The 62,475-nt window shown below is 33.7% G+C and overlaps 3 protein-coding genes and 1 long non-coding RNA gene across 7 annotated transcripts; 2 read left to right on the top strand and 2 right to left on the bottom strand.

Annotated features, from left to right (window-relative positions):
* Positions 1–8,933: 8,933 nt before the first annotated feature.
* LOC143069392 (testis-specific serine/threonine-protein kinase 3-like) lies at positions 8,934–11,087 on the bottom strand. Its single transcript, XM_076244006.1, has one exon. It carries the CDS (start codon positions 10,731–10,733, stop codon positions 9,906–9,908), a length of 828 nt encoding a protein of 275 aa, XP_076100121.1. The 5' UTR covers positions 10,734–11,087; the 3' UTR covers positions 8,934–9,905.
* Positions 11,088–15,381: 4,294 nt separating this feature from the next.
* Positions 15,382–23,064, top strand: LOC143069393 (putative oxidoreductase SERP2049). The gene is made up of 7 exons (XM_076244008.1): positions 15,382–15,525; positions 18,557–18,636; positions 18,912–19,001; positions 19,635–19,739; positions 20,866–20,980; positions 21,655–21,833; positions 22,805–23,064. The coding sequence occupies exons 1-7, from the start codon at positions 15,507–15,509 to the stop codon at positions 22,985–22,987; spliced, it is 771 nt and encodes a 256-aa protein (XP_076100123.1). The 5' UTR covers positions 15,382–15,506; the 3' UTR covers positions 22,988–23,064.
* A 7,481-nt stretch (positions 23,065–30,545) lies between these two features.
* LOC143069391 (uncharacterized) lies at positions 30,546–54,829 on the top strand. Of its 4 annotated transcripts, XR_012976384.1 has the most exons (11): positions 30,553–30,738; positions 34,588–34,681; positions 36,055–36,312; positions 36,657–36,689; positions 42,230–42,452; positions 42,849–42,947; positions 43,504–43,890; positions 44,692–44,754; positions 48,555–49,210; positions 49,540–50,363; positions 50,440–54,829. XR_012976384.1 is itself a non-coding variant. In XM_076244003.1 (10 exons), exons 1-10 carry the CDS (start codon positions 30,575–30,577, stop codon positions 49,594–49,596), a joined length of 2,034 nt encoding a protein of 677 aa, XP_076100118.1. In that variant the 5' UTR covers positions 30,553–30,574; the 3' UTR covers positions 49,597–54,829. The 4 variants fall into 4 exon arrangements, 3 of the variants coding, with proteins under 3 accessions (XP_076100119.1, XP_076100118.1, XP_076100120.1); XM_076244003.1 differs by having other exon boundaries at positions 49,540–54,829; XM_076244004.1 differs by lacking the exon at positions 36,657–36,689 and having other exon boundaries at positions 30,546–30,738; positions 49,540–54,829.
* A 3,941-nt stretch (positions 54,830–58,770) lies between these two features.
* LOC143069390 (uncharacterized) lies at positions 58,771–61,157 on the bottom strand. The gene is made up of 3 exons (XR_012976382.1): positions 61,010–61,157; positions 59,623–59,715; positions 58,771–58,911 (listed from the first exon to the last, which is right to left on the bottom strand). It is a non-coding gene; the product is annotated as an uncharacterized LOC143069390 (long non-coding RNA).
* Positions 61,158–62,475: the final 1,318 nt, after the last annotated feature.

The raw sequence follows: 62,475 nt of genomic DNA, 5'->3' as shown, positions 1-62,475 counted from the left end.
ATACCAAATAGAGAAATGCAAGCCTTATATAGTGAATCGGCCGATATGGCCTCTTCCATGTCTTGATGTTCAAGGGGAGACAAGTCTTAATAAATGCTTCCTTACATAATTAAATAGTACATTTTTGGAAATAGCTCCCCTTTTCATTAATGGTACCTACTCTTGCAAACGGTTAACATTTCTAAGGCATTTTTCTTATATGTTTACCGTTACCATAAACTTTTCCATAGCTTGTGACTGCGATGTTTACCGTAACCATAAAAATTCTATCAAAGGTTTACCGTAGCTCAATTAGTATAAGAGTATACTCTGCAGTTTACCGTTTCTTCGCACGCTGAAGGTTTACCACAACAAACTAAACGATATTAAATCACTGCCTGAATGTTCAACGGGATATTTGCTTCCAATTTATTCAAAGAGTTTCGGGATTAGAGAAGACAAAAAAACTGTATGCTGATACGGTAAACTGGACTATAAAGTATAATACTGGGTCCTTTTATTTTTGTATTGCATCTTTGTTTACCGTACCCTCATACAATTAGTTTACCTAGATTATGGGTGTTCAGCCGCTCGACACAAGGTGAAGCTCTCTGGCTCGCGGCTGATATGTTTCGATATCAATGGACAGAAACCCTGAAACATTACCTATCAATATCCTTATCTTGTTTCTCAAACATTTAATACAAAGGAACGGGAAACTGAAATGTTAAAGGACTGTTTGGTGATACGGTAAACTAGACTAACAAATAGTCTTAATCACTTAGCAGTGTCTCATTGATAAAACAAGAAGTAAAAGATGTGCCAATCCTGTAGACCAAACGTTGACATTTGTTTACCGTAACCGCATATCGTATTTGATCAAGTTACATTAAAAGAAGGTCCGCACGGTTTACCGTAACAACAGCTCAGACAAAAAAAAAGGCATCCTTGAAATCACAACATTGTGATTTCAAGGATGCTTAATTATGTGTTTAAAACTGGCTCAAGGCAAGACGGACTGAGCTTGCATTAGCGCGTTTTTCAACAGAGGGTTCAAGCATAGAGGAGATGAGAGACTTTAACGTTTCGTTAGTGTTTTCTAGGAAAGAGAGGGTGTTGGAGATTTGACATTGGACCATAGAGGTAGCGTCACTATCGGAGAATGGGAAAGCTCCGAAGAGCATGACGTAGAGCATAACTCCCATACTCCACATATCGGCTTTCATGGTGTTGTGTTCCATTCCCATAATAACTTCTGGGGCAGCGTATGGGAGGGTTCCACAAAATTCTTCAGATTCGGCAACAATATCGGACGACTTGGCAAATCCAAAGTCGGCCAATTTGACACAACCATTAGACAACAAGACGTTTTCTAATTTAATGTCATTGTGGGCGATTCCAATTGAGTGGCAGTATTCGATTGCTTTGACAACCTGAGAGAAGAGAGAGAGGGTGGCTTCAACGGACATGAGACCGTTTTTCATTATGTATTCAAAAACATCTCCGAATTCAGCGAATTCCATCAAAACGAAGGCAAATTCTTCGGCTTCGATGATTTCAATGGCTTCGACGATGTTTTCGTGTTTGAGGCTGAGAAAAGCTTCAAACTCAGTTGAGGTTTTGATGACTTTCTTTATTGCAACTTTACCGAATATTTCGCTAGAGGCAGAGAAAACTTCTTCAGTAAGAGCTACAACATTTGAGAGTCCACTGTTCATTAAAAATTCCATTTTAAACTGGCGTGGATGTGATGTGATAAAGATACCAAATAGAGAAATGCAAGCCTTATATAGTGAATCGGCCGATATGGCCTCTTCCATGTCTTGATGTTCAAGGGGAGACAAGTCTTAATAAATGCTTCCTTACATAATTAAATAGTACATTTTTGGAAATAGCTCCCCTTTTCATTAATGGTACCTACTCTTGCAAACGGTTAACATTTCTAAGGCATTTTTCTTATATGTTTACCGTTACCATAAACTTTTCCATAGCTTGTGACTGCGATGTTTACCGTAACCATAAAAATTCTATCAAAGGTTTACCGTAGCTCAATTAGTATAAGAGTATACTCTGCAGTTTACCGTTTCTTCGCACGCTGAAGGTTTACCACAACAAACTAAACGATATTAAATCACTGCCTGAATGTTCAACGGGATATTTGCTTCCAATTTATTCAAAGAGTTTCGGGATTAGAGAAGACAAAAAAACTGTATGCTGATACGGTAAACTGGACTATAAAGTATAATACTGGGTCCTTTTATTTTTGTATTGCATCTTTGTTTACCGTACCCTCATACAATTAGTTTACCTAGATTATGGGTGTTCAGCCGCTCGACACAAGGTGAAGCTCTCTGGCTCGCGGCTGATATGTTTCGATATCAATGGACAGAAACCCTGAAACATTACCTATCAATATCCTTATCTTGTTTCTCAAACATTTAATACAAAGGAACGGGAAACTGAAATGTTAAAGGACTGTTTGGTGATACGGTAAACTAGACTAACAAATAGTCTTAATCACTTAGCAGTGTCTCATTGATAAAACAAGAAGTAAAAGATGTGCCAATCCTGTAGACCAAACGTTGACATTTGTTTACCGTAACCGCATATCGTATTTGATCAAGTTACATTAAAAGAAGGTCCGCACGGTTTACCGTAACAACAGCTCAGACAAAAAAAAAGGCATCCTTGAAATCACAACATTGTGATTTCAAGGATGCTTAATTATGTGTTTAAAACTGGCTCAAGGCAAGACGGACTGAGCTTGCATTAGCGCGTTTTTCAACAGAGGGTTCAAGCATAGAGGAGATGAGAGACTTTAACGTTTCGTTAGTGTTTTCTGGGAAAGAGAGGGTGTTGGAGATTTGAGATTGGACCATAGAGGTAGCGTCACTATCGGAGAATGGGAAAGCTCCGAAGAGCATGACGTAGAGCATAACTCCCATACTCCACATATCGGCTTTCATGGTGTTGTGTTCCATTCCCATAATAACTTCTGGGGCAGCGTATGGGAGGGTTCCACAAAATTCTTCAGATTCGGCAACAATATCGGACGACTTGGCAAATCCAAAGTCGGCCAATTTGACACAACCATTAGACAACAAGACGTTTTCTAATTTAATGTCATTGTGGGCGATTCCAATTGAGTGGCAGTATTCGATTGCTTTGACAACCTGAGAGAAGAGAGAGAGGGTGGCTACATGAGACCGTTTTTCATTATGTATTCAAAAACATCTCCGAATTCAGCGAATTCCATCAAAACGAAGGCAAATTCTTCGGCTTCGATGATTTCAATGGCTTCGACGATGTTTTCGTGTTTGAGGCTGAGAAAAGCTTCAAACTCAGTTGAGGTTTTGATGACTTTCTTTATTGCAACTTTACCGAATATTTCGCTAGAGGCAGAGAAAACTTCTTCAGTAAGAGCTACAACATTTGAGAGTCCACTGTTCATTAAAAATTCCATTTTAAACTGGCGTGGATGTGATGTGATAAAGATACCAAATACAGCGAATTCCATCAAAACGAAGGCAAATTCTTCGGCTTCGATGATTTCAATGGCTTCGACGATGTTTTCGTGTTTGAGGCTGAGAAAAGCTTCAAACTCAGTTGAGGTTTTGATGACTTTCTTTATTGCAACTTTACCGAATATTTCGCTAGAGGCAGAGAAAACTTCTTCAGTAAGAGCTACAACATTTGAGAGTCCACTGTTCATTAAAAATTCCATTTTAAACTGGCGTGGATGTGATGTGATAAAGATACCAAATAGAGAAATGCAAGCCTTATATAGTGAATCGGCCGATATGGCCTCTTCCATGTCTTGATGTTCAAGGGGAGACAAGTCTTAATAAATGATTCCTTACATAATTAAATAGTACATTTTTGGAAATAGCTCCCCTTTTCATTAATGGTACCTACTCTTGCAAACGGTTAACATTTCTAAGGCATTTTTCTTATATGTTTACCGTTACCATAAACTTTTCCATAGCTTGTGACTGCGATGTTTACCGTAACCATAAAAATTCTATCAAAGGTTTACCGTAGCTCAATTAGTATAAGAGTATACTCTGCAGTTTACCGTTTCTTCGCACGCTGAAGGTTTACCACAACAAACTAAACGATATTAAATCACTGCCTGAATGTTCAACGGGATATTTGCTTCCAATTTATTCAAAGAGTTTCGGGATTAGAGAAGACAAAAAAACTGTATGCTGATACGGTAAACTGGACTATAAAGTATAATACTGGGTCCTTTTATTTTTGTATTGCATCTTTGTTTACCGTACCCTCATACAATTAGTTTACCTAGATTATGGGTGTTCAGCCGCTCGACACAAGGTGAAGCTCTCTGGCTCGCGGCTGATATGTTTCGATATCAATGGACAGAAACCCTGAAACATTACCTATCAATATCCTTATCTTGTTTCTCAAACATTTAATACAAAGGAACGGGAAACTGAAATGTTAAAGGACTGTTTGGTGATACGGTAAACTAGACTAACAAATAGTCTTAATCACTTAGCAGTGTCTCATTGATAAAACAAGAAGTAAAAGATGTGCCAATCCTGTAGACCAAACGTTGACATTTGTTTACCGTAACCGCATATCGTATTTGATCAAGTTACATTAAAAGAAGGTCCGCACGGTTTACCGTAACAACAGCTCAGACAAAAAAAAAGGCATCCTTGAAATCACAACATTGTGATTTCAAGGATGCTTAATTATGTGTTTAAAACTGGCTCAAGGCAAGACGGACTGAGCTTGCATTAGCGCGTTTTTCAACAGAGGGTTCAAGCATAGAGGAGATGAGAGACTTTAACGTTTCGTTAGTGTTTTCTGGGAAAGAGAGGGTGTTGGAGATTTGAGATTGGACCATAGAGGTAGCGTCACTATCGGAGAATGGGAAAGCTCCGAAGAGCATGACGTAGAGCATAACTCCCATACTCCACATATCGGCTTTCATGGTGTTGTGTTCCATTCCCATAATAACTTCTGGGGCAGCGTATGGGAGGGTTCCACAAAATTCTTCAGATTCGGCAACAATATCGGACGACTTGGCAAATCCAAAGTCGGCCAATTTGACACAACCATTAGACAACAAGACGTTTTCTAATTTAATGTCATTGTGGGCGATTCCAATTGAGTGGCAGTATTCGATTGCTTTGACAACCTGAGAGAAGAGAGAGAGGGTGGCTTCAACGGACATGAGACCGTTTTTCATTATGTATTCAAAAACATCTCCGAATTCAGCGAATTCCATCAAAACGAAGGCAAATTCTTCGGCTTCGATGATTTCAATGGCTTCGACGATGTTTTCGTGTTTGAGGCTGAGAAAAGCTTCAAACTCAGTTGAGGTTTTGATGACTTTCTTTATTGCAACTTTACCGAATATTTCGCTAGAGGCAGAGAAAACTTCTTCAGTAAGAGCTACAACATTTGAGAGTCCACTGTTCATTAAAAATTCCATTTTAAACTGGCGTGGATATGATAAAGATACCAAATAGAGAAATGCAAGCCTTATATAGTGAATCGGCCGATATGGCCTCTTCCATGTCTTGATGTTCAAGGGGAGACAAGTCTTAATAAATGCTTCCTTACATAATTAAATAGTACATTTTTGGAAATAGCTCCCCTTTTCATTAATGGTACCTACTCTTGCAAACGGTTAACATTTCTAAGGCATTTTTCTTATATGTTTACCGTTACCATAAACTTTTCCATAGCTTGTGACTGCGATGTTTACCGTAACCATAAAAATTCTATCAAAGGTTTACCGTAGCTCAATTAGTATAAGAGTATACTCTGCAGTTTACCGTTTCTTCGCACGCTGAAGGTTTACCACAACAAACTAAACGATATTAAATCACTGCCTGAATGTTCAACGGGATATTTGCTTCCAATTTATTCAACGAGTTTCGGGATTAGAGAAGACAAAAAAACTGTATGCTGATACGGTAAACTGGACTATAAAGTATAATACTGGGTCCTTTTATTTTGGTATTGCATCTTTGTTTACCGTACCCTCATACAATTAGTTTACCTAGATTATGGGTGTTCAGCCGCTCGACACAAGGTGAAGCTCTCTGGCTCGCGGCTGATATGTTTCGATATCAATGGACAGAAACCCTGAAACATTACCTATCAATATCCTTATCTTGTTTCTCAAACATTTAATACAAAGGAACGGGAAACTGAAATGTTAAAGGACTGTTTGGTGATACGGTAAACTAGACTAACAAATAGTCTTAATCACTTAGCAGTGTCTCATTGATAAAACAAGAAGTAAAAGATGTGCCAATCCTGTAGACCAAACGTTGACATTTGTTTACCGTAACCGCATATCGTATTTGATCAAGTTACATTAAAAGAAGGTCCGCACGGTTTACCGTAACAACAGCTCAGACAAAAAAAAAAGGCATCCTTGAAATCACAACATTGTGATTTCAAGGATGCTTAATTATGTGTTTAAAACTGGCTCAAGGCAAGACGGACTGAGCTTGCATTAGCGCGTTTTTCAACAGAGGGTTCAAGCATAGAGGAGATGAGAGACTTTAACGTTTCGTTAGTGTTTTCTGGGAAAGAGAGGGTGTTGGAGATTTGAGATTGGACCATAGAGGTAGCGTCACTATCGGAGAATGGGAAAGCTCCGAAGAGCATGACGTAGAGCATAACTCCCATACTCCACATATCGGCTTTCATGGTGTTGTGTTCCATTCCCATAATAACTTCTGGGGCAGCGTATGGGAGGTTTCCACAAAATTCTTCAGATTCGGCAACAATATCGGACGACTTGGCAAATCCAAAGTCGGCCAATTTGACACAACCATTAGACAACAAGACGTTTTCTAATTTAATGTCATTGTGGGCGATTCCAATTGAGTGGCAGTATTCGATTGCTTTGACAACCTGAGAGAAGAGAGAGAGGGTGGCTTCAACGGACATGAGACCGTTTTTCATTATGTATTCAAAAACATCTCCGAATTCAGCGAATTCCATCAAAACGAAGGCAAATTCTTCGGCTTCGATGATTTCAATGGCTTCGACGATGTTTTCGTGTTTGAGGCTGAGAAAAGCTTCAAACTCAGTTGAGGTTTTGATGACTTTCTTTATTGCAACTTTACCGAATATTTCGCTAGAGGCAGAGAAAACTTCTTCAGTAAGAGCTACAACATTTGAGAGTCCACTGTTCATTAAAAATTCCATTTTAAACTGGCGTGGATGTGATGTGATAAAGATACCAAATAGAGAAATGCAAGCCTTATATAGTGAATCGGCCGATATGGCCTCTTCCATGTCTTGATGTTCAAGGGGAGACAAGTCTTAATAAATGCTTCCTTACATAATTAAATAGTACATTTTTGGAAATAGCTCCCCTTTTCATTAATGGTACCTACTCTTGCAAACGGTTAACATTTCTAAGGCATTTTTCTTATATGTTTACCGTTACCATAAACTTTTCCATAGCTTGTGACTGCGATGTTTACCGTAACCATAAAAATTCTATCAAAGGTTTACCGTAGCTCAATTAGTATAAGAGTATACTCTGCAGTTTACCGTTTCTTCGCACGCTGAAGGTTTACCACAACAAACTAAACGATATTAAATCACTGCCTGAATGTTCAACGGGATATTTGCTTCCAATTTATTCAACGAGTTTCGGGATTAGAGAAGACAAAAAAACTGTATGCTGATACGGTAAACTGGACTATAAAGTATAATACTGGGTCCTTTTATTTTTGTATTGCATCTTTGTTTACCGTACCCTCATACAATTAGTTTACCTAGATTATGGGTGTTCAGCCGCTCGACACAAGGTGAAGCTCTCTGGCTCGCGGCTGATATGTTTCGATATCAATGGACAGAAACCCTGAAACATTACCTATCAATATCCTTATCTTGTTTCTCAAACATTTAATACAAAGGAACGGGAAACTGAAATGTTAAAGGACTGTTTGGTGATACGGTAAACTAGACTAACAAATAGTCTTAATCACTTAGCAGTGTCTCATTGATAAAACAAGAAGTAAAAGATGTGCCAATCCTGTAGACCAAACGTTGACATTTGTTTACCGTAACCGCATATCGTATTTGATCAAGTTACATTAAAAGAAGGTCCACACGGTTTACCGTAACAACAGCTCAGACAAAAAAAAAAGGCATCCTTGAAATCACAACATTGTGATTTCAAGGATGCTTAATTATGTGTTTAAAACTGGCTCAAGGCAAGACGGACTGAGCTTGCATTAGCGCGTTTTTCAATAGAGGGTTCAAGCATAGAGGAGATGAGAGACTTTAACGTTTCGTTAGTGTTTTCTGGGAAAGAGAGGGTGATTGGACCATAGAGGTAGCGTCACTATCGGAGAATGGGAAAGCTCCGAAGAGCATGACGTAGAGCATAACTCCCATACTCCACATATCGGCTTTCATGGTGTTGTGTTCCATTCCCATAATAACTTCTGGGGCAGCGTATGGGAGGGTTCCACAAAATTCTTCAGATTCGGCAACAATATCGGACGACTTGGCAAATCCAAAGTCGGCCAATTTGACACAACCATTAGACAACAAGACGTTTTCTAATTTAATGTCATTGTGGGCGATTCCAATTGAGTGGCAGTATTCGATTGCTTTGACAACCTGAGAGAAGAGAGAGAGGGTGGCTTCAACGGACATGAGACCGTTTTTCATTATGTATTCAAAAACATCTCCGAATTCAGCGAATTCCATCAAAACGAAGGCAAATTCTTCGGCTTCGATGATTTCAATGGCTTCGACGATGTTTTCGTGTTTGAGGCTGAGAAAAGCTTCAAACTCAGTTGAGGTTTTGATGACTTTCTTTATTGCAACTTTACCGAATATTTCGCTAGAGGCAGAGAAAACTTCTTCAGTAAGAGCTACAACATTTGAGAGTCCACTGTTCATTAAAAATTCCATTTTAAACTGGCGTGGATATGATAAAGATACCAAATAGAGAAATGCAAGCCTTATATAGTGAATCGGCCGATATGGCCTCTTCCATGTCTTGATGTTCAAGGGGAGACAAGTCTTAATAAATGCTTCCTTACATAATTAAATAGTACATTTTTGGAAATAGCTCCCCTTTTCATTAATGGTACCTACTCTTGCAAACGGTTAACATTTCTAAGGCATTTTTCTTATATGTTTACCGTTACCATAAACTTTTCCATAGCTTGTGACTGCGATGTTTACCGTAACCATAAAAATTCTATCAAAGGTTTACCGTAGCTCAATTAGTATAAGAGTATACTCTGCAGTTTACCGTTTCTTCGCACGCTGAAGGTTTACCACAACAAACTAAACGATATTAAATCACTGCCTGAATGTTCAACGGGATATTTGCTTCCAATTTATTCAACGAGTTTCGGGATTAGAGAAGACAAAAAAACTGTATGCTGATACGGTAAACTGGACTATAAAGTATAATACTGGGTCCTTTTATTTTGGTATTGCATCTTTGTTTACCGTACCCTCATACAATTAGTTTACCTAGATTATGGGTGTTCAGCCGCTCGACACAAGGTGAAGCTCTCTGGCTCGCGGCTGATATGTTTCGATATCAATGGACAGAAACCCTGAAACATTACCTATCAATATCCTTATCTTGTTTCTCAAACATTTAATACAAAGGAACGGGAAACTGAAATGTTAAAGGACTGTTTGGTGATACGGTAAACTAGACTAACAAATAGTCTTAATCACTTAGCAGTGTCTCATTGATAAAACAAGAAGTAAAAGATGTGCCAATCCTGTAGACCAAACGTTGACATTTGTTTACCGTAACCGCATATCGTATTTGATCAAGTTACATTAAAAGAAGGTCCGCACGGTTTACCGTAACAACAGCTCAGACAAAAAAAAAAGGCATCCTTGAAATCACAACATTGTGATTTCAAGGATGCTTAATTATGTGTTTAAAACTGGCTCAAGGCAAGACGGACTGAGCTTGCATTAGCGCGTTTTTCAACAGAGGGTTCAAGCATAGAGGAGATGAGAGACTTTAACGTTTCGTTAGTGTTTTCTGGGAAAGAGAGGGTGTTGGAGATTTGAGATTGGACCATAGAGGTAGCGTCACTATCGGAGAATGGGAAAGCTCCGAAGAGCATGACGTAGAGCATAACTCCCATACTCCACATATCGGCTTTCATGGTGTTGTGTTCCATTCCCATAATAACTTCTGGGGCAGCGTATGGGAGGTTTCCACAAAATTCTTCAGATTCGGCAACAATATCGGACGACTTGGCAAATCCAAAGTCGGCCAATTTGACACAACCATTAGACAACAAGACGTTTTCTAATTTAATGTCATTGTGGGCGATTCCAATTGAGTGGCAGTATTCGATTGCTTTGACAACCTGAGAGAAGAGAGAGAGGGTGGCTTCAACGGACATGAGACCGTTTTTCATTATGTATTCAAAAACATCTCCGAATTCAGCGAATTCCATCAAAACGAAGGCAAATTCTTCGGCTTCGATGATTTCAATGGCTTCGACGATGTTTTCGTGTTTGAGGCTGAGAAAAGCTTCAAACTCAGTTGAGGTTTTGATGACTTTCTTTATTGCAACTTTACCGAATATTTCGCTAGAGGCAGAGAAAACTTCTTCAGTAAGAGCTACAACATTTGAGAGTCCACTGTTCATTAAAAATTCCATTTTAAACTGGCGTGGATGTGATGTGATAAAGATACCAAATAGAGAAATGCAAGCCTTATATAGTGAATCGGCCGATATGGCCTCTTCCATGTCTTGATGTTCAAGGGGAGACAAGTCTTAATAAATGCTTCCTTACATAATTAAATAGTACATTTTTGGAAATAGCTCCCCTTTTCATTAATGGTACCTACTCTTGCAAACGGTTAACATTTCTAAGGCATTTTTCTTATATGTTTACCGTTACCATAAACTTTTCCATAGCTTGTGACTGCGATGTTTACCGTAACCATAAAAATTCTATCAAAGGTTTACCGTAGCTCAATTAGTATAAGAGTATACTCTGCAGTTTACCGTTTCTTCGCACGCTGAAGGTTTACCACAACAAACTAAACGATATTAAATCACTGCCTGAATGTTCAACGGGATATTTGCTTCCAATTTATTCAACGAGTTTCGGGATTAGAGAAGACAAAAAAACTGTATGCTGATACGGTAAACTGGACTATAAAGTATAATACTGGGTCCTTTTATTTTTGTATTGCATCTTTGTTTACCGTACCCTCATACAATTAGTTTACCTAGATTATGGGTGTTCAGCCGCTCGACACAAGGTGAAGCTCTCTGGCTCGCGGCTGATATGTTTCGATATCAATGGACAGAAACCCTGAAACATTACCTATCAATATCCTTATCTTGTTTCTCAAACATTTAATACAAAGGAACGGGAAACTGAAATGTTAAAGGACTGTTTGGTGATACGGTAAACTAGACTAACAAATAGTCTTAATCACTTAGCAGTGTCTCATTGATAAAACAAGAAGTAAAAGATGTGCCAATCCTGTAGACCAAACGTTGACATTTGTTTACCGTAACCGCATATCGTATTTGATCAAGTTACATTAAAAGAAGGTCCACACGGTTTACCGTAACAACAGCTCAGACAAAAAAAAAAGGCATCCTTGAAATCACAACATTGTGATTTCAAGGATGCTTAATTATGTGTTTAAAACTGGCTCAAGGCAAGACGGACTGAGCTTGCATTAGCGCGTTTTTCAATAGAGGGTTCAAGCATAGAGGAGATGAGAGACTTTAACGTTTCGTTAGTGTTTTCTGGGAAAGAGAGGGTGATTGGACCATAGAGGTAGCGTCACTATCGGAGAATGGGAAAGCTCCGAAGAGCATGACGTAGAGCATAACTCCCATACTCCACATATCGGCTTTCATGGTGTTGTGTTCCATTCCCATAATAACTTCTGGGGCAGCGTATGGGAGGGTTCCACAAAATTCTTCAGATTCGGCAACAATATCGGACGACTTGGCAAATCCAAAGTCGGCCAATTTGACACAACCATTAGACAAGACGTTTTCTAATTTAATGTCATTGTGGGCGATTCCAATTGAGTGGCAGTATTCGATTGCTTTGACAACCTGAGAGAAGAGAGAGAGGGTGGCTTCAACGGACATGAGACCGTTTTTCATTATGTATTCAAAAACATCTCCGAATTCAGCGAATTCCATCAAAACGAAGGCAAATTCTTCGGCTTCGATGATTTCAATGGCTTCGACGATGTTTTCGTGTTTGAGGCTGAGAAAAGCTTCAAACTCAGTTGAGGTTTTGATGACTTTCTTTATTGCAACTTTACCGAATATTTCGCTAGAGGCAGAGAAAACTTCTTCAGTAAGAGCTACAACATTTGAGAGTCCACTGTTCATTAAAAATTCCATTTTAAACTGGCGTGGATGTGATGTGATAAAGATACCAAATAGAGAAATGCAAGCCTTATATAGTGAATCGGCCGATATGGCCTCTTCCATGTCTTGATGTTCAAGGGGAGACAAGTCTTAATAAATGCTTCCTTACATAATTAAATAGTACATTTTTGGAAATAGCTCCCCTTTTCATTAATGGTACCTACTCTTGCAAACGGTTAACATTTCTAAGGCATTTTTCTTATATGTTTACCGTTACCATAAACTTTTCCATAGCTTGTGACTGCGATGTTTACCGTAACCATAAAAATTCTATCAAAGGTTTACCGTAGCTCAATTAGTATAAGAGTATACTCTGCAGTTTACCGTTTCTTCGCACGCTGAAGGTTTACCACAACAAACTAAACGATATTAAATCACTGCCTGAATGTTCAACGGGATATTTGCTTCCAATTTATTCAACGAGTTTCGGGATTAGAGAAGACAAAAAAACTGTATGCTGATACGGTAAACTGGACTATAAAGTATAATACTGGGTCCTTTTATTTTGGTATTGCATCTTTGTTTACCGTACCCTCATACAATTCGGCAAATTCCATCAAAACGAAGGCAAATTCTTCGGTTCGATGATTTCATTTTCTGGTTAAAAATAGGCGATTTACTCAGATAATCATCCACCGTGCACATTTCACAATCACACAAAATGTCCGAATTTTCGAAAGTATGACGATTATTCTTTGAGAAAAATATAAATTCAATCAGCTTACCATACTTATCATCTAGTAACAATATCCCATTTACAACATGGAAGTTTTATTAAGGATTTTTAAGGGACTTTATTCGTGGGTACTGAACTGGTATCCCGTCAACTGGAATCCTACTCCATATTGGATAAAATGCGATTTGATAGTTACTTTAAAAACTGCATAAGAATAAAATTTGGAAAATAAAATTTGTTGTAGACAGTTTATAAAAGGTTTTTCATATCAAATTATGTATATCCTCAAGAATAATCTATAATGTATTTCTTGGCTGCAAGAATTTCATGAACTGTTTGAAAACATTAATACCAGCTTAAAAGAGGGACGAAAGATACCAGAGGAACAGTCAAAAATAAACTGACAACACCATGGCTAAAAATGAAAAAGACATTTACAGACAAATACTAGTACACAAGACACAACATAGAAAACTATAGGTTGCATTTCTGTAAATATTGACAATGCAATTTCCCATTACGGCTAAAACTGTACCAATTTTACTATGAAGTTTTGAAAAAAATCTTATCCTAGAATGCACTACAATTTTTTTCAAAGGTCAAAATATAGGGCTGTGCGGCATATTTTCAACGTTTATATGCCCTGAACTTTTCAGAGTATGATAAACTTGGTTACATCTTCTGACATCAGACTCAGACTTCTCTTGAACTGAATTTTAATGTGCGTATTGTTATGCGTTTACTTTTCTACATTGGTTAGAGGTATAGGGGGAGGGTTGAGATCTCACAAACATATTTAACCCCGCCGCATTTTTGCGCCTGTCCCAAGTCAGGAGCCCCTGGCCTTTGTTAGTCTTGTATTATTTTAATTTTAGTTTCTTGTGTACAATTTGGAAATTAGTATGGCGTTCATTATCACTGGACTAGTATATATTTGTTTAGGGGCCAGCTGAAGGACGCCTCCGGGTGCGGGAATTTCTCGCTACATTGAAGACCTGTTGGTGACCCTCTGCTGTTGTTTTTTATTTGGTCGGGTTGTTGTCTCTTTGACACATTCCCCATTTCCATTCTCAATTTTAACACTAATTTTCTTAACTACCCCTACCTCGAATGAAGGGTTACCACAGATTTCAATGTAAACAATATGCACATGTATATTTACTGGTAACATTCCCAAGTTGTGTCTCTATGAGATGGAACACAAGAGAGCATAATTGGGAACCAGTATGTAAACAAAATTAATTTTCTATGAATATTCTAAATCTCCCCAAAAGAGGCGTGGTTTGAGAAACAGCTGTATTTACAAAGTGCAACCCAGAGGCGGATTTAGGGGGGGGCAGGAGGCCCGGGCCCCCCCCCCCCTTTTTGGGAAAAAATTTGGTTGCTTATATAGGGAATCACTGAAGCGTGACTGGAGCGGGCCCCCTCTTAGGTTAGTCAGTGGGCCCCCACTTATGAAAATTTCTGGATCCGCCACTGCTTGAACCTATAGACTAAGCAACACGAACCCCACCATAAACACTTGCATTACTTATTATCTTTGTTACTGAGTCTGTGTATACATCTGACGCGAAACTTACATTCACCAGGAACAGTCAAACCAAAAAATCTGAAAACCAAATGAATATTAGTAATTGTATTTAACATGGATGCTTCGATTATTTATATTTTGCGTGTTTAAAGAAGCCAAATGACAACAGTATAATGACTAAATCATTTTGTTTGAAATTAAATATTCATTAAATAAGACTATACTGTATAGTATAATGTTAAGTACGTAAAAAGTAAAATCACAAAAATACTGAACTCAGAGGAAAATCAATTCGGAAAGTCCATAATCACATGGCAAAATCAAATAACAAAACGCATCAAAAACGAATGGACAAGAACTGTCATATTCCTGACTTGGTACAGGCATTTTCAAATGTAGAAAATGGTGGATTGAACCTGGTTTTGATGTTAAGTACGTAAGAGTTTGATGTTTACCAAAAGGTTTTTGTAATTTGACATCAAATATTTTACAGAAATATTAAAGTGAGAGAAAAAAATCGAGACGAACAATAACTGAAATTTATAAAAACATATAGAAGTGTAAAAATTATGTGTTTCTTCGTTTCATTAAGTCGGTATGCAGATTGAAGTCAGAGCTTCGTGATCTAAAATAAGCATGTCTACGGGCACGTTTAGGAAAATCACAGAGGGGATACTTCAAAAAAGATTCAGTTCCCGCATTCAGCAAACTGATCAATTTTTTGTGAATTCCAATACTTATTCTAGATCGAGTGTTTGCTTTCAGAATGAGTCACGTTTAGTGTTTCACTATGACCGCCGCGTATGTTTGTTATTCTAATTATTGACCGGGTTAACATTAGCCCTTCACAAAAATACTTACCTGTGTTATAAAACTTTTTGTGAAACGGTGATAAAAATACTGTATGATAATGAAATATTCGGGTAAGTAAATTATTATCGCTATTTTGTTATTTAAGTAAATTTAAGCATGTGTAATTTATTTACTGGCTGTGATACAGTGTGAATTCGTTTTGTTAACAGCTTCAGACACAATTGACCTTTCTATTTCGTTATCATAGGGGCGAGTACAGGAGAACTGTTATGCAATATTCTATTACTATGTTAGTGTAAGGTCTTAGGTGTGTGGTATTTAAATACATTAGAAAACTGAACATTCAGTGCAAATAATGAAAAATACCGTTCGAAATCATGTCTTCGTTAAATATAGTACGCTACGCGATGCAAACTTAAATATTAACAGTTCTTGTCCGCAACAATGTTCGAGCAATTCACTAATTCATTTATTCATTAACTGATTTATAAAATATTATCTTGATAAAAAAATAAGGAGACTGTGGTATGATTACCAAAGAGACCAACTCCTTACCACCAAAGTTTGAATTACAAGTGGATGAAATATAGGCAACCGTACGGCCTTCAACGACGAGAAAAAAACCATGCCGTATTGTCGGGTTTTAAAAAAAAACCCAGTCATGATAGATTTGAAATAACCCAATTGAGAAAACATGCAGGCTTATTTATAACATTTTTAACAATTTACGAAAACAAAATGACAGACATGAACCAATGACAACCACTGAACTACAGGCCAATGACTTAAAGCAGGCACATAAAGAAGCGGGGTTAAACACATCCTGGGACAGTGTTGTAACAGTACATCAAAAGAACAAACTATAAAAATCAGTTGAAAAGTTTTTAAGTCATCAGATCAGTACTAGTACAATGATGAAAAACATGTAACAGAAACACAGATCGGACATGGCAGCGAATTAATACATCCCTCAAAACGAAAAAGGCATCATGTACAAATCTGAGAACACTCGCAGTTACTGATAGTTAGTTCAAAACCAATAACAACTGTTAAAAAAATCATGTATTGAGGTCATTGCTAGGGAAAATACGGTAATATTTATTTAAGGTCAATAGCCTTGGCCAGTGAGATGAAGATTGTTACAAGTTTAGTCTTATACAAAGATTTTAGTGTTTAATAAAATATCTTTTAGTGAGGATTGTAGGTATACCAAATGGTATGGTCAAATACCTTAAGGTCAAATTTGAAGTTTTTTTTGTGTTTATGACACCACAGTGGACCTGCAATGGTCATTTCTGTATACTATACTTTCCCACCACCCGCCACACCCCTTTTGAATTTGATCCCCCACTGGTGAACTGATATCATCTATACTCTCTTCTAAACTTGAAAACATGCATAATGTACTATCATGATATCAAAGACCTGCAATGGTCATTTCTGTATACTATACTTTCCCCCCACCGCCACACCCCTTTTGATTTTGATCCCCCACTGGTGAACTGATATCATCTATACTCTCTTCTAAACTTGAAAACATGCATAATGTACTATCATGATATCAAATTATATGCATATGTAATTAATTAATGTATACTTGAAAGTAAAAAAAAAAAATTGACACATATTGGAGGAATTTCAAGAAAATCAAATTTAATCCGATACAGTTATACTAAGTTATATGGTGTTTTGGTTTTTTTTTTTATTACATTTCATTTGCCTTTATCGACCTAAAGGGGGTTCTGCACTAATCATGCGTCAGCGATTCCGTATATAATCTACCATATGTTCCCACTAAAGGGGTGGCCCGGGCCCCGAGACCCTCTCTTTTGGTTACGCCTATGGTTTGTAATAAACGGTTCCGGTGCGGGATTTTCTGGTCGTATTTAAGACCCACTGATAGCCTTCGGTTGTTTTCTACTCTTTGGCGGGTTGTTGTCTCTTTGACACATTCCCAATTTCCATTCTCAATTTTATATAAATCTTAACTGGTATCCCGTGTATATGAAATATGAATTATTGGTTGAGCAATAATGTCTTTGGCCATCATTCTCAAAACCAAACACGCATAGTACTGAAAGTTTAACTTGTAAAACTATATACTTAGTACATCAGATTCTGCCACACAATCTCATTATGTTCGATATTCATCCACTCGAGATAAAGGTCAAATTTAAAACTCTGAAGTTGTATTTTTGTAAATTGTCAAATTAAAAATCATTAAAACATTTGTTATGGCGGGGAATAACACGAGACAAATTTTATCGTGGTTCATCAAAATTTATCAAACTTGTCACAACCAGAATGAGAGAGTATAATAATTTCTTCAAATATTGGTTTATCCTTGAAATCATACGTTTTACATTCATGATTAGGGTTGACGAATTAGGTTGATTTTCGATTTTTCGATTTTCAATTTTTATCTTTTCGTAATTTAAAAAATGTATAGAAATTCCGAGGGCTCTACATATTCATTTCAACATATATTTTCGTAACGTTTTATTTTTGTCATAGAGGTCGTTTTGAATATTGCCGCATCTTAGGAAAATAAAATAACACTTATTTTACAATACTCTTTATGAAAATAGTACATGTTTAGGTAAAGAAATTTATTAGATAGCAATTTAATCCAAATAATCCCCCCCCTTATTTTTTAATGATGAATAGATTAAAGGCAAAGCTTTTGTCGCCGAGTTGTTGCTCTTAAGAAAGTGTGAACAGGTCAGAACCACTGTCGCCCAGAGGGAATGCATAAAACATTTTGATTGAATGCGTCAACTTTGATGTTACTTTTTTTAAACTACAAACACATGACATGAGAGCTGTTAACTGACTTCAAGACCAACCCACTTTCTGACCTTGGCAGGTTTTACAAATACTTTTAACGACTTTTTAGCGACGTCATTCATGTTTAAAATTTTCAAGTTTCTGTAATGGCAAGTTTCAAGAAGAATATAAATATAGGAAAATGCGGTACGTATGATTGCCAATGAAACAACTATTCAACAGAGCCCAATTGATTTTCGCAGTTAAAAAGGTAACAATGACCAAGCAAACAGCAAAACCTAAACCGCATAGTACGACCAGCTAGAAAAGGCGCTTATGAAGTTGTATATATATGTCTAAATTTTCTATGCTCAGGCAGAGTTGCATTCATTGCTGGTGGTACAGGTATTGTTGGATCAGGATGCGCAAGATCTTTACTGAAAGAAGGAGCCAAGGTATGTCGTCATTTTGTCAACATAAATCGATATTTGAGGATGATCTCTAAGTTTTTTTATTTTTAGCTTTTTTTTTTTTATAAATTGACGGTTTGCACCATGAGTCAAATTCGTTCCCATTCCCGAAGCATCCATCTTCGATTTCAGACATATGTTTTCAACAAGTTTAAAATTTGTTCTCCTGTATACTTCACGTATTCCAAGAATTTCTAAAAGTATTTTCCAAGTTGGTAATCCGGTTTTTACATAAAAATTATATTAATTTTGATATTTAGGTAGCTGTTAGTTCAAGGTCTCAACAGCGCTTAGATGATCTGAAGAAGAGTTTCAGTGCAGACTTACAGAAAAATCTGATACTTATTGCGGTGAGTTTTGTAGAAACTCTGTTATGTGTTTGTGCTGTATTCTAACAAATGGAGTCAGTGCGAAGATTTATCTTGAATCGTATGCTAAATATGATAAGTTTTGATCACGTATTTTGGTCCCCAAAAAGGGAATCTATGAGGGAAATACTGGAAAGGAGTCATGTCACGGCAAGTGTTTCCCCATCACAAACAATTTCGACTCCGACTATCGTAGTCAGGTTCAGATATCAACCAATCAAATTACTGGATTTAGTGTTTCGATCACACATTTTTTCTCTCAAATTACTGAGTAAAGTTTAATGTCCAAGAGAGCAAAATTTGTTAGTTCGTAACTAGCAAAGTGACAAAAATTGTCAAAGATCGGTAACTTTGTCTCATGGATTCAGCAGTTTTTGAAATGGAAATGTATCGAATTTATGTTGTACAGTCGGACTCGCGCATTTGTTTTAATTTTATAAAAGTGAAATTTCTAACTGTATGATTTTTAAAAATCTGTGATCCACTTTATAAAATACTATGACCTCATTCAAGTTGTTTTAATTACTAGTATACATGTTTTAGGACTAACGAAATATATTGTTTTTGAAACATGACGTACGATGTTTTGAAAAAATTATTATCTTCTCGCTACAGGAAGACATTGGAACTGAAGCTGGCGCAAAGAAAATTCTTAAAATTTTACAGGAACAACATGGCGGCGTTCATCACGTGTTGTCTGCCTTTGGTAAATGGTGGGAGGTAGTAAACAATATGTTAAACAGTTTAGCTTAAAATGAATATCAAAGTGTCATACAATTTTCAGTGTATATGGTCATAGGTTTTAGAAGATGTGGTATGAGTGCCATTGAGACAACTTTCCATCCAATTCACAATGTGTAAAAGTAAACGATTATAGGTAAAAGTACGGTCTTCAACACGGAGCCTTGACTCACATCGAACATCAATCTATAAAAAATACATTACAGCCGATTGCATTGAGTGTGTAGGTAAAGGTAATATCTTTGGTAAGCTTGCTTGTTAGTTGAACCATGTAGTCATTATAAGGTAAGGTATACTACCCTCCTCTCGAAGTACCCTAGTCTTACAAATATAGTGTGTATCTGTCAGACTTATCTACTCATATAGAAGGGTAGTTTACCTATTAAACCTAATAATTAAATTCAAATTAAATCTTTATTGCCATAAAACTACATATTTATAGTATTTGACACAACATAACAAAATGAAAATAAAAAATAACAATTACTTCACGGTTCAGCTAGCAAGTTATTACCTTTATCTACACAGGCAATGCAATCAGCTGTAGTTACCAAGATTACTCTGTTTCGCCATATGCTACTTGTTCTCAACGTCACAATAAATGAATGAGAGTATTTTTATTATTTTGTCTAGTAGGAAATTAGATAACTCTAAAAATCAGTTAATCCTTTAAAAAAACAGCTACATGAATGTTTTCAATCTGTGTTACTTAAAAACTTTAGAGTGAACTTGTAAAAATCGTTGATTGAACGAAGAGTTATGTCCACTATCCTAGGATTAAACATGTTTCAGATTTTGTTTCAGCTATGAAATTAATAATTATCATCAGAAATATATTTCACAATAAAAACAAATATTTAGTCTGTTTTTTAAATACCGACAGAAAACATAAGAAGAAAAGGACAAGTTATACATACCGTCGTTTGAAATGTGTGTTTGATGTAGCAATAACTGTATAAATATCATTACTGTAGTTTTTTCATGAAATAGAATTTTCAGGAAGGTCCACTGTACTAGGTTTAAACCTGCTCAGTCAGATTTTGTTTCACTTCTGAAATTCTAATTATCAGATTATCATTAATTTTGCATGAAATTTAATTTTCAGGAAGGTCCATTGACAGAACAAAGTGTGGAAGAGTTCGATAACCAGATGAACATTAGAGCTAAATCCCATTTCATTTGTTGCAAGACATTTCTACCTGTTCTAGCAAAGGAAAAAGGTATTACTGTTCTATTATCGTAACGGGAGGATGAGCTTGTTTGATGATCGTAGGATTGCAACGCAATATCTCATCCCCTCAAGTTTGGTTGTATTAACTGACTCTTTATTGACACTTCTCTTTATTAACATGGTTTCTTGTAAAATAAATCCATAACGGTGATTTTTCTTTTTTTAGTAATTATGGTGGTTCAACTTTAGGTGATTGTGAAAATAATCCATAAAGGGTATCACGTAAACTTATTTAGCATCGATGCTACCGTTTGGTTATCTTCATACAGAAAATGATATTTGTGAATTGCTATTTAAATATCTGACATCGTTGTTTATCATTTATTTACTGTCAACCCTTAATACCAACATTTTATAAACTTGGACAGAACTTCATTTCTAGTAACCAAAATTTAACGCTTTTATTTTTTTTTATTCATTTTCATGCATTTGAATGAACTTTGTTTCTCAGGTAAACATGCCAAAATTATACAATTTACACCGACATTAGCTAGATATGGCACACAATCAGCATCATGACATCAGCAATCAGGAGCAAGACAGAAGATTCCATTGAACCCTATTGGAGATGTGGTATGATTGCCAATGAGAAAACTCTCCACAAGAGAACAAAAGACACAGAAATAAACAACTGTAGGTCACTCATGTTTTTTTTCTTTTCAGATACGACTTACACATTTGTAAACGGACTGTCCTGTGAAGGCGTATTCTCACCTAACATCTCACTGCTAGCTATCGGTGCATGTGCACTCATGGGAATATCAAATTCTGCACAGGCGCAATATAAAGATTCGAACGTAGCAGTAAATGAACTTCGCATTGCAATATTTATTAAACCTAAGGTATTATTAACTGTATCACATTTTTTACTTTATGAGAAAAGGTGAAAATGGTTAAAAACCAATGAGCCCGCGGGAACATTTTTGTAAAATGGTAGGGGCAAAAATGAGAATCAAATCAAATTACTTTTCTTTTATTTATCATAAGTGTCTTGACAAGCAAATAAATTACAAATCATTGTGGAGTTCATATACTATACGATATCAGTGTAAGATTTAGAAGGCCAGTATGATGTAGCTGAAGCTGACTGGCCTTTAAAAAAAAATTGCAGAACTTTATTCGGCTGATGGCAATATGTTGCACCTGTTTCGAAGGAATGTACAATTGGCATGACTGCCTCAACATTTTAAACACGAACCCAATATATCTTTTTATGCCCCACCTACGATAGTAGAGGGGCATTATGTTTTCTGGTCTGTGCGTCCGTTCGTCCGTTCGTTCGTCCGTCCGTCCGTCCGTCCGTTCGTTCGTCCGTTCGTTCGTCCGTCCGTCCGTCCGTTCGTTCGTCCGTCCGTCCGTCCGTTCGTTCGTCCGTCCGTCTGTCCCGCTTCATGTTAAAGTTTTTGGTCAAGGTAGTTTTTGATGAAGTTGAAGTCCAATCGACTTCAAACTTAGTACACATGTTCCCTATGATATGATCTTTCTAATTTTAATGCCAAATTAGAGTTTTTACCCAAATTTCACGGTCCACTGAACATGGAAAATGATAGTGCGAGTGGGGCATTCGTGTACTGAGGACACATTCTTGTTTTCAAATGCATTTATTCTTGAGATTAATAATTCGGACATTTGAATTTTCAGTCAAAACAAAAATGGATCCAAATTAACGAAGGCAACTTCTTCTAATAATGCATTAGTTTTCGCGAATGGGTTATTTACGCTTATTTTGCAACTACCATCTGATTAGGGAGCCGTTAAAAGGATTTGGTCTAAGAAATTACGAAAATAAACTACTTTAACTTATTTTTTTCAGCTCGACAAGGACTTAACCAAAGAGGACAGAATTACAGTAGTCAATGGAATGAAGATTGATACAGTTGGTAATGACGTCATTGGAGATTTTTTTGCTGATTTCACTAGAGTTGGTAAAAGAGGTCTTATCCGTGTTACCTCCGTAAAAGATATGGAAACATATAGGAAGGATTTCCATAAGTAGATCTCTGAAGAATTTTGAATAAAATGTAGGACTTTGAAAAAAATCAGATTCAAATAAATTCTATTCCATTAAATTTAGTGTGTGTGTTGTGACTTTTTTTACTCGAGAATAATATAAGTCATTCCGAATATTGAAAGATATTCAATTTATAAAGAAAAACTCCCTTTCCAAGGTTGAAGTAAAGCGGAACAAAAGAAAAGATGCGCAATAACTTATAAGAGCAGAAGATATACATCACAATTTTATTTAAAAAGTAAAATCACAAAAATACTGAACTCCGACGAAAATTCAAAAAGGAAAGTCCATAATCAAATGGCAAATTCAAAAGCTCAAACGCATCTAACGAATGGATGACAACTGTCATATTTCTGACTTCGTACAGGCATTTATACGAGTATGAGTATTTCAAACTGATAAGGACTTTGTCTTAGATACATGATTTTTTTATTAGTTGCTTTGAACTAGCTGTCAGTAACTATGAATACTCACAGATCTGTACTAAGTGTCTTTTTGTTGTTGGGATGTACAAGTTCCCGTCCACGTCAACCCAGTGTTTTTGTTATATATTATTATTTCCGTTTGTATCAATCTAATGTGACGTTTTATTATGTGTTTAGTCTTTTTCAACTGATTTTGATAGTTTGTTCTTATGTTGAACTGTTACAAAACTGTCCCAGATTAAAGGAAGTTTGAGCAATCAAGAAAGAATAGCATTTATCCTGCAATTGGGTGTCCTACTATACAGATACAGCCCTACAGATATCGCTATGCTGTATCTGTATACTATACAGATATCGCTTTAAATAAAGCTCCGCCCACTGCCGGACTGAGTATTGTTTGAACCTGTGTGACCTCAGAATGTGTATTCCAGTTGCATTCCAATGACGATGACACTTGTCGATTTCAAAACTTGAATGTGTATGATTGTGTTACAAAATCAACCATGTCAATTTCAGCATGCATGTTTAGTGAATTTCAAGTCTGAAGCGTAGGACAATTCGTACACTTCTGTTTCAAATTTGACAATGTTTTGTTATTTGTTTTTACTGTTGAAATTAGTTGTTATGTTAAAATAGATAATTATACACCTTGAGCGATGTATTATTGTTGACCATTCGAGATTCTTTTTTTGCGAACCCGTCTTCAGCGTAATGTGTGATTTTGATATTACTACGCGGGCCTCAAGGGATTACAAATTAAATATTAATTAAATTAATTAATTAAATATGTTAGTTTTTGTGTCTTTCAAAACACAAACAATAAACAGAATTAATTGCAGGATAAAGACAATAACTGTTTAGTGTCTTTAAATATCAGCTGTATTTGTACTCGGCTCGAAACAGGTGTAGTAGCTCGCTAAAAGCTCGCATACACCTTGTTTCCTAGCCTCGTACAAATACAGCTGATATTTAAAGACACTAAACAGTTATTGTCTATATAACAATTAACGTTATTAGCAAAATCTACTAATGGATACAGAACTGCTTAACATTCTGGCCCAACTGAGTTCAAACTGCCTGATTTGTGTTCTTGGTCTCCTTATGGATATAACCTATCATATGCTCAATACATACACTTTTTATACGCCCATCAAAATTTCGACGGGACTTTTTACGGGTATACAAATGTCCAGCGTCCGCCTGCCTGTCCGTCACGGTAAACATGTTGCACCATAACAGGCGTAACTTGAGAAAAAAAAAACATATCCAAATTTCATGAAACTTAATATAGTTGTTTCTTATGATGGTCAAAAAATCTGTATACTTTTTGGTGAAAATAAGATTATAACTTTTTGAGTTACGGGACTTGGTAACTAAAACAGAGGGGTGCTTTTTTCACATGTCGCGTCGTATCTCAAAAATGGTTTATGAGTATTGCTTAAAACTTTACACACTTCTTAGGTATATGAATCTAAAGATCTGTATACTTTTTGGTGATGATTCAAATTTCATTTTAGAGTTATTGAGTTTTTTTAAAGAAAAAAGGTGGGTTTCACATATCATGCCGTATCTCGAAAACGATTTATGATAATTGCTTAAAACTTTATACACTTCTTAGATATATTAATCTTAAGATCTGTATACTTTTTGGTGATGATTCAAAATTTCATTTTAGAGTTTAGTTTTTGTTAAAAAAAACAAAGGGGGTTTTCACATGTTGCGCCGTATTTCCTAAACGATTTATGATTATTGCTAAAAACTTTATACATTTCTTAGTTATATTAATCTTAAGATCTGTAATCTTTTTGGTGATGATTCAAAATTTTATTTTAAGTAATTGAGTTTTTGGTAAAAAAAAAAAAGGGGGGGGCCTTCACATGTCGCATTGTATCTCAAAAAAAAGATTTATGATTGTTGCTTAAATTTTTACACACTTCTTAGTTATATTAATCTTAAGATCTGTATACTTTTTGGTGATGATTCAAAATTTAATTTTAGAGTTATTGGGGTGGGTTTTTTTTAAAGGGGAGTTCACATGTCGTGCCGTATCTCAAAAACAATTTATGATAATTGCTTAAAACTTTACACACTTCTTAGTTATATGTCGTGCCGTATCTCATAAATTATTTATGGTTATTGCATATAACTTAACACACACAAGACGACAGGCGTATCATGCGCTCGTGGCGCAGCTGTTTATTACAGATATCAATCCAAACATTGGCTTGCAAAGCCCCCCTCCACCCTTTTTCATAATCCTGGATCTGCACCTAATACGGGTTTCTTTGTAGTGCTATGAGCACTGTCATTTGTCTTTTCGTGATGTATCTTTTTAGTCATGTATTGTACCTTTTGATTTATTTTTTTGAAAGCATTCCATTAAAGCCTTCTTTTCGTATATTCTTATGTAGCATTTAATATTCTTTAATGATATAAGAAGTCTTCTACTATCCTTAAAGCTTTCTTTCGTCGTATTTCACAAGAGTACACATGGTGATGTCTCGCCTGTTTAACTTATCATTGAATTTATGTTGAAAGTATGTAACATGAAGGTTTCATTACAACAATGAATTACATATACCTAACATAGGTTTTCTTTGATAACGAGGTCATGGTCAGATGAATCATGCCAGAAAGACATTTACACCTTACAATCATTCACCATATGTTGTTGACCTCTTGCTTATGGTATCTGATTGACCAAAAAAATAACAAAATCTTATCATTGACTAATGAACCATGAAAATGAGGGCAATGCCAGATAATATCTGCGAAACCGACACAATCACGTAACTGTTACCTTGATCATTGATCCATAAAAAGAGGTCGAGGTCAAGTTAACGCTGTCTGACATTCATGTAGGCGTTGCAAGGAACCTACAATATACGAAATATTAGTTGTCCTACTACTCATAATATGTGAAAATGCACACGACAAAAATACACACTATTTTTCTAAGCAGTCGCCGAGTCATGAAAATGAGATCAAGGACAATGGACATATACCCGACCGAAACTAATATAAGGTATCTCTTTATACAAGGGTTTATGTATCCAGGTCTTCTACCCTATGAAATATAAAGCATTTAATTTATACAAATCGGTTACGCCGCCACCTCCGGATAGTTCTACCTGTGTCTCGCATACTGCTACTTTTGTCGCAAGTGGGAGGAAAATGAGAATTTTGCACACAACCTGTGGCTTGGAAGCTTGATGACCTATACTTTTTATTACACTCGTAATTACAAATGAAATACTAAGTATATATGTATAAGTACATGTTTTAATTATGCATGGGGGTTTTTTTCTTGGTATTTATATGCTGTAGTTTAGTTTGTTTTGTTTCGATCCATATTTGGTATAAACAAATACGTACTTTTGAAAATAACCTAGTATACTGCATTTTGGTAGAGCATACCATTTTTACACGTCAATACCACCTAAACAGCTAATCTAAAAATAATGAACAAAAATATGTGTTTTATATTGTTTAATAAAGCACTATAAAATAAAATAGACAGGCTAGTTGCACTTTGTGAATACCAATAGATATTCAAAACAGTTAGTTTTAAATAAGTTAAAAATGTATGTATGTATTTCAAAGCATAGCACTACACAGTTTCAAAACAAAATTCCCCTAAACTTCAGTTTCTCTTCCAATTGGAGACAGGCGCATCTGAGAACTTTGTTTGTCTTGGAGTTTTGTCTTTTTCTGTTGACCAAGGATAGTTTGTCGGAGTTTCAGTGCAGCACTATGGTCATCATAACGGAATGTTTCTTTTATAACAATTTCGGTACTAACAGATGACAGACATGTATCTACAAATTCCCAGCATGCCTTTCTCAAATCAGCAATGTCAAATTCAGCAGCACAACAGAGAAGTCCAACAACAGTCGAAGCATCCATGGTAACGGACCCACAGTGCAAAAACATTAAAAATGAACGGAACACTTCGATGTCATAACTATCAATTATTATGGTGGTCTTCATGCTACTTTTGGTTTGTTTCTCATCTTTGGATTTCTTTAACTTTTTCTTGCTATTCATGTCTTCCCGCGACTGCTTTACAAACATGTCACAGAAAACGCGGCTCCTTATTCCAAGTATCGACTTCAATCCATATACTGGAATTCTCTGTTCTCCAACAAGGAACATGACATCACATAAGTCTGGCATGGACAGAATATAGCGAATATTATCAATCACAGCCTGTATCTTGGTAACTTTCATCGAATCATTGGTTGACTGTATGTCATCAATATCATCTAAATCGTCGCTGTCGTCGTCTGAGGAATCATCGTCTGCTTCATCGGATGAGAAATCTGAATCGTCTGATGAATCAGCTTCAATCATTTTAGCTGTAACTGTTTTCTTGTCGTCTTTGCTTTCATCGGAGACATATACAGGAGAATCATAACCAGATGAACTCTCGTTGTCGCTCTCGTCCAGATTCAGCAACAAGACTTTTTCTCTAAGTTTAGATTTAGGAGTACTAGTAAATAAAGCCATCTTGATATTAAAGCGTGTGTGTTCGTCTTTCGGAATAGGAATATTTTTGAAATATATAAAAGTTTGTGAAATATATATACAAAGGTCATCTGTACTTTTGACATTTTGAATTTTGATATGTCAGGTCGAAGTGGCATACAGAGACAAACTTAACTTGTAGAAGATGGCATACTGAACTCTAAATGTCGGCTTGGGGTAATCAGCATGCCAAATTACATTTATGTCATGTGATTAGATTGTTAATTATAATTAATCACAATTTTTTTTAACTTTACCAAGTGTTCAGTCAAAATGTTTTTTGGGAGAATGTTTAACTGGGTATGTGTACAACAAACTAAAAAAGGAATAAGAAATCTGGGACTATTTCTCAGTCAACATAAATTGTGTATTGTAGGGTATAGTCATGCACACGGAAATAGTGAAGAAAATAAAACTTACAAAGTCGAATTAGATAATTATTTTTATTTACAATTTCTGCCATTAAATAATATATTTCAGAATATCCTATAACTAAAAAATCTGAATTCAATTAGTTTTGTTCTCAATGGAATGAATTAAATACGACTTTCTCTATATTTATTCCACTTCGAATGCTGACCATTTTGAGATCGAATTTAATGACTTCATATTTAAATTTGTGCCGAAACAGGGAAAATAGTAAGTTGCAAATCAAACAACCTTAGTGTGTTTAGATAAAACATGACTTTAACATTACTACTACTACTAAATGGAGCCGGTTTAATGGCGACTACCCTTGCGGATATTGCGCCAGAATGCCTGATTTAAAAACATTTCAAATAAATGTTTTAAAATTATTATTAATTATCTTGTGGTTAATTTATAGTGAGAAGAAAAATTTATGTGAGCTTATTATTCCGGTATTTGTAATTTAGTCTGCTTTGTTTATAAATATTAAATGATTTGGTATGTAGGTGTGTCTGTTTTTTATCCATGAAAACTGTAATACTCTTGGATAGACATATCTGACTTTTCCAAATATGCAAATCCTAGAAGGGGTCTGACATATTCCCGTACATGGTATATACATTAATACAGTTATACCGCGGCTCGTACGTCCTTGGTAAATTGTGATTCTCTGCATATTTTTTTTTCAGTCATAATACAAGTGAAATTTATATATATTTTATTTTATTTTTTGTATTAGTAATTATATTTTCAAAAATCAAGAAATTAATAGTCATGTAATAAGATGGTACACTAAATTACTTATGTATTGCAAAAAAGGGCCAATCAATTCTTGTTATTCATATAAATAGAACAACTTTGTTGCAGTGAGTTTGTGAATTCGAGTAAAAAAATTCACTTAATGATCTACTTGATTCCTAACCAACATTTATTAATGTGGTATAAAATTCTACACCACCTTCAGTAGGTCTTGCTTTGACTTTGTTAACATAGTTATTTATATACGTATACACAATAAAATACTTCAAGAAGTGGGGGGATTGCCTCCCCTGACTCACTGCAACAAAATATGGAAAACAACACGTTTTATAATTTATTGCGTCCGAAGCGCTTTTCTGGATTTACCTTCATCAGGAACGCTCAAAGCCAAACATTTGAAATCCGAAGATTAAACAACGTATGATCTATTAACTTATCAGAAAATTATATACTATCATGGATTGCATGTTATTCAATCCATCTTGTATGGGAAAGGATTTGTATAGGCACTGCCTTTTGTCCAATCTCTTTGTTTAAATGTACATTTGATATTTGAACAATAAAATATTTTGAATTGAAAAATACAAGTGAAATAGTGTAGTTTAGTTAAATTGAGTTAAAATTAGATAAACAAAATCATCGCTGATGAATTATTTACTTGCAAGAACTGTTCCTCCTCTTTTAACTGACTCAAATGTTTCACTTAACTAGATATAAAAGTAGAAATGTATTTTCTTTTACTGCGGTATTTGTCACATTTAATGAAGAAATGTCACAGTAAAATTTCCTGAATCACCCATGTACCCAAGTAAGGAATATGACAGTTGTTGTCAATTCGTTTGATGTGTTTAAGCTTTTGATTTTGCCATTTGATTAGGAACTTTCCGTTTTTAAATTTTCCTCGGAGTAGAATTTTTGTGATTTAACTTTTCAGTCATGTATTTTTTTATTATTTTTTTTTTGCTTAGCTTGGTGTTAAATGAAACCAATTTATGTCTTACAAGAAGACATTGTCTTCTTTTAGATCTAATAATAAATTTTAAAAATATATATATTTATCAAAGACTGTGTCAAGTTGTTTTACCTTCGGTTATTATGCAAATCTTTAGAGTTTGCAAAGGCATCATATTATAAAGGAAATTCTGACAAGTTCTACATACGGTTAAAATATTTCAACATAGATTTTTAACAATATGGTGTAATCGGGAAAGCTTACAAGCTCTGAGAGTGATGCAAAGTTAACACTTTTGTTATGCAAAATTAGGGACTATCTATACTAAAAAAGTATACATAAGAGTAAGATATATGTTCTATTAATCAAGTAAAAATACGTTCCAACAAATACTTTATACATAACCGCATACAGTAACCACAAAAAGATGTGGGAGTTATCGCTCCTTCCGTAATTTAGTTCGGAAGTAACTTCCGGTTTAAAAAATTGTCATACTTCAAAATGGCGTCAAGCAAAAGAAAGCAAGATGAGAAACACCTCAAAATGTTACGAGAAATGGCAGCGTTACCTCCCAACAAGCAGTGCTTCGACTGCCACCAAAGAGGCCCAACATATGTCAACATGACGACGGGTGCATTTGTCTGCACATCGTGCAGTGGCATCTTGTAAGTTACCGAGTCTGACAGCAGTCAAATAAGCATGTATAATACTGTATCTTCAAAGAAAGATAGACAATAGGCCCATTTTTATATACAATGATATTGTTAGAAAAGTTAACAAACATGATCCAGTTTTGATACACTAAATTCAATGAAACACCAAGAAGATAAGCAGAAATAACACTAATAACTATATGTCACTTTGCCTTTTGTAAGTTTGTCTTTGACTACACACCTTATGGCTATTCCCAGCGGATAAATTGTCCCGCTTGAACTATTGAGGTCATACAACAATCGCTTTTCCATTGTGGCGTCAGATATTTTGTATTATGACATAAACATGATAAAAGAAATACAGGAACCTGTGTGATATTCAGTAATGCCTAATAGCGGACTAATAGCAATCATGTGTATTATAACTATAAGTTGACAACCTCATATTTACATATTTAAAAATCAAATTATTGAACATACAGCACAACAACTTGCGGTCATAAAACTTTCAAGTTGTCATTAGGGAATTGTGATTAAAGTACTGTACATTTGTACGAATCCGGGTCTGTTCGCACCCATTCACGTTCCACCTACTCATGTTCGCCCCCTTTCACTTTCGCACCCTACATGTTCGCGCCTAATTTTAATTGGTTTTGTGTTGAATAACTTTGTAATCAAGTTTTTGGCAAGTGTATTTTTATAAGTATAATTGTTGTCATTGTCTCAAAATAAAGTGAGCCAGCATTATTTTTTTGTGTTGAATAAATCTTAATCATCTTATGGATAGTGTATTGTTAAAAAAAAAAAATCCTTTCTAAATAAAGTTGGATTCTGTCAACGTTTTATTTTGTGTTGAATAACTCGTATTATTACATTGGTTTCAATGAATTACATTGATTTCCCAGTTAGATAAAAACCGATAATTTCACATGTGAAATAAACGTGGTTATTTCACTCTCTGACGTCATACAACAATAGGCGTTGTCAAGACGTTGATAACGTCGGATCAAAACAAATTGTCAATGCGTAGGAAAAAGATATAGTTCCTTACATTTTCTACATTAATTTCATAAAAAAAAGCCATTTGCCAATGTAATAAAAAGAATAACTAATCGCCGTCTTTGAATATCAAAAATAAGACAACTTGTTACCGAACACCCCTATGGATTAAACTCGTGCTGCGCACTCGTTTAATCCATGCGTCGTTCGGTCACGCGTTGTCTTATTTTTTATATTCAAATACAGCGATTAGTTATACTATAAATCATGTTTTGGTTAGTGTATTGCTATAACTTTGTTTCATATTGACTTGTTTCAAAATGAAGTGAGATTCTGACTACGTTTTTTTTTTGTGTGTTGAATAAATTTTATCATGTTTTGGTTATAATAGTGTATTGCTATATTTTATTGTTTCAATGTTTCAGATCAAAGGGACAAAGCTGTTAAAAACAATTATCTTTTGTGTTTTTCATTTAAAATTTTCAATGTTTTACTAATACCAAGCTATAAATACATTCAGTATTTACACCAAAGCAATTTAAAACAACAATCATGATTTTCAAATTATTCAACTGGAATTTGAATTAAAATTGGGCGCGAACGTGTAAGAGTGCGAACCTACCTTGGGTGCGAACGTGAAGGGTGCAAAAGTGTATTGGGCGCGAACAGACCTGATACCCATTTGTACCTGCAGAACAAACATTATTTCTAGTTTACATGTACCCCTTTACAATGACGATCACTAAGACGCTTGAAGAACGTTTTAAGTGCAGGAATACAGGCAATCTCCTCTACATGTATCTGGTAAATGACCTGCATAATTCATTAGTTTTTTTCTGGTAATCCTGAATCCTATCAATCTTAAGTCATTCTTAAAATTGTTTATCAGTAATTATAAAATTGTGTAGGACTTGTTAAATCTTATGTTTTGGTATAAACAATGATAAAGTTGCAGTTAAAAAAAAATATCCAATGGGTCAATATTCCTTTTGTGTCTCAAATTGAAGAATACAAAATTGTTCTAAAGACAAAAAATCTCTGTGTAGTGATATTGGACATATTTCTATATTAAACAAGTTACAAGTGACAGCTTACATGTATATTACCATTTGTGCTGATTTGAAAAAGGTTATTTTTTACCTGTACATGTAGCAGACTAGAAGCCACATCACAAAAAGATTTTCGGGGTGTTATAAGTGATGGAAAAATTAATAGAGTCACTTAACGCAGAAAATTTAACCACATACATGACATATCTGTGAAAATGTCTCAGCTTCAAATTGAGCCATCATACATGATACACAAGTGAACAATATGAGCAGAGGAATTTAGAAAAAGCCTACCATTACCAACTTGGACATTTAACATTGGACCCTAATCAAGAGGATTCTTAAGACAGTCATAACCTATCAGTATCAAACATAGAACTTACTGTTAAATTAAGTTTTGTCATCTTAACCTAAGTTATGTTGTGAATTTTAAATGTGTAAATAAGTGGGCCAATGCCTATACATGTACATCTTGCAATTAGTCCAAAAATTATAACTTGCAGGGGTTCAAATTAGCGGTGGTCCGAGGTCCGCGACCTTCCACTTTTGCAAGCGGACCTTCGTTTTGGTTACTAGCTACGCCCGACGGACCTTCGATTTGAAAGAAAATAAAAAATAACTTCGCAGACCTTTTTATCAAAATTTCCAAATAAACGATCTCAAAATAAATTCTCATCTTTATTATTCATGACAGCAATATTCATTTTATCCAACCGCTAATTTTATACCGAAAATCGTTAAAAAGTAATTTGTAAATCCGAGTGAAATCGTATCTGACTGACAACATCAACATAGAAAAACAATGGATGCCATATATAAACCGGAAATGAAGATAATTACAATACCGGATCAGTTTCCGGGACGGATAAGGGTAATTCCGGGTTTGCCGATCAAATACAATAAAAAAAATAATGTCAGGCTTGAAGTTGTGACAAAATACATCTAAGATTATGAAATATAATCACTAGAATTGAAAACCAAAAGATATATGGAAAAGAAAGAAAGACCAGAAAATATTTTAGGTTGAAACTCAAAATTACTTAATAAGTTTTTTAGTTGACAAATTTCCATGTCAACATCCAATACAATGTGACAGCATTTTTCTTTTATCATTAATACATGTGGATATGACATGCAGATGTTTTTAAAGTGTAAACAAATTACTGCAATTCCAAGGGGTAATTTCTCCTCAATTTTTAGGGGCCTGTAAATAGCTGGAAGTTTCGTACTTTATTATCAAAAATAGTGCAACTAGATATGATACAATGTAACAAAGTAACAAGCTCTAGTGGACTTTTAAAATCGAGTTGAAGTAGTGTGAGCCCTGAGGTAATGATATAATTAGTAATTAATTACTAATCTTGGTTACAACACACCTACCAACAGTGACACCCTACCAAATAAAAAAAAAATAAAGATAATATGAATTCATAATATACAAGACAATTATATTTATTAGTTTATTGAACATATTATACAACAGTGACACTGACAATGTAACAAGATAACCTAACACCAAAGGCACAATAATTTTGTATCTTACTGTGTTATAAAATATTTCAAGTAAAAGTAGGACCTGCAATTTAGGTTGTGGACCTTTCAGTTTTGAGTGTCAAAGGTCCTGGACCTTCCAGTACCAAATGTTAATTTGAACCCCTGAACTTGAAGAAGCAAGGTTATTAGAGACGGTTGTAAAATGTAGGTAGTGATTTGAAATGAAATAATTTTTTAGATATATACATGATATATCATATCTATGATCATGATGTATATACCAGTGTAATATTCAATGCTGTTCAATTTCAATTTTCAGGAGAGGTTTAAATCCACCACACAGAGTAAAATCCATATCGATGGCCAGTTTTACACCAGATGAAATGGACTTTTTAATATGTCATGGAAATGAGGTTTGTATGTTAATTTTATTCAAACTGCCTTATTCTGTAATTCATTTATTAGATACAAATCCATGCATTTTGTGAGTTATTAATAGTTTCATAGATCCCAACCATTTCTGTAATTTTTCCGATTTTGCAATCAAAACTACGCTATTACGGTCAAAGTCGAATAGTTTCGGATTCAGTCATTGCTGTTCAATTTTGTGAAACTCGGATTTCTATCCTTACTTTTCCAGTCTGGCTTGGTATTTAGAAAATGCCAATGTAATGCTTCCTGTTTCTCAGAGTTATCGACCTATTGTTTGGTAACTTACTGACTTCCGATGAGGCAAACTTGCATTTTTTGAAGTAGCTTTCTCCCTTTCGCTACTTCTCCATGACAAAACGAAAATGTACAAGTCGAAAATGTCTGAACAATTAATGAATGGAATACAAACTACAGATAACATGTTCATCGAAACTTGTTACTGCACATCACTTTGCAACCACTCGTCAAAATTTTTTTTTTTGTTAAATGCACATTTTTGAATGAATACTGAAAACTTTTCAAAATTACGGAAAATTCAACATATTGTTACTGAATGTGTTAAAAGGGAGTTGGCATCTATTTAGTTTGTACTCTATGGACTGACATGAACATTGTCAATGAAAATAAGATGTGTCTGCTGTTGATTCATTTATCTTTGTTAGTACCAACTTTCATGGAATTGGCAAAAATTGTATGTCCGTGATCAATAATGAATATTAGACTTGTATAAAAGACTATATAAGTAAAAGGAATTTTGGGGTATCTGTCAATAAGACAGAAAACCTAGGAATTTAGATACAAGTAACCACAAGACGTCTGAGAGTCAAAATACATGCAATGTGTTGAAAAATTGAGAGTTGTATGTAAATGTATAAGCAATAGTCTTGATTATTTATGAAAAATGAATAAATTAATCAGAAACTATCATGATCAAAGATCATCAAAATAAGAAAGCAAATGCCTTACACTATATGTTTTAATTTCAATGGTACATGTACAACTGAATGGAAAAATGTAGTCTGTAAAAATATTAAAATGTATGTCTATGGCAGAAAGAAGTCATTAAGAATCAGTTTTACTTTTAATACATAAGAAATATAGTTTTAATTTTATCAAACTTTAAACCACATTTTAAGAAAGTTAAAGAAAGCAAGTACATGTACATGAAGCAACTACAGGCACAGATACGTGTGAAATGCCAATTCAAATATTTACATATTTTGATATGTCCTCTGCTTTTACAAATATTTTAGTCATTGTTGAGGCCATGTTAGATGTTTTATGTGCAGCTTTAAATTTACTCAGCAGCTCTTAAATTGTTCTAAATTGAAGAAAAACATATCTTATTTTGCAGTTTTGTAGAAAAGTATATTTAGGACTTTATGACAATAGATCAGGAGCGGAACCAGATTCAAGAGATGAACAAAAAGTAAAAGATTTCATGGTACAAAAATATGAGAGAAAACGATATTATGTTGCACCTACGGAGGCAATGAAAACAGAAGCAAAACAGGTCAACGAGTCTTCTATGAATAAACAGACCACAACTAAACCATTGAGAGCATTATTAGGAGAAAAAGGTCCCAGTCTTATAGTTCATCAAAATGATAATGTAAGGACTGTTACTTTTATAAAATCTTATTTAGTTTCAGTTTGCAGTTAAAATATTATATGGGAAAATCCAAGAACACTGTACGTATGTACATGTTCTCTTTCCCTTCAAAACTACCTGTGTTTTATTTTTAAGAGGCTCAAAAACATAGAATCAATGCTATAATTTAAATGGCATGCTTAGCAAATTGCTTTGATTTTATGGTTTTTAGATGAGATTTGTAAACTGTAACAATGGCTTCAATTTGAGTTCAAAATTTACTGGTATAGAAATATATGCCAAGATAGTTGTGTAGTCTTTGTAAAACAACATGTGTATCATTTGTTTGTGTCTAATCCATGCAGAAAGATATGATAACAGAAGAGAGTAGTGAATCTGTAAGTCATGTGTACATAAATGTAAGACTCAAAAACATGTGGTATGACATATCTTTTTACATTGCCTGCATCTCAGTACAACAGTGATTTCAAATTTGTTTTTAGCATTGTAGAAATTTGTATTATTTGTCATACCCTGATCGGGACACCTGAAAAGGTTTGAATATGACAGGAAGTGTCCACAAGTTCAATTATTTGCTCCAAAGTTTAGATTTTGTCCCACTTAGTATCTCATATGTTATGTTATGATTTGGTTTTTAGTTTGTCTTGGTCTAAGACTTATAGCTTTTCCATTAGGTCAATTGTGAAAAAAGTAGATGAAATGGTATTACAACAACACACATTATCTGAAAGCCTTAGCAATTGGAAGTGTTTTTTTCTGATAAGAATTTAAAAAATAACAAACATTCAAACTTTTCTTGCTGGTGAAGAGTGATTCAGTGAGAATTTTAGTTACTGCAGGTGAAGGTGATAAGATCAATTTAATCATCCCATGGCCAGTAGTCAGCACTTCTGGTCCTCAATGCTCTTGTTTTTTTTATTTGAGTGTCACTGGTCTCTTGTAGACGAAATGCTCATCTGGCACAAATACAAAATTTCAATCCTGGTATCTATGATGAGTTAAGTTAAAATACCAAAGAAAAAGTTGATTTGGTATGATTCAAAGGAAATGCATATGCATATAAAGACTAGAAACAAAAATTGGATTTTTTTTATGATAGTTTCTGTACTAAAATACTTTTTAGGGACATGTTTTCCGTGTGTTATTGAGTTAGGTTTTTTTATGTTTATTGTGTATTTTGTTCATTTTGTCACAAATCTCTTATGATTTATATATAACAATAAATATTTGTTTTTTTTAATATTATGTTTCATTATATTGGATGAGGAAGGATTTGTTTGAAGTCTGTTATTAAAGATCAATCTTATATATTTTATGAGATCTATTTTAAAGTTAAAGGGATTTCCAACATGACTGAATGTGTGATCTGTCAACAAAATTCATAATGGTGTGTACCTTAGCTTGATCAGGCACATTTGTGGAAACATACTCATGTTTGCTATTTCAGACACTAAAGCATATTTTTGAGTCTTACATTTATGTTATACCGTAGCAATCCATCCATGTTTATGCGTATATGTACATATCTTTTCTTTAACAGGTCAAATCTGATTAGATTTTTAGTGTGTATATATAAGTTATTTCAATATGATATCAAAAACAACTGCAAAAAAGAAGTTATTCAGGATGGTATCATCAAATTAGCTACAAACAGATTTGACCTGTTTCAAGAAAATCTGGACACACTTTTGTGGTAGAAAATCTCCATCATAAGTCCTTTATAATTTAACCTTACATATATGTCAAACACTTCAATCCCTTTGCACTAAACACATTACTACAGAAAACATGGATTTGTCCAACCAATTTTCTAGCAAGTGATCAATTCAGATTCAAGGGCCTCAGTGTCCAAGTGGTCTAAGTAATTTCTACTATAGCCAGTCAACACTGAGGTCGTGGATTTGAACCCTGCTTGTGTGGGTGCACTGGACTTCATTCTTAATTGACTAGGATTGTCAGTTCCCTATTACAGGTTGGTGGTTTCCTCAGGCTTCCTCCACTAACAAAAACTGGCCGCCACAAAAAAGCCCAAAAGTGGCATAAAAATTCAAAAATCAAAATCAAATCAATAGGTTCAGATCAATTTAATAAAATTAAAAGCATACACAAATTCAGGTGTTAAAAGTAAATTTGCTCAGATATACGGTCGCAAATGCAGTTTTACTGGCGACGCGTAGAACTCGGGTAGAGATACATCAGTGTCAGAATATGAGTCACTAGAATCTGTGCCATATTTATGTCAGCAACTAACTACAGATAAAATGAACTAATATTGGTGAATTCATGTGTGGTTTATACAGTAAAAAACAGTAAATTTTTCAATGAAAAATTAAATTGATCAAGAATTATATTTGATTCATATAAATAAGTTATTTGCTACTATCCTTTGTTTGTTTATCCTGTTGAATATTCATAGGATGATTATTTACCACAATATTGTCAACATTGTGTTATCTAATGTAAATAAAACTCCATTGATAAAAATCATAACTTCCTTGATAATTGAATGTTTATGAATGAAATTATTGACATACTTGGACATGATAATGAGTATTTATTACACTGAACAGCATGCTTACAGCAGCAGATCCATATAAACCACTTCCTTTAATCTTAGTTTTTTTCTTACACAAACAGCATTCCTCAAAGCCTCACCATTCTCCCAGAATCCAAATATAATGTAAATTCACTTGTAAACTGTTTCCTAATGACAAAATTCTTTTTTAAACCATGAAAGAAAATATTATTCGTTATGACTGAGTTTCATTTAAGCTCCACTTACCACAGTCCAACTATTCAATCCCATATTTGAAATATCAATTACTGTCCTATTATTTTATTATTAGAAATCAATCACACAATTTCAGAGATTGCCAATTTTGGTCAATATTTCCCTTGTTTTGATTTATCTTTTAGTTTGTTTTCCAAAAAAATGGCTGTAAGTATTTCTGAGACAAAAAGCCCAGAATTGTAGTACATTAACTGTATCTTTGGGTGTTTACCACTGAGTTATTTTTAGGTTCTAAGTATTGTAAGTATTAGATCTTGCCTGTCAATGTGGATGATATAATGATATGATGTCATTTTTGTCGAGCCTTCGACTTTAGTCGAAAAAGCGAGACATAGCGATCCTACATTCCGTCGTCGTCGGCGTCGTCGTCGGCGGCGTCCACAAATATTCACTCTGTGGTTAAAGTTTTTGAGATTTTAATAACTTTCTTAAACTATCCTTGAATTGTACGAAACTTTGACAGAAGCTTGTTTATGATCAGAAGATAGTATCCAGAAGTAAATTTTGTAAAAATAAAATTCCATTTTTTCCGTATTTTACTTATAAATGGACTTAGTTTTTTCTGCCAGGAAACATTACATTCACTCTGTAGTTAAAGTTTTTAAAATTTTAATAACTTTCTTAAACTATCCTGGAAATGTACAAAACTTGGCCAGAAGCTTGTTTATGATCAGGAGATAGTATCCAGAAGTAAATTTTGTAAAAATAAAATTCCATTTTTTCCGTATTTTACTTATAAATGGACTTAGTTTTTCTGCCAGGAAACATTACATTCACTCTGTGGTTAAAGTTTTTAAAATTTTAATAACTTTCTTAAACTATCCTGGAATTGTAAGAAACTTGGCCAGAAGCTTGTTTATGATCAGAAGATAGTCTCCAGATGTAAATTTTGTAAAAATAAAATTCCCATTTTTCCCGTATTTTACTTATAAATGGACTTAGTTTTTCTTCCAGTTAACATTACATACAGTCTGCAGTTAAAGTATTTAAAACATTTTTAAGATTCTTAAACTAGCCTGGATTTTTACCAAACTTGGACAGAAGCTTCTGACAATCAAAAGATAGTATCGAGAGGAATAATTTTATTGATTTTTTTCATCATTTTTGATGAGTGTGTGATTAACAGCAAAAGTAGGCGAGACACTGGGTTCCGCGGAACCCTTATAAATTTTTTATTATCAGTTAAAGCCATATTTGTTTATACAGTCTTGTAAGGTAGATGTGGGATACTTACCATCTATAAATAATATAAAAATGAAAAAGTCTAATAGACTTGGTACAGGATGAGGAAACCCCAAAATTCAAAATTCAAAATTAAAAACCAGATGCAATATTGCATAACTCGAATTCATATTCTAAAGATTAACCTGTACACGTCTTGTTGAATTCTGTCAAGTCATTTTCAAGGAGTTAGGGATTAACAAACTGAGATAAGCAGGAATGGGTTACATGCCCTCCTCTTCTTTTAATTTCTCCTCAAATCAAGACCACTCCAATAAAAATTAATGAATAATATTATAATGATCTACATGTACATATTGCACTGTGGTGATCAGTATACATGTACATACCAGTACTGTACATAATTGTTTTAATCATCACAGGTCACCTAAATCTAATTGTCAGTTGATAATGTGAGATTAAGATACTAGGTGTTAGATGGTAGTACTATCCTGTAACATTCTGTATAATTGGATTATTTTGTGTAGAGACCACTTGATGTTAGGTTTCCTGTGTGATAGTGTTGTATTTCCTTTGTAAGTACTTCCTTACTTCTCAGTGTTTGTAATTGTTACATGTACTTTGTGTGCATATAGGGTAAATGTAAGTGTTCTGTTGTTCTGTAACAGTACACTTTAATTGACCCCTTAGTTTATATGCATACAACAAGTGTTCACTTCTGATGTTTACTATGTAACTACTTAAATTTTTGGGTGAATAATGTTATCATTACTTGTTTTCTTTTCACAATTGTTTTTCTTTTTCTGTTGACTATTCTGGCTCATAGTTATTGCCATTAGTTCATAATGGACACCATTTTTTGTCAACACAAAAGTTTTAAACAGATTGGAGCCAATGATCACAAAATAATGTTCTCATTAGAATAAGTGACACAGTTGTGATTGTTTTTTAAAGAGTTAAATGCTGTCTCTCAACAATCTTTATCCAAAAATGATAATTTGACCACCTCAACCTCCAATTACCCTGAAGAAATCTTTAAAACATCATAAAAAAATCTTTTTGCAATTTACAGAAACTGAACAGAAAGGAGTAGGTTCAGTAAGACCACTTTTTGGCCCCAAAATATAGCAGTTTTAGAAAATTGTGAAAATGTAATCTTTTAGCTATATTTTGGAAAGTAAAATGCTTCTGCTACATAAATATGAGCTGTTTTTGACAATACAATGCACAAATATCACGTTCTAGCATCATTAAGTAATGCTAAATTACTGAAATCTTCAAAATTTTAGCATTTTGGTTAATTTTTAGACAGTTTCCGTCAAAATGAAAGTGGCCGCATTCGTGTTCATTCATAATATTTAAATGTAAATTGTATTTGATGATAATACAAAACATATATAAAGGTTGAGGATGAACACGGATGCGGCCATTTTCATTTTTGACAAAAACCATCTGAAAAGTGACGTTTTTTTGGCATATATGATAGATTTTTCATATTTAAGCTTGAAAATCAGAGCGTTTTTAACGACTTAATCAGTTAAAATCTTTCACATTAACTAATTGAATCAATTGAAATAGACACTGAAGTGTTTAAAAAGTGTCCAAAAACTTTCGTTAGATGAATCTGAAATTTGAGGCCAAAATCGGCCCTTACCAGAGCTTCTCCTTTATGAATCATGGGTGACAATACTAAGACACAACCATCACTATTACAGTTTCAACAGATATAGAAAAATAGACCCCCCTCCACCACCACCACAAAAAAAAAAAAAAAAGAACATTAAATATTATATAGACAATTTTGCAAATGATCACCATTGTTATTCATAAACATAATAAATGCAGTAAATATCAGATAAAATTTAATCTTACACATTGCCCAATAATAAATTTTTTAAATCTTAGTTTCTGTTATTTAGCTTTTTGATCTTGTTTCTCTTTCAGTCACCAAAAATAACATTAAAGAGTCAGGCTGCATCAGTACCAGGACAGATCACTCTAGGTCAACAGCCACCAAAAGACGCTTCATTCCAGTCCCCAGGACAACAAAGTCAGTCCTCACAGTCTTCAGGGTCAGCTACAATGGATTTATTAGGAGATTTAGGAGGAGATCCATTTGGGTCTTCATCATCGACTCCATCACAGCCTTCAGCGGCAGGAGATCATGGTTAGTGAAAGATTTAGACAAGAATAATTTGTTGGTTTTCATTGCTTAATTTTATGTGTGAATTTCATGGTCTATGTGAATAAGGAGTTGTATGGAAATTACAAAAATCTTGCTTTTCATATTTATTTCAAATTTTAAGCATATACATATCCCAGAAATGTCTAAAATTAAAATATATTTTATTTAATCTATGACTATTTAACTGAAGTTTAATTAATCTGTGACAGCAGAATTAAAGAAAATGATTGAATTTATTTTAAATTTAAAAAAGTGTTGTATCCTATCTATATGTATCATTCATTAAACAACAAGTTGAAGTGACTTAAAAAATGTCTATTAATAAAAACAAGTTTAATTTTATTGTTCTGGTAAAAAAATCTGAATTTTATCTTTCAGGAGGATTTGCTGACTTTGCTAGTTTTAATCAATTTGGAGCACCACCATCACAGCCACCAGTACAATCTTCATTCCCAGGTTTCCAGGCGCCTCCTAGTAGTAAGTCAGATCTAGGGATTTTCAGATATAATGGAATGGAGAAGGTCTCAAGGGTCCCCTAAAGGACAAGACGTTGTACTTTTTCAAAGAAATTTATAAAGTATTGAACATTTTCTAATTGAGGAAGTCTTAGGTTTTAAAATAAGTGTCCTCAAACCCTTTGCCCCCACAAATATTGTGTTTAATTATTTTAAATCTCTCATTAAAAATAAACAAGATCCCCAATGAGACTTCTATCCACCAGAGCAAAAAAATATGAATGTAAGCAACTATAGGTCACTGTTGTCTCTCATAACAATAAGCAAATCCCATACCATATAGTCATCTAATAAAAGGTCCTGACATGACAAAATGTGAAACCATTCAAACCAGAAAATCAAGGGCTTGATCTAAGACAAAACGATAAACAAAATCAAAAATGACACACAGCAATCAATAATAATCACTGTATTACAGGTTCCCATATTTGAGATTTCAAAATGTACATGATGTATGATAATTATGGCACCCAGTAGTAGAATTTATCATTATTATAGCACACTTTTATCTATTACAGATCCTTTAGTACCAATGGGTAATACTCCCTCAGGGTCAGCACCTCTGACAAATGGATCAACGGCACAAGCTATATCCATTCCAGCACCCTCTGGTGGTGATAAATACTCGGCTTTATCAGATCTGTTTAGTTCCTCACCCTTGTCCTCGGCACCTGCACCGGTTAGTTCAAATGTCAACTGGGCTGGAGGATCAAGTTCAGAAATAAGTTGGGGAGGAGGCGGAGCTAATACTTCTGCTGGGGGTGGTAGTCTTAATTGGAATAGCAGTAGTGGTGGTCAGGGAGTTAGCTGGAACAGCACTAGTACGGCATCATCTACTAATCAAGGAGTTGATTGGATGTCACCGACTAACACATCAAGTTCAACAAATGCTTTTCCTGGCGCAGGTAAAAGAAAATTAAATTAGAATATTAGATATATGCATTTTAAAAAATTCACACGCTATTGGAAGGGGATAACGATTGGTTTATGTTAATAACTTTGTGCTTTTACTAATAAATGGTTGAATATTTATTTGAGACTGATTAATTGACAAATACAACTTTAAAACTAATGGAATAGGAAAAATAAATTAAGGTGGGCAGAAAGATACTATAAATTCAGAAAGTAATGCGAGTTTTTTATTATTGCGAAAAATGTGACAGAGTTGTAAACGCAATAATTTAAACTCGCCTTTTGAAATATTGTGTATGAATTAAACAGGATTTTTCTCAAAATCGTAAAAATTAAAATCTCATTTAAGTCTAAAATGACAAAATCGCAATAATAAATGCACACAATATTAATTAATAGTAACTAAGAAACTTGAAAACCTTTTGGCCATTAATAATAACTTATAGATTATCATGAAATTTTATAAAGATATTGGATAGGTTTAAGGGTTGTATCTTTTTTTTTCTCATGCTTTTGGAAAATTTTATATAGGGAAAATTGGAAAAGTCTATGTAGGGGAAATTGTTCTCCCATTTTGTTTTGTCGATTAACAATCCTAATGGTAAATGTAACTAGTAATTTATATAAAAAAAAAAAATAATGAAGAAAATTTAAATTTAAAAAAGCACTTATGATGATTCATTTATCACCAGGATAAATGATATTAAAGGGGAAAATATTTAATATTATTTAATATTTTCCATAAAATGTGTCATTTTTAAATTATTATTGTATTTATATGATTATTTTGCTAGGACAGTTTTTTGCCCATCATGTACCTGTAGGAAAACCAGGCAATCCGTTTTTCACTGATTATGGTACAGTAAACATTCATTTTGGTGCATGAATGAATTTTTGCATTGCCTTGTTATGAAGCCTAAAAAATAAGATTTATCATGAAAGATGCATTTTTTATTTGAAATTTGGAATTTTAATAATTTAAAAATAAAGTTTGAGATGTTGAGTAAATAAAAAACACAAGGTTATTCAGCTATAACTCACTTTTGATACTGTTGAGTAAATAAACTTTTAAACAGAGTAATACTGTTTGGTTGGAAGATTATCATTGGAGTTTTATTACAAAGGAAGTCATCCAAAACCAACTATGTTCAACTTTACAATAAAATCAATATCAAAAGTAATTTGAGCTGAACCACCTTAAGTCTTCATGATAAATTTGGGCATTATGCATATGTTTTTAAAATTCTTCTTTTAGTTTTCAGTTCAGGGCCTGTTATTTTATTACATGTATTATTATATTATGCTATAGTTATAGTATGATTATATTGATGAAAAATATATGGATGGTTGAACAACAAAATTCAAATACTATTTTAGAGAAAGAAAGTTGATACCAAAAGTTTAGTTAGTGGCTCTTATAATGGAGCTGCCCACTGCGTAAGGGCCAGTAGCTAAAATACAATTAGGATGCCTCTTCCATACTATTCAAAGTTAGTTGGAACACAAGTATGGCATTTGCCTTCTAAGATTTCAATACCAGTATTTGGATCAAGTAACTAAATATGTTTAAAATGAATTTTTCATGGTTTTAACATTCTTAAAAAAGATTTCGTTTTGCAATGACCAATTGAATTTACATGTATAGTTACAGTAGGTGGCCAATGATTTCATTCAATATTTGGAACATTTATAAATTTAAAAAAAATGAAAATTTGAAGTTTGGATTAGAAGAGCTCAAAAGAGTAAAAGTAATCAAAGATAATATACACCAGACACCTATTTTACACATATTTTGTCTGCAAAGACTTATAAGTGGCCCTCTAGTAAGTGGCCCTCTAGTCAAATCATATCGCAGGTCAAATAAGTTCCAAAGTTGAAATGATTTCAACACCATTTTCGCCCAAAAAAGGCAAGTTAAAAAGTTATGACTTTCTTTAATATGAACTAAAAACAATGATATGTGATTAAAGGAAAATAAAGAAGGATGTAATGTTCATCAACAAATTATTCTGCATCTTTGTTATGCAATATGTTTGCTTCTCTTTAATTTTGTTTAACATTGAAGCTTGAGTAATGCTTACTAATTGAAATCAGATGTAATGATGGCTTTTCATTTGAATGAAAAAGGCATGTTTTGTTTTTATTTGCAAGTGATTTACAAAAAATGTGATTACTAATAATCAATAAAAGTGATTAAAATAGAATTTATATATTTTATGATGGATGGCTGTTAAACAACCAGTGGCAAGTTAAATTTATATTTTAGATAAAAACATTTTGATGTTATATGACTATAAAGTTGAGAATGCTATTTTGTAATAGGAAATGTTGAGCCAGATTTTTGTCGAGCCTGCAACTTTTGTTGCAGAAAGCTCGACATAGGGATAGTGATCCGGCGGCGGCGGCGGCTACGGCGGCTACGGCGGCGGCGTTAGCTAACTTTTTAAAAGCTTTATATTTTAGAGGGTGGAAGACCTGGATGCTTCATACTTTGTATATAGATGCCTCATGTTACGAAGTTTCCGTCAGTAACATGTCAAATGTCCTTGACCTCATTTTCATGGTTCAGTGACCACTTGAAAAAAAAGTTCAGATTTTTTGTAATGTTGAATTCTCTCTTATCATAAGTAATAGGATAATTATATTTGGTATATGCGTACCTTGCAAGGTCCTCATGCCCGTCAGACAGTTTTCACTTGACCTCGACCTCATTTCATGGATCAGTGAACAAGGTTAAGTTTTGGTGGTCAAGTCCATATCTCAGATACTATAAGCAATAGGTCTAGTATATTCGGTGTATGGAAGGACTGTAAGGTGTACATGTCCAACTGGCAGGTGTCATCTGACCTTGACCTCATTTTCATGGTTCAGTGGTTATAGTTAAGTTTTTGTGTTTTGGTCTGTTTTTCTCATACTTTATGCAATAATAGATCTACTATATTTGTTGTATGGAATGATTGTAAGATGTACATGTCTAGAGGGCAGATGTCATCTGACCTTAAGCTCATTTTCATGGTTGAGTGGTCAAAGTTAAGTTTTTGAGTTTTGGTCTTTTTATCTAATACTATATGCCATAGGTCAACTATATTTGGTGTATGGAAATATTTTATGATCTATATGTCAGTCCCGCAGGTTTTATTTGACCTCGACCTCATTTTCACGTTCATTGCTCAGTGTTAAGTTTTTGTGTTTTGGTCTATTTTTCTTAAACTATAAGTAATAGGTCAACTATATTTGTTGTATGGAAGCATTGTTAGCTGTACATGTCTGCCTGGCATGGTTCATCTGACCTTGACCTCATTTTCATGGTTCATTGGTCTTTGTTTAGTTATCTTGGTTAATGCTAAGTTTATGTGACAGTTTTTAATAAAGTTTTATACTTAGGACTATCAACATAATATCAATAATTAGTAAAGAAGGCGAGACAGTTCAGCGTGTGCACTCTTGTTACAATAATTTGCAGTCTGCAGAAATACATGTTACCCTACCTGCAACTATTAGTCTGAATCCGGGACAAGCAGTTAGTGTGCTTACTTCTTATGCCACTTGCTTATGACAGAAGCATCAAATACATATTTTCAAGTTTTTGGTTTGATTTGGTTAGTCTCATGGATTAAACCCACAACCTCCCCAACTAGAGGAAAATTTGAGACCATTGAGAAGGGGATTTTGTGTTTTTGAAAATATTAAATATTATTCCACTGCATGTTGATTTTGATAAATTTTAAAATCGGTACTGATTATCATTGTGTTTGTTGTGTTTATTTGTAAAACAACATGGATAAGAAGACAACTAAGTAAAAAAAAGTTTAGGCAGTGGAATAAAACATTCATTTCCCTTGGCTTCATGAGATAGGAATTTTTGTTCACATTGAAAAGTCATATTTCCCTCCAGCGATGCCCTTGTGAAATATGATTTTTCTTTGGTGAACAAATATAAATATCTCCCTCAGGCACGGGAAATAAATGTATATAATTGAATTTTCAGAATGAAAAGATGAAATATTCCTTTTCTTAGTGCATATTTTGTAACTATATTTTATATTAAACAAATATATTCAAAGGTGATGGGATTGAAGTTATCTAATTAACAATTCATACACATTTGTATATACATTATACCTGGTGCATTTGTTTTTTTCTGCCAACCCAATGTTTTCCTACCAAAGATTGGTGGTTCTCTCCTGGAACTCCAGCTTCCTCCACCAATAAAAAACTAACTTTAACGAAATAGCACAATAGTGTTGAACACCAATCAATCAAATCCTTGTTTAATGGGCATGATAGAACCATTTTAATGACCTAAGGATTAGTGAATTTAAGGTCCAGGACCCTGTGGTCAATAAATTGATTATCCAAGACTTCAGCAATAGATTAAATATGTTTCATTTACTTTTTGCTTACTTATGAATAATATCAATTTTAAGAATAAGCAGATAATTTTTGAGCAAAAGAAAAAGGTTTGTAAAACAGTGCAAAATGTTTAAAATATACATCCTTATAGAAAAAATAGAGAGTATGATAACAATCATAACACGCTATAACTTGAGGGGGCCAAGTTGCAGGTTAAGTTATGTTAAAGAATACATTTTGATTGAATTTGAAATAACAATCTGAAGTCCATTATTAAATATAAATTAATTTGTTTCTTCTATAGGTGGAACACCAAATCCTTTTGGAGGTGCTGTATCTAGTGCATCACAAGGAGGAGCTGGTGTTAGTAATCCATTTGGAGGAGGGCAACCAGGAGGTTTTGGGCAAACACAAGTAACTAATCAAATGCAAGGGTTTGGGCAACAACAGCCGACTGGATTTGGACAACCTGCTCAGCAGCCAGCATTTGGACAGCCATCAGGGTTTGGGCAGCCTGTCAGTTCAGCTGCAGGATTTGGACAGCAAGCTGCTGGTTTCGGACAACAATCTGCAGGTTTTGGACAGCATGGGCAACCAGCTCCTGGAGGATTTAACCAAACACCTGTTAGTGCTAGTTTTGGGGGACAACCTGCTGGATTTGGACAGCAGGCGCAACCTGCTGCAGGTTTTGGTGGACAACAAGCTGGGTGGGGAGGGGGTCAACAACAGCAAGGTTTTGGACAGTTTCACATGCAAAATGGAGGGTTTTCAAGTGCTGCAGGATTTGGGGGACAACCAGTTCCTGCAAACTATGGAAATACAATGACAACACCATCAACACAGTCAAATAAAATGGGAGGAAATCCTGGTGGATTTGGACAACAGCAAGGATTCCCAGCTGCACAGCCAGGTGGATTTGGTGGTTGGGGTCAACCTGCTCCTAGTGCTAATCCATTCATGGTAGGTTAAATTTCTTTTGTCTGCAGATATAATCATTTGATGAGCTACATTTACATGTGAATGTGCATGGCATGGATATTTTAGTATTGCCCATCATAGACAGTAAAATGATTTATAAAGGTATCCTTTTGAATTTGGAATGTCATAAAAAGAATTTGAGTTTAATCAATTTCCTTCCTGTATCTCTTCGAAGTAAAATATTACAAGCAAAAAAAACAAAACAATTTTGATCATGATGTTCATATTGCCAAATTGTTTGGCTTTGATTTATAAACCTACAACTGTATATATTTATAATATATATGTATGGGTTTTGTTTTCTTTTTCAGTCTGCTGCCACCCAGCCAATAGCACCAAAAACAAATTCAACTAATCCTTTCTTATGATGATGATAATAGATATATACAATTTAAATAATCACCACTCGACAAGGAGAATTTCATGTTTGAAGACGTAGGAAAACATGTTTCGAAACAACATGATGTACATGTGTCATGCACAATATTAGCAGACAGCTAAGCAAAATATTTTGTTCATGTTATTTTCGACAGACGAGATTCAAATATCATCAAGTGTAACTCTAGTCAGTAAAAAAGTACAAAAAAAATAAAGGAAGAAAAAAATCATACTTGCATTAATAGAAGATATATGTAATGTTAACTGTAACTGAGTATGGAGAAAAAATAAGGCATTAGATTTTTCACTGTAAACAAACATATTTTCGTGTGGCACTGTGTGGCCAACTTCATGTTGATTCATTTTTGCAATTTTCTTCTTACTTTGTTCATGTATTCATTTATGTGACGATTCAAGTTTGATAACACTATAACATTATTTTTATACTCATGACTGTTGTGTCAATGAATTGCTTGCAAATTGGGTGGTTTAACTCTATTAGTCCTATGTATAGACAGCTTTAATACTATTGAATGAACAAAGACAAATATTTTCATACGTAAGAATCATTTGTTATTTATAAAGATCTTGTCTTTCCTTCATAAGTTTCATAATATATAGTTTAAATATATAGGGTAATTTATGAATATATATATTTCATTCATTTTAGTCAGTGATAGCAATTTACTAAAAGCAAATGTTTTGGCTTTGTCAACTCATGTATTCAGCGATCTATTGGTCAATGGCCTTTTCAGAGGTGTATTAAAATCAAATGTTTTGGCTTTGTCAACTCAATGTATTCAGCGCTCTATTGGTCAATGGCCTTTTCAGAGGTGTGTTTCTGTTGTTGATTAGATTGGAATGCCCAGTTTAATCAGGTTACAACCATAAACTATATATGTTAACTGCTTTTTCATTTAGAGCTTTTTAATAAAAACAGGTGTGGAAATAGAAATAGATCAAACTTATTTAAAACGAAGACAAAGTGACCAAGCTCTCAATAAAATCAAGTTATATGATGCAAAATGATTGTAACTTACCAAATGAAATGATTTAAATGTGTGATTTTAAATGCATGCAGTTTTGTGTTCTTGTATTTCGTTTGTTCTTTTTTGTTTGTTTGTTGATAGAAGACAAAAAACATTCCACAAGTTCTTTTAAATCTTTACCAAAACTATGACAAGGACAATCTTAGAATTGGGTTAAGTTATTCCAAGAAGTACCGCAGGAATAAGAGCTTTTGTCTGTATAAATGTTTATTCCTTTAGCAGGAGAGACATTTTGTTTTTCTTGGGGATGGGGTGGGGTGGAGAGAATAAGAACCAAATAATTGACATGTTGAACAAGAAATTATTTAAGTTCTTCCCAATATTTTTCTTTAATAACCATTGTCTGATTTATTACCATGAAATAACACATGTAACAAATATTCAGATCATTTGTAAAAATGAAAAATGGTTTCAATTACGAAATGTATATGTACTTGAAATGTATGCTTAGTATGCTATACTGTTTATTATTTTTTTTTCGTTGGATACCAATTTTCGTGGATTTTGTGGTTAAAGGTGAACCACTATTGAAATGTTTTTGTAAATTTTCTAAAGGCTTCCTTGTATGCAGACTTTGGCAAAAACACGAAATCCAATATACACGAATTAATGAATTGTTTCTCAATCCATGAAAAAAATGGTTATCCACAAATATAAATGAATGCAGACTTTTATGATGATACATGTATTGAATATGACAAGAGGGTTGATAGAAATGGTTGTGAGATGATATGAGTTGTTGTGAGATGTGTGCCAAAGTCTGTTCAAAGTTTGCTTGAATGTTAGTGTGCTGAATGATAGGTGTGATTTAATTGAAAATTGCAGTTTAACTCTACACTAAAAATCAGCTGTCAATCAAGAATAACTTTTTAGAGAAATGTACTTTTCCAATAGTAGGTATTCAAACTAAAATTTAAAAGTATCCATATTGTTGCAATGCGGAGAAATCTTGGCTTAGCAAGTAAATGTTGTTCTATCCAAAGATTAATTGTCTTTCACCATTTATGGCTGAAAATTGTAAAAGAAAATATAAGCTCACAAAAGGCTTCTGTTCCCCAGCAAGGGTATAAACATTTTGCAATAAAGTATAAAAGTATGGGAATAAGTGTGTTAGAGGAAAAAATGTGCTGTGTAGTTTGTGAGAATGAGATTTATTTTAATAATAGAATTCAATGTGTTTTTCATCATTCACATCATCATCACTAGAAGTTGTAGCACATCTGACATTATATTATTGTTTTATACATGTTGGAAAAAAAGCAATTCATGAGTTATTACTTCAAAATTACTGTTTTTTTTTTTAAATTCAGAAAGTAGTACCGTATACAAGTAGCCATGGTGCAAGTGAAAGAAAGAAAACTTAAAGCATAATACTTCGGTGATTACAAACAGTACAGTTTTATGAAGTTACGTTTGTTTATTTGTCAATAATTCTGCTTTTAAAGTATTAGTCAAGTCTTCCAATTTCCATTAAGGGCTATTCCAGAAAAAAAAGTATGGGGGTGTTGGAAGGCAGTTTATGTCAGCACCTGCCACCCAGACAATTGTAATTGAGAATTATAGTGTGAAAAGTAGCTCTGATACCCACCACCCATGTATTATTAATATAATGTGCCTTCCCCCCCCCCCCGTACATTTTTTTCTGGAATAGCCCTAATATATATTGGAAATTCCTATTTTTAACAAAGGATATTTATACTGAGGATACCATTATTCTTGTGAGAGACATATTTGAGTTGTAAAGGTTAATAATGAATTCAATGTTTAATGAAGTGTGAAATATCTATCAGCTTGTATGCACGCTGTGGCAAAAGAAAAAAAAAATCAAATGTCCATGTGAGCATAATTTTCCATGATCCACAGAAATTGCTTTCTGCAAAAATAAATGAATTCACAGTATAAGATTATGTTTTTGCGAGCTCGGTCTTAATTTTAAAGAGATAAAAACCTCGAAAATTGATTGTGAACCCAAGCTGAGGCTACAGCTTGTTGAAAATTTTGGTTACCACAGACCTCTTAACTACAGTGAATTAAAAAGTATATGTCATCTACAATTCATCTTATAAAACAAACTTCTGAAATAAAAAGATTAATTGAAACACCAAATCATTAAAACATAGTTTTATGTTTGTTATCTGATAAATGAACTGTTACTATGATTAAGAATTGAATGTGTTTGTTATGCAAGTCTTGCAGTATGTCTGATTCAGTAGGAGGATATTTCTTGCAGATAATTTAAAGACCAAAATAAACATTCACATTTTGATTTCAGTATGAAAAAAAAGCCAAATTGATGCTTGGTCTTATCTATGTTTGTAGGGGTTTTCTCACTATTCCTAGTATAACTTAAAAGTAAACAATCTGATGTATAAATAAAGTGTCAATTTCTTTAAAGTAATTGCTAGATTGACATTTTTCTTTTCTTTTCAAAAAAGGAAGAAAGTATGTCTGAAAAAGATAAAACAGGAGGGTCATTCTCATCTGTGAGATAAAACTTAAATTTTGTTGGTTAATCGAAAACCATCTATAGTTGTGTATTATCCGCACTCCTTGTACTAACTACATAAATAAGTTTAAAAAAAGTGGCAGACTATACACGACCAAATACAGTAATAAAAGCTAGCTAGTACTGGTTAGTTGTGAATGCCATGTTTAATGGTGTTATGTTTTATTGATACTGTTTGAATTTTACATTTTGTTACTTGTTTATTTATTTGTAGATTGTTGTTGTTATTTTGCTGTGAATAGAAATAATTTGTAAAATTTGAAAAATTTCCAAAGGAATGATTTTCTTTGTTTACCAAATTTGTCAGAATTTTTTTCTCTGTATTGCCCATATAGATTGAATACTTTTTCATCCATATAGTGTACCTTAATCTTAAACTTTCTTGTGTACAATTCTTATCTATTTTCCTTTGCTTTAAATGGGAGCTTTTTAGATTGAAAAATACCTCAGAATGAGACTTAGATGAATACTCTAGAAATATCATTTAACATTTAAGAGGTAGACCCAAGGGAGAGAACTCTTTAAATCAGTAAATAGAAAGTTCATTATTACTTTTTAAAGCTTTCTTGTGAAAGGGAACTAAAATAAGTTGTGTCCCTTAATTTTGGTCTACCTTCACTTCATAAATGTCATGGGAGATCATAAATAATGGTCAAAGAATTGTGCTTTGTTTACTTGACTTATGACTTCAGTGAGATGTTTGTTTCATTAGCAACAGACAAAACTCTCAAAACAATTTTCACTTAGAGATGTGTCATTTACAATCATAAAGTTCTTAATGTTTATCATGTTTGTTTAGTTAACGTTAACATCTTATAAATAAAAATTATTAAAAAAAAAATCATAAATACAAGGTTAAACCATATTAATTTTTATATAAAATATGTAAAAATATATATATGCTGTAGCTCGTGCTACACATTACCATTATTAGAATTATGTATAGTCAGCAATAAAAAACTGTTTATGAAAGTCAATTTGATATCTCTACATCCGGTATGACTACACACCCTTAAAGAGGCAAACATTTATCATATCAAAATTGAAGATTTGTAAATTGATTTTGGCTTTGGGTCATTAAATGACCAAATGTCTTCCTTTTTAATGCACCATAAGTACAAATTGATACTTGTTATAAGTTTAAATGGTTGTTGAGCTTTGAAGTAGAATAAAGAAAGAATTTAATTGCCCAAAAGATTCTTTTATAACTGATATCTGCACATTTTGTGTATTAGATGAGAAGTTGTTTTCAAATCTTTTTTTCTTTCAAACTGGAACATATCAGTTTTTCACAAAGCCGAAAATTCAAGATTGAAAAAATTGTGATAAGTATGAAAATCGGCGATTTGATATATGAAATAAATAAAATATGAATAATCAATTTAAAAGTACTGAAGTTTAAATGAATGTATGCACTTAAAATATGGATGACAGAAATATTTTAATAAGGTGAATGTGCTGACTTTTCTCATTAATATAAAAATATTTACAGTTTATATTTATGTGCTATGAATGTTTATTTCATATTTTCACATTGTTAATTTCATATTTTTTATTTGTACATATATTTATGTACATTGCTTGTAGCTATTGATATGTATATATTCCGTGATCAAAAGAACACTATTAATATTATGTGATCAATATTACATAAATTTTACCACATTATATGGAGTCCTTGTTTTTTATGCCAAAATACCTCCTTCCCCAAACTTATGGAGTGGATGTATACTGCAACGAATGTTTCTTTATGGATCATTGCTTTCAAAACAAAGGATACAGGGTATTTGTACATGTACATGAGAAGACACCTGAAGAAGTTTTATGAAATTGCTTATCTTGATCTAAATGATTGCTTGAATATCTTTATGACGTTCTTTTAAAAAACCTACCCCTTCCCCTTGCAACAACACAAAAAGCCTAATAACCCAAATATTAAAGAGTGCAACAATAAAATTTCTTATGATTGACAAAAACTTAGAAAACAAACCCACAATTTACATATTTCAAGGACAAAGAGACAGTATGTCTTTTATTAAAAAGGTATAAAAAAAATCCTCAGTCTATATAAACATGACAAAAATTGGCAGACTTGAAAATTTGTTGAAAACAATCCACATCAGCCATCATTTCATTGTACATGTATTACCTCAAACAATATTTATAAATGCTTTTTGAGCAGTACTCATAAAATACAGTGATAAACTATACAATACATCTCCAAATGATGTACTAGTACTAGAGAAGTTTTGAAGTCTTTGCAATATTCATCATTTTGAGCCAGACGAAGGACAGAATAATTACTATTTTAAAAAGGTATAATAAAAGAACGTATTCCTGCACAGAAACCCTGTGAAATTACATGAAAGTGTTTTAAAAACCCAGTTAAATTCAAAACGAAACAGAGAAATAGGTAAATTCAGAACTAGCTTGCATTAGGAAAGGTCTCTTTTTCACACAGGAATATGGAATTTTTCTTCAGGCTCATCACCTCACACACAAGATGTGGGCTTGTAAGCCACTGCAACTCCTTCCACTTTAATAAAGTTCCCATTATTTCCCATGGACATTGATACGTTAAAAGAGGGGCGAATGATACTAGAGGAACAGTCAAACTCATAAATCAAAAATAAACTGCCAACGCCATGGCTAAAAATGAAAAAGACAAACAGACAAATTATTGTACACAAGAAACAACATATAAAACTAAAGACTGAACCCCACCAAATACTTGGGTGATCTCAGGTGTTCCGGAAGGGTTAGCAGAATCTGCTCCATATGTGGCACTCGTCGTGTTGCTCATGTTATTACAAACCCAGTAAATAGGTTACATTCATGAAAAAGGAAGAGGATTGTAGTTGCGACTTAAGAAACATATTGGATATCATCTGTGAAACGGTTATTCCATAACGGTCAACCAACTCGTGAATATTCACAGAAGAACTGCAAAAAGATTGGGTTATATCTATAGAGCTGTATAATTCAACTTAGACAGCGTTCACACTGCCCATATGTAACAAGTTTTATGTACACAAGTCGTATTGTTTACATCTTTGAAATAAAAACAAATCAATGGTTTAACATGTATTCATTTCTTTATTCAAATGTTAGTTTGTCTTTCGTCAATGGGTTTGCTATTCTGGTCATGTTTACGAAGTAAATGCACTTGTACAAAAAAAAATAAGATTGACAACTCTTTACTCTTTTGTCCAATATTTTGACTTGCATGATTTTGTGGCAGAGTTTCAAAAAATGATGACGGTATTACTTCTCGTCTATTACCTTTTCTCATTTTCTGCTCTTAAAGTTTGAGTTATATATAGGCCAAAATAATGTGTACTTAAAGCCGGGGGTACATGTAAGTCATATGGCGAGGGGTCTTGGGGCCCCTCAAGGCCCCTGGAAGCTCTGGTGTTAAAAGTGAAAAATTCTGCATTCTCGCAATTTCCTGGAACTTAACATGACCTCATAAAAATCATATAATAATTTGAAGAAAAAAAATAATTAGAGAAAAACAAACTTCTAATGTGTATTGGGTTGAGCTAGATTGGATAATAAGGAGCAGCGTCTGTACAACTAACATGTTATTTTTCAAATGAGAAAATACATAAATAAATACAATTACATTTCTCTTTGTTTTAGTCTTTTTTTCACCTTTTCATTTTCAAATATAATTCTAAAAATCAAGGAACATTTCCTTCTTATACTGAAAAAAAATGTGTCTGATGAAATTTTTATTTTTTCACGGTTTTTGTTTAAAGACCAAGCCAGATAATCGCTTGATTATAATTGTATTTCTCATTTGTAAGTCTTCTCATGGTACTGAAAGACCATTCTGCGATTGCATCGGCAACACAATCACAATGCTGGTTCCGTAAATGAAAAGAGTATACTAGTTTCCGGAATAGCTACAAAGTGACTATTATCATATTTGTATTTTACTTTTTAATTTATTTTATTACTTCACTTCTATTTATAATAAATTCACCATATTTTTATTTTTGTCAAATTTTCGATGTGTTCCCATTTGTTTTTTTTTTTTAGATAAGAAGTTTAAGTGTTTATATGAGCAACAGTAACAAAAGTTTTTAAATAGAAAATTTTTTTTTATACTTAATTATTATTCTTAAATTTTAATTCCAGTTAGATATAATTTAGAGCCGGCTAAATAGCAAATTTGCTATTTTGCCGGTGCCGGTCAAATAGCCACTGCCTTATATATATAGAGCAAACATGTTTTCTCATACCACAAGCAATAGGTTATATTTGACATATGAATTGATTCAGCATGTGCACGTCTGGCATGGAGGGCTCATCTGACCTTGTCCCCATTGTCATGGATGTTTCAATGACCATAAGGAGGTGAATGTGCTATGCTTGCCAGTTGAACAATACTCCACCTGAGACAAGGACGTGCACATAAATTGATTCGTGGATATTATAAGCAGAAGGTTCATCATTGACCTCATTTTCATGGACTATTTTAAGTTTATGTACAACCCGTCGTAAAACCTTGTTATTGGAGAATTTTAGGGAGCTACCATTTGATTTTTAGGGGGTGGGGGGGGGGGGGGGTAGCTACGATTAAAAATTTTGTCCTGCATTTTTTTTAGTTGTAATCTCTGTCCTGCCTTTTTATTTTTCACTCTATTCGGTCCTGCCTTTTTTTTATTAGTTTATCCTGACTTTTGTTACCTAAATTGTCATCCTGCCTTTTTTTTTTTTGCAAAGTGTCTCATCCTGCCTTTTTTTCACTCAAAACTCCTGTCGTGCCTATTTTTTCAAATTTCATCCTAGCCCCCCCCCCCCCCCCCCCCCCCCCCTAAGTGGTTGACAGGTTGACAAGTCGACAGGTTGACAATTTTAAAAATTTTATGGTTGAAATAAGTGGTTGACAGGTTGACAAGTCGACAGGTTGACAGATTGATAAGTTGATAATTTAATATAATAACAAGTAAATTATGGTTGACAAGTCGACAGGTTGACAGGTTGACAAAATAACAGATTGACAACTTCAGAGCATTTATAAAGTGTAAAATAGTATTATTAGTGACTGGTAGACAGATCGACAAGTCGACAGGTTGACAATTTCATTTTGAGAAATGTAAAATGTACAAATAGTAAACAGATTGACAGCGAACAGATATAAAAGTTACAAGTCAATACTTGTAAAAAAGATTAAAAACTGAAGTTAATTTTATTTTACTTAATGGATGATGTACTTTTATTTACTTGTTTAATTGTAAAATTAAACACTTCAACCTGTCTACCTGTCGACCTTAACATTTGTCAACCTGTCAACTTGTCGACCTTAACATTTGTCAATCTGTCGACCTTAACACTTGTCAGACTGTCGACCTGTCGACCGTAACACTTGTCAACCTGTCGACCTGTCGACCTTAACACTTGTCAACCTGTCAACTTTTAAACTTGTCGACCTTTAAAGTGTCAACCTGTCGACCTGTCAGTCTGTCAATTTATGTTCATATAAACCGATTTATTACTCTGTTCTTCCGAAGGAACTACAGTACCGTTTATCCTACTTGACCCGATTATTTTTTAGTATAGTAGATATAATTTTGTTAGAGGGGAGATCAGAAGTAATAAAATGAAAAAAATAAGCCTTTTATTTAAAATAGAACAAAATAAAAGAAGTCTGTGTAAAATGGTGTTAATCTAACCCAGGATTTATATAGTAAGACTTACTATCTGAATCCTTGATCTACCGTTCTTACATTTCATTGGCAACCCTGTTTAAAAAAAATGTTTTGAAAAATCGTTTACATGGATAAAAAAGATGAAAATATTTTGAAAAACTATTTTTCCTCGTATGTGTTTTATTACATGTCTTACATCACCGAATTTGTGTTTACACAAGCAACATGACGGGTGTTACCTTTTTTTCGTGGTACCTGAATTTATCTCCGGTATTTTGTTGGTTTCATGTTGCTCAGTCTTTAGTGTTCTATGTTGGGCGATGTCTTTTGTTGGTTTTTCCTTTTTTTTTTGCCATGGCGTTGTCAGTTCGGAATCGACTTAAGTTTGAATACTTTATACTGCAGCCCTGAGACTACTATAATGTGTTATAGTAGTCTCAGTGCAGCCCAATAAGTAAATATTGACAAGTACAATGCCCTATAGACAATACAAAGTTGTAATATGTAACAATTATACACGAGTAAACAAAATAAAGTATCAACTTTTTTGCATTAGTTTAGCCACTGTCTGAAGAAAGTATGGAAACAATAAGTATATTATTCAAGATGGAAAATAGATAATTATAAATAAAGTTAAAATAGTCTGAGAGCAAACTAACAGAGATTAAATTCCAAAAGAAAAAAGCAGATAACAAACCAAGAAAAGTAAACTAAAAAGATGATATCAAATAAATGAACAATACCAAAAACCAGAGACATATGTCTCTGCAAAAACATACAATAAGTATAACATGTAGTTCTTACATTTTCCAACTCTGTCAACAGATTTATGGGAGACTTGTATTCTGTACTGTTCACTATAGAGGCTAGAGATGACAAAAGTTTTTGACGAATTCACTGAAATATACATATATGTAACTGGAAAAAAACAGAAGAAGATATCGCACAAGTAACTAGGGAGCATAAGTTGCCCCTAAATGCAATAACATTAAATGTATGTTTCATTATAAGAAATAATGTTGATTGGCTAACAGCAATCTCACGTCAATCTGAAATTAACCTTTATTTCAAGTAAATAAAATGAGACATTCGTGATAACAATTTGCTTCATCAATAAAGTGCATTTGTAAATAAAAGAAAACTTTCTTCTAAACGTGGGTTGTTTTACTGGCCATGATTAGTTTTTTGTAACCGTAGAGTACGATTTTCCTTCCAAAATGTATTGCTATACTATCCGGGATTACGCAGTCGCGGAACTCCATCGCACAGTAACCCACCACTCTACCAACTGATCTAAATGAATTATTCACTATCTAGCGCAGCTTATAGAGGACACCTATAACTGTACTAGGTAAAGGTAATGACCGCTTTAAGCACGAAAATAACTTATAATTGTGTTCATTACATTGTAAATAAATCAGGCCGTTAGTTTTCTCGTTTCAATCGTTTCACATTTGTCATTTTAGGGTCTTTTATAGCCGACTTTGCGGTAAGGACTTTGCTCATTGTTGAAGGCCGTACGTTGACTTTTAATTGTCAATTTCTGTCATTACATGGTCATTTGGTCTCTTGTAAAGAGTTGTCTCATTGGCAATTATACCACATCTTCTTTTTTTTATACATTATATAGTGATATAAGAAGATGTGACATGAGTGCCAATGAGACAACTCTCCATCCACAAGTCACAATATTTAAAAATTAAACCATGAAAGGTCAAAGTACGGCCTTCAACACGGATCATGGGCTCACACCGACCAGCAAGTTATAAAGTGCCTCAAATAATTATGACTAGAGTTAAACCATTCAACCAGGAAAACCAACGGTCTAATCTACGTGAAAAACGAGAAACGAGAAATACATATGAACCACTTGCGATAATACACCAGAGGTGGTATGAAAGAAGAAGAATAACAAACGACAACCACTGAACATCAGGTTCGAAACACATATAAGTTCGAATCATAGTTTCCTATTTTCAAGATTGAAGAGCAGCAATTTTATAAACATTATTTTCCTCAAAATCTCATGAACATTTCAAAATAATCTTGGAGTAATTACTATTTTATGCAGCTCAGAATAATTAAATTCGGCATTACTGATTAGACGGGAAAGCCAGTCCAGATTAATGTGAATTTCAATCTGAAACCAATTTAAAAAAAATGAGCTATATATATAAATGATGATACTGACCTATCCATTATCCACCCAACCAAACTATCAACGGCACATACGTCTGCTGGTAAAGTTATTATCATGAAATAGGCTATGAGACTTAACACCGGCAGAATGACGAGAGCAACATAAAGCTGCTTCATCGCTGACGTTACTAAGGGTAACTAGGAATCCACAGTTTACGTCATAAACTAGACAGTATAGAGCGAAAGAACACATACCTTTTTAGAAAATTTAAATATTTAGAATCGTCAAAAGGAATTTCTTTGAAATTGTGTTTTAGTCTGCATTGGGATTAAGTTATTGAGGCATATTCGTACTAGTTGGAGACTATCTTTTTTTACGGTTTTGGTCAATTATTATTTAAAACTGTGCTTTGATTGACTTCTACCTCAGAATTTCCAAGTAATCAAGGACTATATCATTATTGTTAGTTTAAAAGTCCCAAAAGTTATGTGTAATTATAGTGCACGTTTGATATTTAAAGTCATACGAAACTAGTAACTGGTGAAAATAATGTTTATCCAATTCTTGAACCAATACATGTATATATCATAAACTTAGGCCGCATTTCTTTCTAACCAAAATTTTGTAAACGTTGTGTCGCGTTTGTTGTTGTTTTTAAAACGCAATATGTATATATTCCGTGATCAAAAGAACACTATTAATATTATGTGATCAATATTACATAAATTTTACCACATTATATGGAGTCCTTGTTTTTTATGCCAAAATACCTCCTTCCCCAAACTTATGGAGTGGATGTATACTGCAACGAATGTTTCTTTATGGATCATTGCTTTCAAAACAAAGGATACAGGGTATTTGTACATGTACATGAGAAGACACCTGAAGAAGTTTTATGAAATTGCTTATCTTGATCTAAATGATTGCTTGAATATCTTTATGACGTTCTTTTAAAAAACCTACCCCTTCCCCTTGCAACAACACAAAAAGCCTAATAACCCAAATATTAAAGAGTGCAACAATAAAATTTCTTATGATTGACAAAAACTTAGAAAACAAACCCACAATTTACATATTTCAAGGACAAAGAGACAGTATGTCTTTTATTAAAAAGGTATAAAAAAAATCCTCAGTCTATATAAACATGACAAAAATTGGCAGACTTGAAAATTTGTTGAAAACAATCCACATCAGCCATCATTTCATTGTACATGTATTACCTCAAACAATATTTATAAATGCTTTTTGAGCAGTACTCATAAAATACAGTGATAAACTATACAATACATCTCCAAATGATGTACTAGTACTAGAGAAGTTTTGAAGTCTTTGCAATATTCATCATTTTGAGCCAGACGAAGGACAGAATAATTACTATTTTAAAAAGGTATAATAAAAGAACGTATTCCTGCACAGAAACCCTGTGAAATTACATGAAAGTGTTTTAAAAACCCAGTTAAATTCAAAACGAAACAGAGAAATAGGTAAATTCAGAACTAGCTTGCATTAGGAAAGGT

This window comes from Mytilus galloprovincialis, chromosome 3, assembly GCF_965363235.1.
Source record: "Mytilus galloprovincialis chromosome 3, xbMytGall1.hap1.1, whole genome shotgun sequence".
Taxonomy (NCBI): domain Eukaryota; kingdom Metazoa; phylum Mollusca; class Bivalvia; order Mytilida; family Mytilidae; genus Mytilus; species Mytilus galloprovincialis.
This window is presented reverse-complemented; position numbering and strand designations above follow the sequence as displayed.

Coding starts and splice junctions, on each gene's coding strand:
- LOC143069392 (XM_076244006.1), bottom strand. CDS start 10,733: ATGGAAGAGGCCATATCGGCCGATTCACTATATAAGGCTTGCATTTCT.
- LOC143069393 (XM_076244008.1), top strand. Junction 20,981..21,654: donor TGTTCTAGCAAAGGAAAAAG/GTATTACTGTTC, acceptor TTTTCTTTTCAG/ATACGACTTACACATTTGTA. Junction 21,834..22,804: donor CAATATTTATTAAACCTAAG/GTATTATTAACT, acceptor TATTTTTTTCAG/CTCGACAAGGACTTAACCAA.
- LOC143069391 (XM_076244003.1), top strand. CDS start 30,575: ATGGCGTCAAGCAAAAGAAAGCAAGATGAGAAACACCTCAAAATGTTA. Junction 34,682..36,054: donor TAATATGTCATGGAAATGAG/GTTTGTATGTTA, acceptor CTTATTTTGCAG/TTTTGTAGAAAAGTATATTT. Junction 43,891..44,691: donor AAATGCTTTTCCTGGCGCAG/GTAAAAGAAAAT, acceptor TTATTTTGCTAG/GACAGTTTTTTGCCCATCAT.